The sequence below is a fragment of the Mytilus trossulus genome, chromosome 5 (genome assembly GCF_036588685.1).
Source record: "Mytilus trossulus isolate FHL-02 chromosome 5, PNRI_Mtr1.1.1.hap1, whole genome shotgun sequence".
Classification (NCBI taxonomy): domain Eukaryota; kingdom Metazoa; phylum Mollusca; class Bivalvia; order Mytilida; family Mytilidae; genus Mytilus; species Mytilus trossulus.
This window is the reverse complement of record NC_086377.1, coordinates 19,610,113-19,682,201: the sequence shown is the minus strand read 5'-3', so window position 1 is coordinate 19,682,201 and position 72,089 is coordinate 19,610,113. Positions and strand designations below refer to the sequence as shown.

At 32.6% G+C, this 72,089-nt stretch overlaps 5 protein-coding genes across 7 annotated transcripts in view; 4 read left to right on the top strand and 1 right to left on the bottom strand.

Moving 5' to 3' along the window:
• LOC134719489 (complement C1q tumor necrosis factor-related protein 3-like) overlaps positions 1-1,629 on the top strand; it is a 1,985-nt gene extending 356 nt beyond the window's left edge. The window contains exons 2-3 of the mRNA XM_063582479.1: positions 613-681; positions 1,210-1,629. Coding sequence (XP_063438549.1) covers positions 613-681; positions 1,210-1,616 — 476 coding nt within the window. The 3' untranslated portion in view covers positions 1,617-1,629. The remainder of the gene's footprint in view (positions 1-612; positions 682-1,209) is intronic.
• A 4,824-nt stretch (positions 1,630-6,453) lies between these two features.
• Positions 6,454-8,360, top strand: LOC134718632 (complement C1q tumor necrosis factor-related protein 3-like). Its single transcript, XM_063581280.1, has 3 exons — positions 6,454-6,613; positions 7,435-7,503; positions 7,919-8,360. The coding sequence occupies exons 1-3, from the start codon at positions 6,520-6,522 to the stop codon at positions 8,323-8,325; spliced, it is 570 nt and encodes a 189-aa protein (XP_063437350.1). The 5' UTR covers positions 6,454-6,519; the 3' UTR covers positions 8,326-8,360.
• A 5,140-nt stretch (positions 8,361-13,500) lies between these two features.
• On the top strand, positions 13,501-15,467 carry LOC134719488 (complement C1q tumor necrosis factor-related protein 3-like). Its single transcript, XM_063582478.1, has 3 exons — positions 13,501-13,603; positions 14,422-14,490; positions 15,070-15,467. The coding sequence occupies exons 1-3, from the start codon at positions 13,516-13,518 to the stop codon at positions 15,465-15,467; spliced, it is 555 nt and encodes a 184-aa protein (XP_063438548.1). The 5' UTR covers positions 13,501-13,515.
• A 24,812-nt stretch (positions 15,468-40,279) lies between these two features.
• On the bottom strand, positions 40,280-46,689 carry LOC134718630 (eppin-like). The gene is made up of 5 exons (XM_063581279.1): positions 46,542-46,689; positions 45,632-45,659; positions 44,853-45,020; positions 42,558-42,668; positions 40,280-40,478 (listed from the first exon to the last, which is right to left on the bottom strand). Exons 1-5 carry the CDS (start codon positions 46,602-46,604, stop codon positions 40,297-40,299), a joined length of 552 nt encoding a protein of 183 aa, XP_063437349.1. The 5' UTR covers positions 46,605-46,689; the 3' UTR covers positions 40,280-40,296.
• An 8,476-nt stretch (positions 46,690-55,165) lies between these two features.
• On the top strand, positions 55,166-68,044 carry LOC134718629 (macrophage-expressed gene 1 protein-like). Of its 3 annotated transcripts, none has more exons than XM_063581276.1 (2): positions 55,166-55,317; positions 65,513-68,044. In XM_063581276.1, the coding sequence occupies exon 2, from the start codon at positions 65,539-65,541 to the stop codon at positions 67,654-67,656; it is 2,118 nt and encodes a 705-aa protein (XP_063437346.1). In that variant the 5' UTR covers positions 55,166-55,317; positions 65,513-65,538; the 3' UTR covers positions 67,657-68,044. The 3 variants fall into 3 exon arrangements, with proteins under 3 accessions (XP_063437346.1, XP_063437348.1, XP_063437347.1); XM_063581278.1 differs by lacking the exon at positions 55,166-55,317 and adding an exon at positions 61,033-61,054; XM_063581277.1 differs by lacking the exon at positions 55,166-55,317 and adding an exon at positions 61,109-61,231.
• The last annotated feature ends 4,045 nt before the right edge of the window (positions 68,045-72,089 follow it).

Here is a 72,089-nt window from a genome sequence, read left to right as displayed (position 1 = left end):
GTTCTATATGTCTTTATATTGTATGTGTTGTAATTGTTATTGATGTCGGCAAAAAACTGTAGAGAGCTTATGTTTAGGGTATTTTATGTAACCCGACTAAAAATAAATTGTCTTATCTTATCTTACAAATAACGCATGAGTTCTCCTTAAATTATTAAGCGGCAAATCGTAGTCTTACATATTGCATAATTATGTGATTTGAGAAATGTTTGTCTCGTTAAAGGTTAATTGGTTACTCACTGTTTGAACTATTTACTTTGTTTTGCTAACATATTCGATTGGAATTTTCATCCTGCTTCAGCACTCATCTTTGATAGTCATCGCTCTGAAACATCGTTTTTTTTGCAAGGGGTCTGAATTATAAATGGTACAGATAAAGTTTCTATCAATTGTATTCACAATAATTTAATCTAACCGCTAGCTGGATGGGATGTGGAAAAACTTTTCCCAAGTTATAGTCATCAACGCTCTTACTTCGTACTTGATTTGGCCTTTTCAAAAACATTCGATTTGAGCGTCACTGATGAGTCTTTTATAGACGAAACGAGCGTCTGGCGAAAATACAAAATTTTAATCCTGGTAGCTATGATGAGTGTATTGTACATGTTGTAGGTAAAGCAAAAGCAGCATTGTTAGAAGCAATTGATACTCTTCAGAGAACCAACAGACTTCTTGGAGAGAGTAAGTTAAATGTTTTATAGAAATAAAACAAATGTTTTATAGATATAAAACAAATAGTTATGCATACGGTTTTCAGTCACTAAACAATATTGAGAATGTGATTATTGAGAGCCTGACCCAGTTGTAATTTTTTAAAAAATATGTTACAAAAGAATCTATTGCTAAAATTAACTTATGTACATTTAAATATAGGACACATTCCAATGAAATTGATATATATATAAAACAATTCAAGAGTAGAGTTAAGATCATTTGATTGTAATTCATAAAAGGATATTAACATCGTAATGCATTTACAAGTATCCACCTGTTTTAAATTAGACTTGACGTGAATAAGACTTGTATGCATCAGAAATGAACGCAATCATTAAGCCATTACTTTTTTTTTTAAATTTCTCAAATTCACAAAAGAAGACTTACATCGTAATACATTTACAATTATGCATCCTTTTTCTTATTTCTACTTAATGTGAATAAGAAATGTAAGCATCAGAAGTGGATATAACCGTTATTTGTTTTTCTAAATAGCAGGTTCAGCGATTCCTTTCAATAAAGTAGCCTTTCATGCTAGATTGACTCCATCTGTAACCCTTGGTTCCACACAGACTGTAATTTTTGATCACGTGATAACCAATATTGGTAAAGCATATAACCAACACACGGGTCATTTCACAGCACCCTTCAATGGAATATACTTCTTTGCTTGCACATTTCTCAGACCACACACTGCGACTCAACTACATCTTCAAATGGTTCAAAACAGCACCGAAATATCACGTGGACATGCGGCAACAGGCGGAGGATCACAGGAAGGGTCGATGAATGCAGTTGTATATATGCACAAAGGAGATGTTGTGAAAGTGCGTCATTACCCTGGACTTGGATCGGAAATAATACATGGCGATTGGAGCTTTTTTACGGGTTACCGTATTTAATATTTTACTATTAAAGCTTCAAAAACCAATGTTTATTGTATATTATCTAATATAAATTATGGTGTCACAATTGCTGTGTACATGTAAAGGGAGGATTTGTCATATAGGGCGTAGCTGTGATCACTGTGTGAATCAATATGTTATACAGATCATTACTGTGGTCGATTGATTTGATTTCTATATGATACAAAGCAGGTTGACTTGTTTGCTGTGAATCTGGGTCAATTATTATAATTTTATTCTTTTTAAATCCATCCTTTTAAAATATTATTCTATCATACAAAACATACCAAAATTCACAAGCAACAAATGTCTCGAACAGTAAAACAGATCACATGAACTCGTTCGACACCACACAAATCAATATCTAGTCGTAAAAAAAGTCTAGACCATCTCTGAATATGCTTTATCAAATAAAATCACAAACTAAAAAACAATATTAAAGTACGATGATTATATTTTAATAAAACCAGCGAAATCACGGTCCGTGTCGGAATCAAAGTACGTGTACCTATTCCTATGTTTAGCTTGGATTTGAATTTTTCGTATTGTCATTTGATATGAGGTACACTTTTTTTCTCCATTTAAAATCATTTTGTTTGAAACCGCCTTCGTGTTTACTCCAACTGGAAACAGCATGTTTATGGTATTATACTATTTTTTGTTTTGGGAAGATTACCTTTGTAGCAGAAAAACCTGTAATCAAACTAACGGTACCAATTTTCTTGCACCAGATGCGCATTTCGACAATACATGTCTCTTCATTGATGTTCGTGGCCAAAATTTTTGAAATCCAAAACTTATATAAAAAATGAAGAGCTATAATCCAAAAGTTCCAAAAAGTATAGCCAAATCCGTGAGAGGAATCAGAGGTTTGCATGAGGGAGATACATTCCTTAGTTTATAATAATTTCTAATAATTGGTAACTGACTGGCAAATTGCAACATAAAATTTGTATAGATACAAAAAAGAATATAAAATCACAAAAATACTGAACTCAGCGAAAAATTTTAAACGGAAACTCCCTAATCAAATGGCAAAATCAAAAAATAAAACACATCAAACGAATAGACAACAACTGAAATATTCATGACATGCTACAGGCATTATCAAATGTAGAAAATGTATCCTTATTCTCTTGGTTTCTATACATAGTGTTCACCTTAACTTTTGAAACATAACATCAGTTATGGGTTTCATATTATGCATGATTGGAATAGAAAACCTGAAGATAACGAATGAAGATAACATTTTATGCATCCAAAGTGCTTTTCGGTAGTAATAAGTTATAGTAACGAACAAATCGACAAAAGTCTTGTAATTGATTTAAATGATATGCCAAGGAGAACATTTCAATACAACGAACAAATATACATAACCCTCATACACAGACTTAATCACATTGTGGTAGTAAGAAACTTCAAAGTGTATTCCCAAACAATCTTATTAAAATAAGTTCTCATCACATGCTCCTCGATTTTTTATATGTCGGTCTCACACGGCAATATATAAAAAAATCAAGGAGCAAGTGGTGAGAACTTGTTTTCATAAGATTGATTCCAGAATTACAATTTTACTGTCAAATAGTAAAAGCTGCAAATAAATCTGACACACATAATACTATGAATCGTTATAAATAGACGATTTGCTGAAAGTTAAGAAAGGAAGAAAGCCTATGTATATAGATTGACTTTTTACAGGCATTTGGGTATGTAGATAGTGGTGGATTAAATCTGTTGAAAACTAGCTAAACCTATGTCTTATGACAATCGCATACAACTCCATTCTATTGACAACAATATGTGAACAAAACAATCAGAAATAGCAGCTAATAAAAAGAGATATTATAGGCTAGAATATTTTTTGTGGCAAAGCTATTAATGCTCATCGAATTATAACGAATTAAGTTGATACAGAAGTAATTGCAGTTCAACAGCTTTTCATGTCATACACAGTTGGACACGTCCGTTGTCGACAAGCTCTATCAGGAACAATAACAGGTTTAATTAATTGGGGAGCGTGATGTAAAGATTTGTTCAATGTTTTCTTTTTTCTTTTTTTTAATTGTTGCATTTAGTTTTATTGCTCGTTTTGTTGACTTTTTTGTTATATAATTTGATTGCTAAAATTGATAAATGCTTACCCTTCCGGAGCAATTGATTTCACTCTCGATATTTAGTGGAGTTCGTGTTGTTTCTTAATTATTATTTATAGCTGCTGATATAAATGTCCTTTGGTTTTGTCTTTGTTTTCTTCTTGGTTTTGATTGTTAGTGTCTTGTTTTTGTAAATGCATCGCTTGTTTTTTTATTATTATTTAAAATGGGTAACTATGCGGTTGCACTGTATCATTATGATATGAAATTAGAATTAACTTTTGAAAGCTATAACCATCTTCTTTTTCTGGCATTCAAATTAAAAAAAAAAGATGCATGTTTGAATCATTCTTTTTCTCAATGTCGTTCATACATATGATTTTGAGTAGTTAAAAGGTTTCATTTTGTGGCACCATCCAACTTTTTTGTCTTGAATTGTTGTAAATATTGACATAAAAATATTCCCTAAATATTTGGTTAAAAGACAAAACCCGATTATTTGCGACCTATCTTTTTGTGAAACATTTGACATTTATTTATCTGATGAATAAATACAAATTTGGTGTCTTTAGCATCTTTCATTCAAAAAACCAAATCACAAATTGCATGGGTCTGAAATGTTGTTAACGTTGCAATAATTGCTCGACCAATATAAAAACAAAGACGAGTTATGATTGCCAGTTAGACAACTACCCATCATAAATCAAATGTCATGGAAATTAACATGGTTAGGTTATCGTACGGCCTTCAAGGTCTTGTATAGATATGAAAAGGCAGACTGCAATACAGATATACCCCATTAGAAATACGTTAAACAATAACGATGTTCATCGTAATCCATTTTAAGGCTATATAAATTTTCAGCTATCCAACATGAATTTACTGCACAGTACTTTTACAAAATGTATATAAAAGAAATGTGTTGGGGCCAAAATGCGAAACAATAAACCTAACTATGGAGAGGCGCATGATTCAAATTGTTTTTAATGCACAATATGAGAGTTTTGGAAGTCAATTCCGGCTATCGAAATTATATTGAGTTAACTTAATTTATCTCGATAGGTAAACATAAATAGGTATTTTGACGACTTCTATTGTTTTATCTCGAGAAGTCCGGAACTCTTATCAAAATTTTTCTTGATATTTTTTCTAACTCGTCAATATGATTATCCAGTTATCGTGTATTTCCTTTTTGCACATCCTAAATTGTAGCTTCGTCATCAATAAAAGTCATGTTTTTAAACAAATAAAACGACTTTGAATCCAAATTTAATTTTGTAGAAAAAAACCTATTTATGATATTTCATCTTATTACTTGAAATTGCCGTAACGCGATAGTTATTTTGAATGATGAGATAAAGTATTGTGACTTTTTGTCACGATAAATAAAGCTTCATAGTCGTTAAATTTCTTTCAATACATAAAACGTCCATCGCCTTAACTACGGTGAGGCAAATGAGGCAAATACCTCATGTAGGAAATTGGAAAAAAAATGAAACAAAAGATTGTCTTAATATCAAATTGTTTTCACGGAAAGTGTCTAGCAAGAAGCAAGTTCTTTTCACTCTGTGATGTCGCCCCTACATTTTCTTCGTGATCCATGTTTCTATTTTACTTTTAATTTTCAAAGTTGATAGTGTATTGTTTGTACTTCTGTGTCCCGGGTTTGTCTTTTGTTCATTTATTGCCTCTCTTCATGCCTATAGTCTGAGTGTTGATTTTCATTTGTAAACGGGTTATATTGCAATGTTGCATGCCCACCGATGTCCAGATATTGTGCGAGAGAATATTTTAAGAATAGACGATTCTACAAGACACAGAGGAAAAAAGGTCGTTTCTGAATGTATAATTGAACTTGATATCAAAAAATATAAAAAAATGTTTTTTTGTACAAATGATGTAGATGAAACTAGATCATGTAGATAGCTGTCATAGTTTTAATTGAAGTAAGGTCTTTAATTTCCCGATATCAAATATATTGCAAAAAAAAAAAACAATAATGTATTACCATATGACCTTTAACATTGTTTCTCCTTTCTTACCTTTGAATTTTGTTCAACTGCCTTTAGTTACTAGATGCTCTATGTTTCAAGGTAAAAAAATATACTTTTTTTTATCACGAAAACAAGTATGTATGATTAGATTCATTCAAAATCATGAGTTTTGGATATTATCCTCTGCCTTTTTTTCTTGGTCCTATACGATTTAAAAATTAAATAAAAATTAGCATCCGTATTTATAAGATATGATGTGTTTAATTTAAAAAGAGAAATTGTACCGAATACTGTGTTATCTTTCTTATTTCTATATATATATGTATTAAACAAAATTGTTGATATACTCTTAAACTATTCTTCAGACATTACTCTTTAGATTTATACAAAAATATTGCGGTACCCTAGGGTGTAACACAGAACTGAAATTTACCTCAACAGCTGATGGACTAATAATAATCATGTTATTTCAATGAGAACATATGCGTTATTTTTATTTCAATTTAAAAAATGTTATGTTTCACCAAAATGATATCATTAAATGTTTGGTGATTGATTAAGCCAATTTCTAAATGAACCAATTTATCTTGTACATAAAATAGTATATATAATACACTATTCACAATTATGTTTAATTTGGCTTTTAAGGATGTAAACATTTATTATGATTTTAATCGGAAATGTCTATGTTCCTTTCGGATGTTTCATACTTTAACTTGTAAAAAACTGCGCTTTAACCGAGTTTACCGCGGAAATAAAATCATATAAAAAATCAACGTGTTTGTGTATATGTTCAGTAAGGTATATTAATGTATGCAGTACGTCGACATGGGACATATAATTCTTATTGCACTTTCCGTTCTGTCATCCACAGTTGGTCAAGAAACCAGTTGTTGTGGCAAAATAGGTATGTCAAAAAAAATTCAGTTTGTTATTATTGATTCTTATATGAAGTTCTTCTTCAGATTTGGATACAAAGCAATGTTCTTATATTAATAAAACACGGGCTGCACGTGCTTGATGTAATACTTTAAACTGCAACGTCAGATGAATTTCGAACAACGCCGGAGATCAAAATCGACATTATTGTTGATGTTGCTCACTAGGAAATTAAATAAAAACATGAAGTAAATTTGAATGTGTCTGTTCTTTTTTCATTTTTTTACTGTCGATTTTCTAAAACGTTTTAGATTCTTCAATTAAAAATGGCGATATTTTGAGCGAACATTATAGGTCCGCCACGAAGTATAAACTTTTAGAGTATAAAATATTTCTATTAGAAACAAAATAATTCTATCATGCCATGCTACTTTCAACATTGATAGGTATTATATTTGTAAACATCGTTGTAACAATCCTGGTACGCAACTTGACACCTCCCAACTTGTACTTAAACAAGCAGCACCACTGATGCAATATTTGGAGCTAGTCTGGTCTCATTCTGAGGCACATGAGATCACACCAGATTTTGTTCGGATTCGTGTTGCCTATTCCTTTGTTTTCTCTCTAGTGTTTTACTGTTGATTGTTGTTGTTTTTTTGTTCTCTGGTCAGTTTGTGATCGACTTATTTGAAGTAAGGGTTGTATCTTTAGTCTCTCTTGTTATGCATATCATTATTCATTTCGCTTTGAGTTATTCCATTGTGTATGTGCGTATTGTGCCTCAACTAAAAAAAAAAGTAGGGATGAAAACTTACATATTGTATCTTAACAATCACCTTGTTTTAGGACAAGCAAAGTCAACTGTAGAAGATGCAATTACCATACTGCAGAGGGCCAACAGCCTGCTTGGTGACAGTAAGTTATGGTAATATGCTAAGATATCAGTAGAAATAGAAAATACAACATGGTCAAAGTCATTTATCCCTACACCATATACATGATATACGAGTCATTGCCCATGCTTGATATAATTCCAATGATTATTTTTATAGTAATGTTATTATGAATTAAATCACCGAAAGTATGAGACTGTGTTTCGGCAGAAAAAGAGTCGCTTGAAAGTCCAAATTTCATAACAAACTTATAGACTAATTAAACAGTGAAATATTTACCATACGTAAATGGAAATTGATAAGCGTCATAGGAAAAACATAGAATATATAGATACCAAGGCAGCTCAAATTGAATATACTTGAAACAAAGTGTAAATCATCAGTTGAGGCAATATGTAAATGAATATAATGTTCAACTTATGATTTTTGTTTAATAGCTTATTCTCCAATTTCGTCAACTGAAGTAGCCTTTCATGCCAGATTGAAACCGTATGTCACCCTTGGTTCTTCACAGACTGTTGTTTTTGATAAGGTGATTACAAATATTGGTCAAGCATATAACCCACATACGGGTCATTTCACAGCACCCAACGATGGAATTTATTTCTTTGCCTGCACATTTCTCAGACCACACACTGCAACTCAATTACATCTTCAAATGGTTCAAAACAGCACCGAAATATCACGTGGACATGCAGCAACAGGTGGAGGATCGCAGGCTGGGTCGATGAATGCAGTTGTATATATGCACACAGGAGATGTTGTGAATGTGCGTCATTACCCTGGAGTTGGATCGGAAATAATACATGGCGATTGGAGCTTTTTTACGGGTTACCGTATTTAATATTTTACTACATGTATTAAAGCTTCAAACAGCAATGTCTATTGTATATTTAATATAAATTATTGTGTAACAATTGCTGTGTACATGTATAGGGAGGATTTTTCATATAGGACGCAGCTGTGATCACTGTGTGAATTTATAGATTATACAGTAATTATAACTGTGGTTTATTGATTTGATTTATATATGATACAAAGCAGGTTGACTTGTTTGCTGTGTATCTGAGTCAATTTAAAAAAAAAAAAAAAAAAAATTCATTCTTTTGAAATATTATTTTATCATACAAAACATACAAAAATTTACAAGCAACAAATGTCTCGAACAGTACAATAGACCACATGAACTCGTCCGACATCACAAGAATCAATATCTATTCGAAAATAAAGTCTAGACCATATCTATATATGCCTTATCAAACAAAAGCACAAACCAAAAAAACAATATCAAAGGTACCAGGATTATATTTCAATACAACAGAGGCGCGTTTCGTCTACATAAGACTCATCAGTGACGCTACAATGAAATAAACAAAAGGTGTAAAGCCAACACAAGTACAAGGTGGAAGAGCATTGCATGAGGTCCCAAACTTCCAAAAGGTTGAGTCAAATACAACTAAGGACTAAGAATAAACAAGTTTTTTTTTTAAATGTTTGCAAAAACAAATACAATGTAGAACAATAAAACAAACCATCGAAATCACGAGTCCGTGTCTGAATCAAAGTACCTTCTCCTATGTTTAGCCTGGATTTTAAGTTTTCGTATTGTCATCTAATATTAGGTACACATTTTTTCTGCTTTTAAAATCATTCTGTTTGAAACCGTCCTCGTGTTTACTCCTACTGCAAACCGTATGTATACTAATTTGTGTTTCGAGAAGATTACCTTTGTAGCAGAAAAAAACTGAAACTGACAGGCAAATTGCGACATTAAATATATATAGATATATAGATACATGATATAAAAAAAAAGGAAAATCACAAAAATACTGAACTCCGCGTAAAATTCTAAACGGAAAGTTCCTAATCAAATGGCAAACTCAAAGGATAAAACACATCAAACGAATGGACAACAACTGTCAAATTCATGACTTGCTAAAGGAATTTTCAAATGTAGAAAATATATTCTTATTCTCATCGTGCCTCATGGTGATGCTCCTAGGAAAAGGAGGAAGATATAGAACGCAAAATTTAAAACGAAGACTGGGGAATGTGTCAAAGTTACAACAACCCGAACAAGGAGTAGATAGTCGCCCATGACCACTAAAAGTTATCCAACGCAGGGAAAAGTCACGCATGTTTGGTATTGGAATTTAATAAGACCCGATATCTCAATATATATAATTGACACTTACAAAAGTCGTGGTTTCTATACATCATGTACATAGTGTTCATCTTAACCTTTGAAACACAACATCAATTATAGGTTTCCTATTACGATTCATTAGAATAGTAAAACCTGAAGATAGTGAATGAAGATCACATTTTATGCATCCACATTGCTTTTCTGTAGTCATAATTTTGAGTTACAAACAAATCGACAAATGTCTTTTGATTAATTTAAATGAAATACCAGGGAAAACATTACAATACAACGAAAAAAATATTCATAACCCTTATACAAAGACTAATTCACATTGTGGAAGTAAGGAACTTCAAAGTTCTATTCCCGAACAATCTTATTAAAATAGTTTCTCATCACTTGCTCCTCGATTTTTTATATGCCTGTCTCACACGCCGATATATAAAAATCGAGCAACAAGTGATGATAACTTTGTTTGATAAGATTGATTCCCGACTTGAACTTTTACTGCCAAATAATAAAAGCTTCAAATAAAGTTGACATACAAAATACTATGAATTGTTATAAATAGACGATTTGCGGGAAGCTAGGAATGGAACAACATTTGTTTATGTGTGACATATTTATTTTCGTTAATTCTTTTATATAAATAAGGCCCTTAGTTAACTCGTTTGAATTGTTTTACATTGCCTTGTTGAAGTCTTTTATAATTGACTATGCGGTATGGGCTTTGTTCATTGTTGACGACCGTAAAGTGACCTATAGTTGTTTATGTCTGTGTCATTTTGCTCTCTTGTGGAAAATTGTCTCATTGGCAATTATACCACATAATCTTTTTTTTAATTATATATAAAGCCTATAAATTGAATTATCCACCTTAAAGATGCATTGGCTGTCATTGTTTTTGTTCACTGATATAATTCAAAATATCATAATTGATTAACAACATACTAAAAGGTATTCAATAAATAGCAAAAATGAAAACATCAAACAAATGGTAACAACTGGTATATTTTTGACTTGTAACAGGCATTTTGATATGTAGATAGTGGTGGATTAAATCTTGTTGAAACCTAGCTAAACCTATGTCTTATGGCAATCGCATACAATGCTATTCTATTGACGACAATGTGCGAACAAAACAAACAGAAATAATAGCTTATAAAAAAAATCATTGGCTAGAATATTTTTTGTGGCAAAGCTATTAATTTTTACCGAATTACAACGAATTAAGTTTATACAGAAGTAATTGCAGTTCAACAGCTTTTCATGTCGTACACAGTTGAACATGTCCGTTGTCGTCAAGCTCTATCAGAAAAAATAACAGGTTAAATGTTTTATTATTTTCTTTTTTTAATTGTTGCACTTTGTTTTATTGCTGTTTTTTGTTGACTTTTTGTTCTATATGTTGATTGCTGATATTGATAAATGCTTACCCTTTCGGAGCACTTGATTTAACTCCGTGGTTTTAGTAGAGTTTGTGTTGTTTCTTAATTATTATTTATAGCTGTAGATATAAATGTTCTTTGGTTTTGTTAGTATTTGTTAACTCCTTGGTTTTGATTGTTATTGTCTTGTATTTGTAAATGCGTCGCTGTTTTATACTCTTATTTAAAATGGTTAACTATGCGGTAGCACTTCATTATTATAATATGAAATTAGAATTGACTCTTGAAAACTCTAACCATCTTCATTTTCTGGCATTCTAATAGAGAAAGACGACTGTTTGAATCATTCGTTTTCTCAATGTCGTCCATACATATGATGTTAAGTAGTTAAAATGTTTTCTTTTTTGTGTCACCATCCTACGTTTTTGTCTTTAATTGTTGTAAATATGGACCTGAAAATATTCCCCAAAAAATAAAATGCTGTTAACATTACAATAATTACTGGACCAATATAAAAACAAAGACGAGTTATGATTGCCAGTTAGCCAACTACGCATCATAAATCAAATGTCATGGAAGTTAACATGGTTATGTTACCGTACGGCCTTCAAGGTCTTGCATGGATATGAAAAGGCAGACTACAGTACAGATATACCCCATTAGACAAACGTTGAACGATACCGATGTTCATCTTGACCCATTTTAAGGCTAAATAAATTTTCAGCTATCCAACATGAATTTACTCAAAAGTACTTTACATATAAGACAATTTGTAAGGGTTCCGCGGAACCCAGTGTATCACCTACGTTTACTGTTAATCACACACTCAACAAAAATGAGGAACAAATCAGTAAAACTATTCCTCTAGTTACTATCTCTTGATTGTCAGACGATTCTTAAAACGAATCTTAAAAATGTTTAAAAACTTTAACTGCAGACTGTATGTAATGTTAACTGGTAGAAAAACTATGTCTTTTTATAAGTGAACTACGGAAAAAATGGAATTTCTTTTTTACACAAATTAACGTCTGGATACTATCTTCTGATCATAAACAAACTTTTGGCATAGTTCTGAACAATTCCAGGATAGCTTAAGAAAAAATTTTAAAAACTTTAACCACAGAGTGAATGTAATGTTTCCTGGCAGAAAAAAACTAAGTCTATAAGTAAAATAAGGAAAAAATGTTTCATTGTTTTTTTTTCTAACTGGTCAATATAAATATCCAGTTATCGTGTATTTTCGTATGCAAATGATAATTGGTGGCTTCGTCTTCAATAAAAGTCATGTTTTTAAACAAATACAACGACATTGAATCCAAATTTTTAGAAAAATAAATAAATTTCAACAATTCATGATATGTTATCTTATTACTCGTATTAGCCGTATCGCGATTGTTATTTTGAAAGGTGAGCTAAAGTCTTGTGACTTTTTGTCACGATAAATAAAGCTTCAAAGTCGTTCTATTTGTTAAAATACATAAAACGTCTATCACGACTATTCTATACTTAGTTTATAAAAAAGCTAGATACATTGTAAAATAAAAATCTGTACTTGTTGAGATAAAATCCTGATAAGTGGTAAACAAATACCTGATTATGTTAACCTATCGAGATAGATTATGTTAACCTATCGAGATAGATTATGTTACCCTATCGAGATAGATTCTGTTAACCTATCGAGATAGATTATGTTCACCTATCGAGATAGATTGTGTTAACTTATCGAGATAGATTGTGTTAACTTATCGAGATAGATTATGTTAACTAATCGAGATAGATTATGTTTACCTATCGAGACAGATTATGTTAACCTATCGAGATAGATTATGTTACCTTATCGAGATAGATTATGTTACCTTATCGAGATAGATTATGTTAACCTATCGAGATAGATTATGTTACTTTATCGAGATAGATTATGTTAACCTATCGAGATATATTATGTTAACCTATCGAGATATATTATGTTAACCTATCGAGATAGATTATGTTAACCTATCCAGATAGATTATGTTAACCTATCGAGATAAATTATGTTACCTTATCGAGATAGATTATGTTACCTTATCGAGATCGATTATGTTAACCTCTCGAGATAGATTATGTTAAACTATCGAGATAGATTATGTTACCTTATTGAGATAGATTCTGTCAACTCAGATTTATCTCCATGGAAGATATAGGGCACCATATGGTTGTAATTCGTGTTACTTTCCCTTGAAATTTCCTAGGAGTTCAGTATTTTTGTGATTTTACTTTTAACCATCTGACATATACAGCATACAAAATCTGTTCAACAAATGTTGCAATCTTTAAAAAAAAATAGCGTGCACGTTTGTATTGTAATAGGTGTATTTTTATTTTTAAGCACGCAATATGATCATTACGGTATCTAATAACTTTATAATAATGTGTAAGGTACTGAAACAACACATTACCAAATGGTTACAGATTCATGTTGTACCAACCAATTTGATTATACGGATATACTTTGAAAGTAAAAATGAAGTACATATTTATAAGCCTATTGTTTATAACATGCATAAGTGTAGTATATGTGTATGGTGGAGATGACTGCTGCCGAAAAATTGGTAAGTAGTCCAAGTTGCGTGTCTCTACATAATAATGATATACGTGTTTTATGTCAATATGACGACAATTGGTCTGACTTTCATAACTAGTAAATTTCATTTATTTGACTGCTGTGCATGTGCTTAAATTCTAGTTTAATGCTTTACCTGCTTGTGCTTGATTATATATATATATAAACTGTGCTTATACAATATAGCTGGCTTAACATTGTCTTTTGCGTGTGTTGTATCTGTCCTATATGTCATTATATTGTATGTGTTGTAATTGTTATTAATGTCGGCGAGTAGACCTTATGTTTGTAGCATTTTATGAAACCCGACTAACAATAAATGTTCTTATCTTATCTTACATATAACGTTTAAGTTCTTTTTAAATTATTAAGCGGAAATTCGTAGACTTCCAAATTACATAGCTATGTGATTTGACAGATGTTTGTCTCGTGAAAGATTAATTATTTACTCACTATTTGAACATAACGACTTTTTACTTTGTCTTGCTAACATGTTCAATTATAATTTCATCCTGCTACAGCACTCATATTTGATGGTCATAGCTCTGAAACATTGTTTTATAAATGGTACAGATAAAGTGGCTTAATATTTTATTCATAATAATCTAATCCAACCTCTAGCTAGATAGGATACGGAAATTCTTTTTCGGAATTATAGTCATACAAGCTCTTTCTTCATACTTGATTTGGACTTTTCAAAATTATTAGATTTGAGCGTCACTGATGAGACTTTTGTACACGAAACTAGCGCGTGGCGCAAATACGAGATTTAAATTATCTATGACTTGTTTATTGTACATTTTGTAGGTAAAGCAAAAGCAGCATTATTAGAAGCAATTGATACTCTTCAGAGAACCAACAGACTTCTAGGAGAGAGTAAGTTAAATGTTTAATAGAAGTAAAACATTAAGTTATGCATACTGCCACTGGACGTTAAGCAACCAACAATCAATCATTAAGTTATGCATACGGCTTTCAGTCACTAAAAAATATTGAGAATGTGATAAGTGAGAGACTGACCAACTTTAACTTTAAACAATAAAATTTCCCAGTTGTAAGTTTTTCAATAATGTGTAACAGCAGAATATATTGTTAAAATTACCTTATATAACTTTAGATATAAGAGACATTCAAATAAAACTGAAATAGATAAAACAATTCAAGAGTTGAGTAAAGATAACATAATTGTAGTTGATAAAAGAAGACCTATATCTAAATACTTTTAGAAGTATGCTTTTTTCTCTAAATTTAGACGTGAATAAGACATGTATGCAGCAGAAATGAATACCATCGTTAATCCTTTTTCTATATATTCTTCAATTCATAAAAGAAGACTTATATCGTACAATGTAACGCATTTACACTTATGCGTTTTTATTTTTGAAATTTGGGCTTAATGTGAATGAGAAATGTATGGCATCAGAAGTGGATACAACCGTATTTTTTTTTTAATAGCAGGTTCAGCGATTCCTTCCAATAAAGTTGCCTTTCATGCAAGATTGACTCCACATGTAACCCTTGGTTCGACACAAACTGTTATTTTTGATCACGTGATAACCAATATCGGTAAAGCATATAACCAACATACGGGTCATTTCACAGCACCCTGTAATGGAATATACTTCTTTGCCTGTACATTTCTACAGACAAGTACACCTTTAGAGCTTCAAATTGTACAGAACAGTAGCGAAATATCAAGAGGACATGCACCACGTGGTGAAAATTTTGCCGGGTCGATGAATGCCGTAATATATCTGCACAAGGGAGATGTTGTCAAAGTGCGCCATTACCCAGGACGAGGATCGGAAACTATACATGGTGATTGGAGCTTTTTTTCGGGTTATCTCCTCTAAAATCTTATTATTAAAAATGTGTATACATAAAACGTATTTATATATTTCAAAAGAATATGATAGATTGTTATGTGCATACAGTGTATCTTCCAAAATGCTTTGACGATTGAAACATTATAGAAAACATTTGACAACGTTACAACACTGGAAATGTCTCAATACACATGAAACCTGCATCTAGTTCAGAAACATTGGTACGTTAATGTCATTTACTAAACGTAATACATTGCTTAATGCCAAAAAAAACCTATTAATGTGTAACATTTAATAACACCGCCATTATGACACAAATGTAAAAATTACGAATAAGTTATCATGACAAATGATAGATGTTCTGTTTCATCTGGTCTCTAATGGAGAGATGCCACATCGGTACTGTATAAACTAGATTTATGACTTTTGAACAGCGGTAAACTACTGTTGCCTTTACATACCCCATTTTCTATTCTGTTTTTTTTTTTTTATATTTCTAGGTTTGGCTATACTTTCAGTTCAAGTTTATTTTGTTGAATGAAATAAAAAGCATTTGAAAAGTATTTGTTTTTATTTAACATCATACAGTTCCAAACAAACAAGTCGCCCAGCTGTCTACATATTTCAAAACCGACCCTGTACTGGATTTGTAATAATATAAGCAACATGACGGGTGCTGCATGTGGAGCAGCATCTGCTTACCCTCATGGAGCATATGATCCCCCCCCCCCCCCCCCAGTTTCTAAGTCTATATTTTTTTCTATGATGTGTCTTCTGTACTATTACTTTTCTTTTTGTCTTTATTTTGAGCCATAGCCTTGTCGGTTTTTTTTTTCAATCTATGAGTTTCACCGTCCCTCGTTTGCAAAACTAAATATTGCATGACCTAAATATGAATCAGAAGATGTTGTTTTAGTGATACAACTCTCTGTCAAAGTCAACATTTATAAACACAAAAGCAATAAGACAAAGTACCACCTTCAACACGGAGCCTTTAACAAAAAGCACTAAATGAGTAAATACAAGGTACGTTTTCCATTTGTTATGAAATACGCAGTGGACGATAAAATAAAGTTCATGAGATTTTCAAATGATTTGTAGAAAGAAAATTATCTCGGAATCAGAATAAGAAACAACATAAATAATACTTTTATTTTTCCTAACATTATTAAAATAATTAATTAAACAAATAATTCATACATTTACAAGAGTATACCAAATTGCAAACCAAGCAAAAATAACACGCCAAACAATCCCGCAACAAAAAAAACCCAAACAAAACCCAAAAAAAACGGAAAAACATCCAACAACAACAACAGATAAGGCAATACTAGAATATTAATAAATCAGGTCCACAAAATTGACATACATTTTGTACTTTTGCATTGCACAAGTTTATTATCAGGTCCACACAATTGACTTAACTTGGCATTGCACAAGGTCATGTTTTTCTCTGGCTGTTTATGACATTTTTACACTAAATCCATTATATGTTGGATGTGTACGGAATGATTTTTTAGTCTTAGAGGCATGATCTTTTTATTAGTTGTTAGTGGCTTTGAACTAGCTGTCAAATAACTGCGAGTACTCTCAGATCTGTTCATTACGTCTTTTTGTGTCGAGATGTATAAGTACCCGGCCACGTCCACTTGCATATTTGTCTTTCTGATGAGTTAAGCCTTTTTTACTGATTCTTATGATGTACTGTTATACCACTGTCCCAGGTTATGGGGAGGGTTGGGATCCCGCTAACAAATTAAACCCCGCCACATCATTTATGTATGTGCCTGTCCCGAGTCAGGAGCCTGTAATTCAGGGGTTGTCGTTTGCTTAAGTGCTGCATATTTGTTTTTCGTTCATTTTTTTACATAAATGAGGCCGTTAGTTTTCTCGTTTGAATTGTTTTACATTGTCTTATCGGGGCATTTTATAGCTGACTATGTGGTATGGTCTTTGCTCATTGTTGTAGGCCGTACGGTAACGGTAATGTTTGTGTCATTTTGGTCTTTATGTGGGTAGTTGTCTCATTGTCAATCATACCACATCTTCTTTTTTTTATTTGAGTAAGCCTTTGAAACTGAAGAAATTAATATCATGATATTTTCTTGAAAATATCATACTGCCGATCCAAAGAATAGTTACTTCTTTGTTAATCTTCTGACCATTCAGCGAACTTAAATGTAAGCCACCTACCTGAATGGTTATCTTTCATTGACTCTAACACCTCTTTTCTACTTCCACTATTTTCTTTCCAAAAATGCGTTCTCTTCATCTATCTTCTTATGTATACCATCTTCAGTTTTCTGCTAGCGGAACTGTTCTAGTTATTTGTCAGATCGACTTCCCTCTCCGTCAGAATCTACATCCATCGCCATCACCTTGTATAAGATCCTTTGCTTTGGTGATTTCCATCTTTTTCATATGTCTTCAAAGAATCTGTCATATTCAACGCCGCTGGCAGTCCATATTCATTTAACGACTTGCATTTAACATGTTTAATGCTTTTAAGAGATCATAGCTCGAATAATCTTTCTATCAATCTCTATCAACCGTGTAGCGGGTTAATTTCGCGGGGTGTATATTTTCGCTTATTTTAAACAAAACTGCCGCAATAAATTCCGCCAATATAAAAGTTCACATGCAAAGGTATGATACACGTTTTCAATCCTCCAAAATAATAACCGTAAAGATATTTCATATACATAATTCAATGAAAATCGCTAAATTATACTCGCGAAAATAACCCGCTATACGGTATTTTCCATCTTAAAATCTTTCTAACTATTTACCAACATCACTTATTACAAATATAAATAATAATGAATACAAAGTACTTGTAATGTACTTACAGAACAGGGCCCGTATGTATACAGCTAGTTAAGTTTAGATATCCCTTTAGTAATCTATTCAGTTAAGGGAATCCCGGCCTTTTTATCTAAGTGGTATGAGTAAAAAATATTAAACAAGTAAGTATTTCTTTAGTGAAATCTTAGTTAAAATTTTAAAGTTATTTCACGCCCACAAAAAAGTAAGTGGTATGCATAAAACTACTTATAATAAGAAAACGCCGAAGATCCCACTTAGTTTAAAGGATGGACTTAGGTGAGAGTTTGTGAAATTAACAACTTGGAACAATTATGTTGAGTGGTTATGGAATCACTGTAAGATTTCACCTGTGATAATACCTGACTGTAGTAATGTGTTTAAGTAAAGACTTTTGATTAAAGCCTTAGTATATCTATTCATTCAAAGGAAAGTATTCCTGATCCCCACCTCTTATTTGATTTAAAAGGGAAGTGATAGAAATGTTAATTATACATCGAAATAGATTTTTTTAAACCCATAAGAAAGAAGTGAGCAAAGGGTCTGGAAAAAAAGATGGAAGCCCACATTTTAACGATTAGTAAAATTCTAATTGAAAAAGTGTTTAGAAAATTGTTTGGACAATGCAACACTCAGTCTGTTGCTACGCCATCAACACTTTATTGTGTTGTGTTAGAGTTTAAAACATACTGCTGTTTCCAGAAATTATTACATCCATGAACAATGAATGAAAAATAAGGTAGGAGAAATATTCGGACAACACATTTTTGTTTGTTTTCCGTGCTCATCCATCAAAGAATCAAGCTTAAAATTTTTCTCTTAAACACCAATTTGTTTATCTGTTTCGACATTTTACTCTGTTACGTACTATTGAATTGTTTTACATACTATTATCAATATAACACAAGCTCTTTGAAATAAAACCAATAAATTCATTATTTAATGTTAATTGTCATAACAAACTTTTACACGCTGTACTTGAAAGGCCACGCCAATTTGATTCCTTGTTCAACGAACCCGCCCGCACCTATTTTTTTTTCAAAACAGAATATTTTTTTTTATTGCCGCTTCCCACATACGGAGATGTACTCATTTCCATTTCCCGCACTATTTGTTCCTGTAAATATCATAAAAAGATATCAACATTTATTTTTAAAATCACAGTCTAACCTGTATTTAACGATTTTAAACATAAAAGCACCCCACCACACTGTGTAAATATCTGTGAGAATAATTTGTTTCAGCATGAAAGTTATTCATCCAAAGTGGGAGTGCTGCGATATAAATTTATAACAGCGGACATACCTGTAAAGAACAAAAAACTGGTTTCTTTCCCGTTTACTTATATTCGCTATTAAAAATGTTCGATGTGTTAGAATAAGTACAAAGAAGTCCTGAAGGATTTGCCTTCAACTGCAATTATATTGTATGCTGTCGAAACAAAACTATCCATACATACCATAGCGGCTGCATGTTTATGAACCTGTCCTGGTTGATTCAGGGGCCTGCCGTTAAGCAGTAATCGTTTGTTGATGTTGTTCATTGCCTTGGTATTTTCCCGTTTGGATATACAAATTAGATCGTTTGTTTTCCTGTTCGAATTGTGTACGCTAATAATTTTGGGGTTCTTTATAGCTTGTTGTTTAGTCTGTATCGAAGCCCTGTGTAAAAGGCTGTACTTTGACCTCTGTTTGTTATTATCGGGTTGAGAACAACCCTCCCTCAGACAAGGGGTCTTTTACTGATACAAAACCTTTGAAAACTTAGATGTTTGTACCCAAAAAGAGGAGAGTTGCATCATTTTTAAACATTTTTTTTCCAAAATATGGGGTCCACTTATTTTGAATGATATAAAACTGTCAAAGTAAATGTGTTAACATGGTTAAAGTCCAGGAATATTACAAACATTCTTGGACATGTTTTGACCATTTAATACCAGATATATATATAGTTCTTTGAGAAAATATGAGCCCTTTTGTACAGACAAATATATCATAACTTATATTGATCCCTAATAAACCATATAAAAGGGATATTTATAACTTTAAGGGGTTACCCCAAACTGATTATGACTTGGATGGAAAATTGTTACATTGTCAGTAACACATACATAGACTAGATTTAATTATTTCTTAGTAAACTGGGAAAAATTAAATTAAAATAAGTTAAAGAAATGTCAAAGTACAAGTGATAAATCAAGTTTTAATATTGTCAAAACCTACTATTTTGTGTTTAAAAAAAATATTATCGCTCGCCTTTACTTTTCAACCTTCGCCTCAAAAATTTGCCAATTATGCCAATTCAATATTTTTTTAATAAAATTATCAAATCTCACTCGCCCCAAATGTTGTCCAAAAATCCTTAGAACAAGAAATTAAATTGGTGTAGCCTAATGAGTTAATATATACCATGCGGTAATTAGGGAAAGGTTCCGATCTGAGTATTCCTTAGTTGAGTGAAGTTTATGCATACGACTAAAGAATTTCACTTAAGTAAGGAAAGTCTTATTGAAATATAAATTTAAGACACACTTAAGTTATGATGTTTATGCATATCGGCCCCGCAGGTACCATTGATAGTACATAATTTTGAAATGTTGATAGAAACTTACTTCTCATATAATAATGCGCATTTAAAATAAAAAATAAAAAAAAACTGTACGTTTTTTCGAACATTTTTGATAATTTTCATGTTTTAGAATAGCAGCAGAGATATATATTATCATTTAATAAACTTGAATGTTGTAGGTATATAATAAGTGAGTTCTGTCGTCTTTTGTTATGTAATGATTACTGCTTTATGAAAATATGAGGTTTTGACTTGACAAAGTTATATATCATCCACAACCTACAGATGCATTTACCAAAGGGTAAACAAACACTTCATTCTACATGTCCTACTGTACATCGTATTTTTGATGTTCTTCCATATAGGCTGTTTAACATGCAATACACAGATAATGTATCCACTTTATATTGATACGACTGAATCAACGTGCTGTAAGTCTGTAACGTGCACACTAGGGATGAAGGGTCATTGGTTTGTCTATTTTCTTACACCTTTGATATGTTATTAGCTCCTTGGATGTTTCTCTGTTATCTTTATATATCCATGATAGTATTATATTTACAAACGTATGATTGAAAGATAATACATTTTATTCAAAGAAACATTCAGTTATTTATAGTTATTATGTCCTTTTCTGTTGATTTTGTCCTGTATATTTGGTCTTTCATTTTTTTACGACAAAATCATTTAGCCGAATTGCATGTACCGTCTTCATGGTAAGAGTGGACATTTAAATCGCAGCTATCCGGAGACTTCATATGAGTTTTTTTTCCACTTTATGCATCTGATATAAGAAATATGCATATCTAATAGATAAACCATAAGGGATATAGGGCAAGGGTCTATGAATTTGAGGTTCTTGGTCCAAATAAAAATAAGGTCAAGGTCAAAGTTCAAAGTCATATTCTAAATTTTGATTTCGGCTTATTTTCATTATGTTCATTACCCATATAACATATATAAGATATCGACAAATTATGTTTACTAAATTGTTATTCGCAAACATGTCGTAACAGGTAAAGTTTGATGACAATAGTACGTTGACCGTAAGTAGGAGTTTTCTCCCTTTTTATTTTTATTACTACATGTATGGTGGTATAACTCACTTATCAAGTATAATAAAGACCTAGGGTAATTTGATAAAAGTTCCTTGGTTTATGACTTTGAAATTGAACTCAAGGTCAAGGTTTAATTAACGTTTATAGTTTGATCTTTGTTTAATCTCTATAAAGCCAAGGGACTTTTTTTCAGTAAGTTGCAATTTACATGACCTTAAAAATCCATCCGGAAAAGACTGTGTGTAAACCGGAAGTAAACTATCAAATGATACACGACGTGACACTTTTCAGACCGAAAGTAACAACCAATCTCCCTCATTTCAACAAAAGTGTTTAAAAACATATATTTTTTAAATCAGCGTACATTAATGTAACATTTGACACTGTATATACCATTTTAAACCGTATTTTAAAACATTGTATATTCATATCAAAGTGAATCGTTCTCAGAACAATTTGTTTTTAATTATAATAGTTATTGTAATATAATAACATTGAATATGTTATGTGTGAAAAACATGTTGTAGTCTTTAAGTGCTGCTGTTTATTTCAGTCGCTGTTTTACTTGTTTCATTAATTTTGTGTTCCGTTGGTTTCTTTTATTGTCCACTCTTTTTAATTGACATTATCGTTTTCAATATATGTTTTGTCAAATAGACGGATGCAAACTTTTCTTATGTAAATGTATATAGTATTGAATGGCGTTTTGCTTTATATATGTTATAGTTCTTTATTGTTAAATGTTTAGTCATTCTCAATGTAAAGATGTCAGTCAATATAAAGGGCACTTTTCAGTGTTTATGTCTCTTATTTCAAGTTCGATAGAATAAATGGGTTCAACGTAGTCACCAAAGTATTAATTATTTAATAAGAGGACATCATTTATAAAGCGGAACGTAAAGTTTAAGGACAATAACTAACAAGAATGTGCCCCTAGTACACTCGCACTATCGTTTTTCATGTTCAATGGACCGTGAAATTTGGTCACAAAATTTAATTTTGCATTGACATAACAAAGATCATACCATAGGGAACATGTGCACTTTGTTTCTTTATCCTTAACTACCTTGACCAAAAACTTTAAAAGAGGCACGAAATATACCAACGGGACAGTCAAACTCATAAATCTAAAACAAAGTGACAACGCCATGGCTAAAAATGAAAAAGACAAATAGACAAACAAAATTACACATGACAAAACATAGAAAACTAAAGAATAAACAACACGAACCCCCAAAAAAACTTGGGGTGATCTCAGGTACATCGGAAGGGTAAACAGATCCTGCTCCACATGTGGCACCAATCGTGTTGCTCATGTGATAACAAATCCGGTAGATAGTCTAATTTGGTAGGTCACATTCATGAAAGGGAAGGGGATGGAAGTTACGACGTAAGGAACATATCCGATATAATTTTTGAAACGGTTATTTCATAAAGGTCAATTAACTCGTTATGGCGTCCGTAAAACACTTGGTTTAATACCTTCCCTGTGAGCAGCAACCCTCTATCAAGAAAATCATGATAGGAAATGCGCGGAAATATCGTATCAATTTGGAGATATATACCCCGTATGCCGTTGCTGCTGGAATGTTGCTACTTAGAAATGGAAAGTTCACAATTGGAAAGCTGAAATCATCTCTTGTGTCGTAAAGTTTTGTTTTCAGTCGACCCTCATTGTCAATTTCTAGATGTAAGTCAAGATAACCTGCATCGGGGCAGACGAACAAACAAACGAACAAACAGAAAAAAAGTATAAATTTTAAAATATAAAAACGGGGGGGGGGGGGGGGGGGGTACGTCAACTATCGAAAATAGCTCCATTGGTACTTGGAACATTACCATTAGTTGTCGCATATCATTTCTTTATAGTATCACATCCTTTCACGAATCAGTATTGATTGTTTTTGCATTTTTAAATATTCGAAAACATATCTCGTTTCATCCCAATTAAAATGATTTTCCAGTTCATGAGAATATAGCCCTTCACATATAGTAAAATTAACATGTCAAACACAATTCATTGAAAGTAAATCAATTGTTCCATGCATAAATACACCATACAACGATACTGTAACATGCTGTTTCTGTTTTATTATTATTATTAATCGTTACGTTAATTAATCGTTACGTTAATTAATCGTTACGTTAATAAATCGTTACGTTAATTAATCGTTACCTCATTATATTGTTACTGCTTGCAATGGAACCTATTAAATAGCTAAATATATGCACATGATGAACACTATGGTATATTCGTTTTAAAAACATTACGATTAATGCTGAGTAGAATGTTCGCGTTTTCACCATATTACCATAGATATTGAGACGAGCGAAGCATTTAAAAAAACACGTTCCAACCATATCACCATAGAAGAAACAAGTTACATAGTAATACATCTGGTTTCAATATGAAACTTTGAAGATGTGGTATGATTGACAATGAGACAACTGTCCAGCAAAGTTCAAATGCATACAAATGTACGCGTACGGCATTCAATATTTGGGAACATCCATACTTTCAGTCAACAATAAGGACTTTTTTTTTATCGTTTATTTATTTTTGTAAACTAAGCGGACTGATAATTCATTTTCTGCACAATTGAAGCAAGATTTTTCATTTTCATTAAAGCAAGGGCCCGATTATTCATTTTCACTACTTTATTTCTGATATTCGAAAACATACAATTTTAAATGATTTGTTTATTATAAATAATACATGTATAGTCAAGTCATTATGTACCATTTAATCAGAATTAAGCATCATCCTCTGCAGAAATGAATCTTTTATATTCCGAACTGCATATACATGTATAGCATACAAACATAGTATCAATGTTTCTTTGTAATTAGCCCTTTTCAAAAGAATTGGGAAACATATTTGACCGAGCAGAGCGAGATAAAAATATTTTGAAGGGTTTTGGAGCCACTCAAGGCCCAAGATGCTATAAAACAAATGATGCAAATCATGCTTTCTGTGTGTTCCGAAGACCCTTTGATAATCTAAAAATGCAAGTTTTGTTTTAATAATTTTTTGACGATATTTTGGTCTTAAAACAAAATGTACAAATTCAGTGTACATGGTGTAAGTCTTACGTTTCTAGAGACAACATCAAAAGACCAATGTGCATGATAAAGAAAACATGGAATTCACATAGTTAAATGTGTGGCTGCTGGTTTTTTTTAAACTCATGATCAAGTTCATAACACAATTACTAGATTACAAAAGGAATGCAACAATAGCAAAATACAGAAGTGCACTAAAAAAGAAAAATAAATAAGAAACATTTATCCCGAAAATCAAGGCTACGTCTGAGGTTAAAACAGAACTTGCTTCTTGCAAGGCACTCGCCGTGAACATAATTTGATATGTAGAAAATCGTTTGGTTTTGAAAGTTCTTACATGAGAGATTTGCCTCAATGTAGTTACGGCCCTGTAATAAAACAAAAGTGAGCTAATGTTTCCTGATACAAAACATTGTTTACCTCAAGTTAAATGAAACCAAATGACATGTCAAGTATATTAACATAAGCTTTATACTTTTATTATTAAAAAAAAATGAAAAGTGATTCCGGATTATTTTTTTTGGAAAGAAGATGAACTTATGAAGAATCTGGTGCCATCTCATACTTTCTAATAGACTGGCTGAGTTATTTATTTTAATAACATTGCAAGTCAGGTATATTTTTTTTTCAAACTACACAGAACAAACCATTTTTTTTTGTGATTTTCAAGGCTGAGTTATTTATTTTCAAAATCCTCCTCCCCAAGGATATCAAATGGTCGCCCCCTTATGCCAATTTTGCCTGAGAGATTTGAAACCTTAGTTTTTTAATGATTTAGATTTGGCGGGGGTCCACAGGTTTGTAAACGCCTAATCATCCCCTCTTTTAGGGTAGTGCAAACATCAAATAAAAAAAACTATGCAAATCAGTTGAAAAAAAATGAAGTCATAAGCCGTATTGATAAATTACATAATGAGAAATGTGACACATTTTAACTTATCTCGAAAAGATAAAGAAATGTGCGCTAGGTACCACTGGTTTGTTAAGAGAAAATGTCAAATGTATACACAGAAGTTTCAATTAATTTTTTTTATAATAAGAACAAGTGATAGACGTTAACTTACATGTAGCAACCATGATATAAAGATGACAATATACTAATTTGAAGATTATTTCTAAGCTGGTTTGTACGGCCCTTTGTCAAAACTTTACATTACTTATTTTATGTAATTTGTGTGTTTTCTAGGAGCATTTTCGATAAAAAATTGTGTAGACTAAATTACTTTTTGTTATTGCATTATTGTATAACTGTGTATAACGAGTAAGCACTTTTTATCTCATTTGATGGTCATGATTATAAATCGACTGTTAACAAAATGTTTACTTTTTTAAATGCTAAGGCTTTTCAACTCAGAAATATATCAACTCGGCTCTATTTTGAAAAACTTTTAGTTTGTGTTTATCAAAGCTCTTCAATTTCGTACTTTATTTGACCAATCTCATTTTTCTTTTACTCGAGTATAACTGATAATTATGTTTTGGGTAAACGAATCTATTCCTGTGATAGAAAACGGAGAGTGTTTTGGAGCAATTCAAAGAAATTCAAAATAACAATTTTTTGGTAGCCATATTAATATTTATGAATGTGTTTTACAATAACAAGTTCATTTAATGTGTAAGGGTGCTTGCAAACTGTTGCGCTTTTTATTTATTTCTTGTTACTGTATATATAAGACATTTTTAAATATACATTAGGAAAATGTCTGATGCTTGGTCAGTTTTTGTGTGTGTTAAATTTTAGTGTTGTGTCGTTGTTCTCCTCTTATATTTAATGCGTTTCCCTCGTTTTTTGTTAGGAAAATGTTTATTGCATTAAAACTTTAGAGATCGATGACACAGATGTCAAATGTATTTGTTAGTTTCCAGGAAATTCGATTTTAATATTTTTGAAAGATAATCATGACAACAGATGTTACAGGTTTATGTATACTGATTTCATTACAATCGATATACAGGATTTACGCCGTAATGTCCGTGTAATCAAAATCTTTCTAACATGTTTTGATGTTTATTTTTTACAAATATTCCATTCATGTGTTAACGTATGAAATATGTCGGAGAAATTTTATTTAAATTTAGGGACTGTGTAACTAAAACAGGGGTGGTGTTTTTTCACATGTCGTGCCGTATCTCAAAAAACTATTGGTCATTATTGCATGAAACTTTGCATACTTCTTGATTATATCAATCTAAAGATCTGTCCACATTTTTTACATTTCGCACCGTAACTCAAAATACCTAGTTATGATTATTGGGAAAAGATCGCACACATGTAATCTGAACACCTGTATACTTTTTGTTTAAGATTCAACAATATTTTGTTGAAGAGTTATTGAGTTTTTTTGTAAAATAAAGTGGGGAAAGGGGTTATTTCACATATCCCAACGTATCTTAAAAAAATATATTTATCATAATCGCATAAAATTTCGCATTCTTGTAATTCATATAAATCGGAAGCTCTAAATACTTTTTTGTGTTGATTCTTCATTTGCTATTTGATTTTTTTACTGAGCTTTTTAATATTAAAATTCAGTTGCCATGGTTACCGTACATCACCAAAAAAAGATTCTACAAGAGTCTTTAAAGAGTCTTTCAATCAGTTAAATTACCTTTTGCTTTGAATGTCACACATTCAGCGTACTGTTCTGATGTAATATCTAAAATTATTTGTCAACATTAAGACAATGGTCTATGCATATTTCCATCTTATTTGCATTGGTTTACATGGAATAGCTTTATCTTCCTTTCTTCTATCAATGTCCACCAATCTCCGGGTTATCATCAATTGCAACTGTCGGTCGTTTTATTGAAAACTTTAAAGTTGGTTGAAAACGACTTCTGAAAATAATCTTTTTCGTCACTGAGCGATCTGCTATTTCTCTTCCTTTTGAAATATGAATCTGACATTATTTTGAATAAATGTGAAGGAATATACAATAACAAATAAACTACATTTATTCAAATTTTAGTGACCTTATGCTAGCTAGTGGTTCACAAATAAACAAGATCAAATCACAACGTATGCCGCCAATGCTGGCAACAGGAAATGTATGAGTCGCTTTTTGACTAGGCGAGATAAAAAAATATTGGTTTACTTAACTTTAATTATAAATTTGAACAAGTCATAAAGGATCATTAAGAAAAAATATGCTTAAATATCCAGACTAACAGAGCAGTACGGGTAATCAGTAACATGACACCACTCTATGATACCAACAAATGTTGAATAAATGCAAAACAATATCAAACAACTGTTAACTACCAGGCAATTGAAAAGTAAAATAAACAGTCACATATTATTTAGTTATATTTAACTTACGTGTTCTAATAGGAGGTGTGAGGCAATAACACTTCTAAATCTTCTCTACATCATTGATGGTGATATTGCGGCTAGGCTTTGTTTTTTTTAGCACCGACAAAAGAATACTATGCTACTGGAGGATAAGCACTAATCAAAAAAAGTAGATGACATACTTTTCTCATTCTCAAATCCGATCTTTTTAATATTTGGTTAAATGGGTTGAACAACTATCACAATCAATACAATTATTTTGCAAAAGACCATATTCAGTTTCAATTGTATATTTGTCATATATGTTAGTATCAGTTACATCGTCAGAACACTCATATGGAGTGCAGATTGTGTTAAAATTGCAAACCGTTTTGTGTGTCTGCTTCAAAAACTACTTTCATTTTTAACATAAACAACGAAACTGTTGTACTGAGGGAAATAACTCTAGTAGAATTTTGCACTCCTATATATTTTTCCTATCAAACTTCTGTACGACCAAGATGTATTATTTTTCTTATTTGAAATAACACATACCTGATTTTTGCCAAATACAAACTATTAGATGAGAACTCTGTATTATGTTAGTTTCAAGGATTGTATCGGTGCATTTTGAAGAAATACCAAGTTTGATTTTTTTTTAGTTTCTTCTGCAAATTTCTGACAATGAATTGTAAGGCTACCATGGTAATGAACATTAACGTATTGTTTTGTTATGATCATTCATCATCACTGAGCATTCATTTAAAAACGTTTTATGAAAAAATGTGACCACTGGTTTCCATCATTTTTTTATGCTCACAGAGAATGGCTCTTAAAATGGTAAATTATATTGTGTATAATGGTTTTTTTTATGTATAGATTGCAACATTGTGCATTTGTATATGGTCATGGACATGTTTCTTGGAAATTTTGGGGTAAATAAGCTAAAACCATTTTTTTTTGCGTCATACTTTTTATAAACAATTAATTACATACACATATAGTGCCTTTCGCCTCATTCTTTTATAAAATTGAACCGCAAAATTTGTGTGACAAAACCATGAAAAGGGTTGACAAAAAATATTATCATAGTTGCTGGACCAATATACAATTAAGAAGATGTAATATGATTGTCAGGAAGCCTACTCTCCAACAAAGACCAAATGGCGTGGAAGTTAACAACTATAGGTAACCGTACGGCCCTCAATGTCTGTTATATAATGTTTATGTCAAAAAAACCTGTAATACAGGAACAGCATACAGCATGCATAATAAAAAATCTATTGCACGATAATGTCATTCATATATTTCCACTTGCAAGACTATATTCATATTTAGCTATGGCACATACTTATTGCATAGTTTTTGTCATATAAGAAATGTATTGGGGTCATAATGTGAAACAATACATCAAACTGAGGTGTGCTTCATGAATCAATATTTTTCCTCAGCTAAAATATATTAAGCGGTGTAATTTTTGCCGCTGGATGTTTATCATATATTTCTTCTTTATTCAATAATATTTCTCCTTCATTTGACAATCTGAAATGTGCAGCATGAAATATCTCTTCAACAAATTTATAGGTTGACAATTGCAAGCTGAATAATTAGTGAACACTTTTGTATTGCATAAGGTGTTATACTTATTTTTAAGCACGCAATATGATCATTATGGTATCTAATAACTTCATGATAATATGTAAGGTACCGAAATAACACAGTACCAAATTGTTGCAGATTCATGTTGTACCGACCAATTTGATAATACGGAAATAGTTTGAATGCAAAAATGAAGTACATATATATTAGCGTATTGTTTATAACATGCATGAGTATTGCATCTGTGTATGGTGGAGATGACTGTTGTCGAAAAATTGGTAAGTAGTCCAAGTTGTGTGTCTCTACATAATAATGATATACGTGTTTTTATGTCAATATGACGACAATGGGCCTGACTTTTAGAACTAGTTAATCTTATTTATTTGTCTGCTGTGCATGTGCTTGTTATCTAGTTTAGTGCTTTACTTGCTTGTGCTTGGTTTTATATATATAACCTTTGCTTATACATTATAGCTGATTTTATATTGTCTATTCTGATGTTGTGTCTGTCCTAATATTGTATGAATTGTTATTGTTGTTAATTTCGGCAAAAAGCTCTACATGATTATGTTTGTAGTATTTTATGTAACCCGACTTAAAATAAATTTTCTGAACTTATCTTACATATAACGTATGAGTTCATCTTAAATTAATAACTTGAAAATCGAAGTCTTATTTATTACATAATTATGTGATTTGAAAGATGTTTGTTTCGTTAAAGATTAATTATTTATTCACTATTTGAACATAACGACTATTAAGTTTGTTTTGCTAACATGTTCGATTCGAATTCCATCCTGCTACAGAACTCACCTTTGATGGTACTAGCTCTAAAACATATTATGTTTTTTGCAACGGGTCTTTATATTGTATTCAAAATAGTCTAATCCAACCTCTAGCTGGATGGGGTATGGAAATTCTTTTTCGGAGTTATAGTCATAAAAGCTCTTACTTCGTACTTGATTTTGGCTTTTTCAAAATTATTCGATTTGAGCGTCACTGGTGAGTCTTATACATACGAAACGAGCATCTGGCGCAAATATAAAATTTCAACCTTGGTATCTATGATGAGTGTATTGTTAACTTTTTAGGTAAAGCAAAAGCAGCATTATTAAAAGCAATTGATACTCTTCAGAGAACCAACAGCATTCTTGGAAAGAGTAAGTTAAATGTTTTATAGAAGTAAAACAAATAGTTATGCATACGGTTTTCAGTCACCAAGCAATATTGGGAATGTGATTATTGGAAGACTGACTAAGTTAAACTTTTTACAATAAAATTTCCCCATTGTATTTTTTTAAATTATGTGTAACAAAATAATCTATTGCTTAAACTACCAAACATAAAATTTGATAAAGGACACATTCCAATGAAAGTGATATATATATAAAAACAATTCAAGAGTAGAGTAAAGATCATATAATTGTAATACATTAACAAGTATGCATCTATTTTAATTTAGACTTGGTGTCAATAAGAAATGTATGCATTAGAAAAGAATAAAATCATTAATCCATTATTTTTTTTCTATTTTTTTAATTCATAAAAGAAGACTTACATCGTGATACATTTACAATTATGCATCTTTATTGTTTAAATTTATTCTTAATGGAATAAGAAATGTATCCACAGAAGTACAACCGTTAATAAATTATTTTTGTTTAAAAAGCAGATTCAGCGATTCCTTCCAATAAAGTAGCTTTTCATGCAAGATTGACTCCATCTGTAACCCTTGGTTCGACACAGACTGTAATTTTTGATCACGTGATAACCAATATCGGTAAAGCATATAACCAACACACGGGTCATTTCACAGCACCCTCTAATGGAATATACTATTTTGCCTGTACATTTCTACAGCACGGAGTACGTCTACATCTTCAAATGGTTCAGAACAGCAGCGAAATATCAAAAGGGCATGCACAAAGTGGTAATGCAGCGTCAGGATCGATGAGCGCAGTAATATATCTGAACAAGGGAGATGTTGTCAAAGTGCGTCATTATCCTGGCCTAGGGTCGCAAACTATACATGGCGATTGGAGTTACTTTACGGGTTATCTTCTCTAATATTTCATTATTAAAAGTGTTTTTATGAAATTGTTTTTGCATATTTTAAATAATAAGAATCGACAAATATACATAAAAAGGACAAAATCAGTAACTACAGGACTAAATAGTACAACCGACCTTATTAAACAGATAAAATCATATTCTAGAAACTATATTATGATATCCCCTTTAAAACACATTATAACAACACATATTGAGATGTGGTAAGATTGCCGATGAGACATCTATTTATAAGCGTTCATATGACCAAAAATAACATAATCATTGGATGTTGGATGTGCACTGATATTTCAGTCTTAGATAAATCGTACTTGGGGTAGCTGTTTTGATTTTGATTTAGCTATCAATAACTGCGGGTATTATAAAATCAGTTCTTAGTGTTTCTGGTGTTGTAAAGTATGTAGGAGCACCCTGTCACGTCCCAGTTGTGATTTTGTGAAGTGTTGTTTTTGAATCGGTCTGATGAGTAAATGTTAAAATAAGGACATGTGGTATAATTGCCAATGACACTCTTCATCAGAGACCAAATGATATAGACTTTACAACTATGTGTCACCATACGGCTTTCAATAATGAGCAAAACCCGTTCCGTATAGTCAGATATAAACGGCCCGAAATGACAAAAACAGAAAAAAAAATAATGAAATGCCTGATATATGTTAACAAATATAATAAATAATTAAAAACCAATTGTTCTCTGAAGGTCTTTCAACTAGTAAAGATCTATTTTGGTATTGATATAGTTAAAAATCAGTTAATAATATTAGTTCCTATGGCTTTATGATGTATTTATATGAATTTAAAGAGAAGGTCAAAATCTAGAAAGTCGTATTAACCTATGACCTTGACCTCAATTTCAAGGTCACAAACCAAGGACCTCAAATTAAAAGACTATAAGTCTTATGTATAGTTGGTTAATGAGTTACATATGCGTATTTTTAATACTATAGGGGAGAAAACTCCCTTTTACGTTCAACGTACCCTTGCAATCAATATTTACATGAAACGACATGTCGCAACAAACAATTTATTGTCAAATTATTTGTCGTTATCTTATACAGTTTCTGGAAATAAGAGAGAATAAGCCAAATTAAAAAAATAGAATATGACCTTGACCTTTGACCTTGACATAATTTTCATTTTTTGGGACCAAGGACCTCAAATCAAAAGATCCTAGGTCTCTAGCACTTATGGTTTACAAGATAGAAATGCATATCACTTATATCAAATGCATAAGGGGAAATAACTCTCATATGGAGCGTTCATATCACTTCAGTCAAAATAGGACAAATCATGCGAAGGATATAACGAGCAATTTTGTGAAATAAATTTGTCATAATATTTTACGGTTGTGAGGGAGTAGCGCTCACAAGAAAAACAGTGTTTGGGGAGATAACTCCTACAAAGAAAAGTATTCGTTTACGCAGGGTAAATTTCAAAAGCGCATAAACTTTTCGATATCATATACCAAATATCTAAGCGACATATTGCGAAACAAATGTTTATCGCAAGAACAAAATTAGGCGGAAGAAAAAAAAAATCAGAAGAAAAACAATAGGTCTTTCCACAGAAGTGGACAGACCTAATAAGAAACGACATAAGCCCTTTTCAAAAGTTTTCGATATTTCATTCATTTCTTTTCTGGTATCTGGACCACGACTATATGTTTCGCTTTTTATCTGAAACCCAAGCGTATCGTATGTAACATCAGTTATACATTCTAGGTGATGACCTTTAAACTAATGTAGTGCTGATTTCAACTGTTTTTCTGTTATCTGTGCTTGATAAGTGACTGTGGAGAGAGAACACTAAGATAATCAAGTTTATGCATACATTTAGTACAAAATACAGCAATTTTGAATATCTAATAAATGTTCTTTTTTTCGTTCTGTATCACCTACCCTGTATCGCATACCCTGTATCGCATGGTAAAACCCGTATCGCATACCTAGCGTGACGTCATAATTCGAATGACGTCAACGTTCGACCTATGACGTCCGGTTTCTGTATTTCCTGACGAAGGAAAAAAATGTGTCCTAACTCCAGAAAAAAAAATGTCCAATCATTTCAACTGAAAACAATATTTTTCATAAAAACACTCTCCAGAAACTTTACGAGCGATTTTCCTAAAATAGTCACTATAAGATGTAAAAGTATCTGAAGATTTCATTCTCGTGTATTTGGTCATAATATTTTGTGATATTTGTTTTTCATTACCTGATGGGCTAAACACAAATGATTGATTGATTGATTGTTGGTTGCTTAACGTGCAATGGCAAATACCTCATTTATGTTCAGGACGACAACAAGTTAACGATAAATGCAATAGGTAGGTTTTGTCATAATAAAGGCCATTCGGGATCATGGTCGAGGAAATTTTGACTGCCACTGGAAACTGAGGGTACAATGGATAGGGACAGAATTTTTGCCTTGCAACAGGCTACCAACGGATCCCTCAAAGAGTTGATGCAAGGGGGTTTTAACGTACAAAAACGTTGTACTCTCTTAACACGAGGCATTGGATTTAGCGTCCCCTTTCTAACAGGACTTCACTGGGAACTTCATACACCCCACACAACCAAACGGACGCCCTACTTTGGCAAGCGTTTTACTACCGATCGGGACAAGACCAAGTGACCATTTTTCCTTTCCCCAGTCACCCTTGGGGTTAACACAAGAACAAATACGACTTCAATTTTGTTAGAATAGATAGCCAAACTTTGTTTTAAAATTTTGTTGGTGTTTATCTCGGCAGAAAAATAAAAGGATTATGAATAATAACATCGTTAAATAAACAATAGCATTTATTAGTTTTAGTTGAAATGAGAGGGCAGTATCGTTAGTGGATGCATTTTTACATAGTCTCAAACGTATATTTAGAATGTAATCAGGTTATAGGGGACCACTTGACCAATATCAGCCCTCCGGACTGATATTGGTTTCTCGCGGTGATACAGCATGCGATATAAATTTTGCCATGCATTATTATAGAGGGTCTATCTCATCGTCTATACATTTTTTTGGAATATGATGGGTAACTGTGTAACAATGGAGACCGGGTATATTTCATATTAGGTTAGTTAGGAATGCGGGGCTTATTTTATACACGGTAAGTATTGGTGTTACTTCCCTTTATAAAAAACAGGTTGGTACTGAGAAAAAATCATAACGGTTTCACCAGACGACGAAATTGATGTTTAAGGTAGTACCTAACAATACAGGTAGGTAACTCTGTAAAATCAGCTAAACGTTTTAATTACGTTGTGTTGTTAAGGAAATATTAAGCTTCTCAATGATAAAAATTTGTGATGGTCAAACTGATATGTAACCAGTGTAGTTTTTCTTACAAAACCGTTGGTTCCAAATTTTTGATTTGTTTATGTTTTTGATTAAGGGTCAAAGTAAATACTGTGAGATAGTTTTATGAAAATTAAACCAGCCAGATTAATTTTAGTAAAAATGTACGGTACCACCTAAATATGAAACAAATTCATAAAACACATTTAAATCTAACAAGTTGTTATTGTTGGCATCTGCTTTTGTAGGATTAATGGAAGTGGCTTGTTTCTTAATGCTGACAGTATTGAAGACTTGCCCATTTTGATAGGTTTTAAATTTCAAACGTTAAGATAGTCGGTAAGACAATTTCGTTACATAGCGTGCTAGTGACGTAATACAGTATATATGGGGTCAGTACATTCAACATGGGGTTTTCGCTCTCGTCCACTTTGGAATTTACTGACCCAAAATATACTGTATTAAGGCACTAGCACACTATGTACATACTAATATTCATTCAGAGGAATGGACAGTGTATAGTTCGTCATTAATCCTACCTAACAGTCGTCTTTGTGTGACTAAAATGAACAGACTTTCTTCGGGCCTTTTAATACCTAACTATTTAATTCAAAACATGTTGTTATCTTCTGGTGCTACTGCTGATTTCGATCCCCCTTTTTTGTTTGTTTCATTAGTTTAGTGTTCTGTTTTTGTTTGATTAATTGACATTGTCTTTTTCGGTCTATGTTTTTGTCAAATATGTAGATATAGGCAAAATTTTCTCATAGAAATAAAATTGAGAATTGAAATGGGGAATTTGTTAAAGAGAAAACAACCCGACCATAGAAAAAACAACAGCAGACGGTTACCAACAGGTCTTCAATGTAGCAAGAAATTCACGCACCCGGAGGCGTCCTTCAGCTGTCCCCTAAACAAATATATACTAGTTTAGTGATGTATATATTATATTATATGAAATAATTTTGCTTTATATTTCGTTATTTAAAATATGTTCTCATCAGACCATCATTATCAATGTGTAGATGTATGTCTAGATAAAAGGCGCACCATCAAAATGTATTTCAAGCTCGATATAACTAGTTATTTATTCAGAGAACATCGTCTATAAAGCGGAACGTAAAGGTAAAGGACAATAACTAGAAAATAGAAGTATAAAATTAAATGATACAGTTCATTTAAGGTATTGCAATACTGTACTGTGTTGCTGCCGTCAGTTTGCATTTGACGATGCAAATTAAACAGCTTTGACATCTGACGGACTTAACTCTTCATTTATAGTCTAGTTATATCTTAATCAAAGTATTTTTGGCAATACTGACATATGATTGCGGAAAATCCTGTATCATACGAAATGTAACATCGTCTTCCCAGTTATGATGTGTTTGTATTTTTTTTTTATTGCATTTGGTTATTACGTTTTTTTTTCACCAGACATTTAGGTTTTTATTGTTATATGTATCGTTTATTATTGTTTGGTCTTATATATGTTGGAGTTTCTTAACTTTCTTGATTATTAATGATGGTCTCGCACAACCGATTACCTGTCAGCAGAAGGTGTTTCAATTATAAAACTGTTCGGTGAAAATAAAGATTTCGCTTATTTCAATCTTAAGGTACCAGTCTTGTATTACAACTCCAGTTTCCGGTGCATGTCAAAACATGGAGGGAAACAAAAAAGTGCATTTTTTTCTGAATTTTTCTCTGAACTAAATTGTTTCTATTTGATTATAAGTTTATGCTGAATTGAATAAAATTGAGAATGGAAATGGGGAATGTATCAAAGAGACAACAATCCGACCATAGAAAAAACAACAGCGGAAGGTCACCAACAGGTTTTAAATGTAACGAGAAATCCCTGCACCTGGAGATGTCCTTCAGCTGGCCCCTAAACAAATATATACTAGTTCAGTTATAATGAACGCCATACTAATTTCGAAATAGTACACAAGAAACTGACATATATATAGACTTATAAAAAATCTTGCATCTTTTGGTGATACCAAACCAGGAAAGTGGAAGGATATTATGTTTACTGGAAGTGGAACAGCCTAGTAAAAATAGCAAACAGAAAGAAGAAGAAACATGTGTTGACTTCAGGACTGCGTAACGTCTTATTCTTCGTGGCAACACCCCCTTTTTTTGTTTAAATCACAATTTCACATTACTACATACATGATATGAACATGATTTTTTTTTTCTTTGTAGCATTTTTTATTTTTTTACTTTCAAAGATCAGCTTTTTTGCATGTAAGCCTTTGGATCAGTCAATTACACGATTGCACCCTGCTTACGTCCTCTTATCAATATGATTTCAAGTTCTTTTGCTTGTTTGTTACTTTCTGTTTGAAATATGTTGTTTCTATATAATAAAACGAGTTGTTTTTTTGGTCTGTTAAACCAAGTCTCTCAAAGACATATAAAGTCAATGTAATCTTTCTGAATTATACATGTTATAGTTCAACAAGTTTCCCATTGTTACAAATTGAAGTTATTAATCTTGGTTATAATAAAATTGAGAATGGAAATGGGGAATGTGTCAAAGAGACAACAACCCGACCAAATAAAAAACAACAGCAGAAGGTCACCAACAGGTCTTCAATGTAGCGAGAAATTCCCGCACCCGGAGGCGTCCTTCAGCTGGCCCTAAACAAAATATACTAGTTCAGTGATAATGAACGCCATACTAATTTCCAAATTGTACACAAGAAACTAATATAAAAATAATACAAGACTAACAAAGGCCAGAGGCTCCTGACTTGGGACAGGCGCAAAAATGCGGCGGGGTTAAACATGTTTGTGAGATCTCAACCCTCCCCCTATACCTCTAACCAATGTAGAAAAATAAACGCATAACAATACGCACATTAAAATTCAGTTCAAGAGAAGTCCGAGTCTGATGTCAAAAGATGTAACCAAAGAAAATAAACATAATGACAATAATACATAAATAACAACAGACTACTAGCAGTTAACTGACATGCCAGCTCCAGACTTCAATTAAACTGACTGAAAGATTATGATTTCATCATATGAACATCAGGCACAATCCTTCCCGTTAGGGGTTTAGTATCATACCATCATAACATATATGAGAAGAACATAACCCGTGTCATGCCAACAACTGTTTTTACAATAAATGTCTTTAGTTCCGACGCAAAGACCTTATCAGTGACTCAATATTAACGCCAAAATATGCAATCTTTAATGACTTGACAACAGTATCATAATTATATCCCTTCTTAATCAGTCTATTTAAAGGTTTTGTAAGTTTCTGAGGTGAATACTGACACCTTTGTTCTTTATAAAGAATATTTCCATAAAAAATTGGATGTGAAATACCTGAACGTATAAAAAGTCTGCATGTTGAGCTATATTTACGAATGATGTCTTTATACCGATGATAAAATTTAGTAAAAGTTTTGACTAGTCTGTGAAAACCCTGGTGTAATAATTTTTCAGTAATACATAAATTTCTCTCGAGCGAATCGTACAAGTTGAGATATATAAATAAATATATTTTATATAGTTTTCACACAATCATGTTACATTATATGACAACAAAACCCTATAAAACTTTTTTTTCATGTATAACCACTACGTGTTTCTCTCATGTTAAACATATATGTGACATTTGAACGTATCAATGACATCTGGGAAACGCATGTTTAGTATTTTCATTATCAATTATATAGATTTTGTTTACGTTAGGAAAAAAAGTAGTCCAGCTAGCCCTTCCAAAATAGTTAAATTTACATGTCAAACAAAACTCATTGAGAGTAAATATATTGTTCCATGCACGAATAAATCATACAACAAAACTGAAAAAAGTAAAAAAACCAAACTGAACTCATAGAAAATCCAACCGGAAGGTCAATAATCACATGGCAAAATCAAATGACAAAACACATCATAAACGAATGGACAAGAACTGTCATATTCCTGACTAAGTACAGGCATTTTCAAATGTAGAAAATGGTGGATTAAACCTGGTTTTATTTTTAAAGGAACAATTTAACAGAACACAAAAACAACACATTAATTGATTCGCGTGTCTGACGTCAGATAATTATATACGTCACATATTTTTGTCGTTCATTAATAAAAAAAACAATTTTAAATTTTCACATGGGCAATGTTAGCATACAGGGTTAAAAAATCAAAAGTATGTAAGAATTAAAATCAGAAATAGACGGAGATTTAAAATAGTTCATAGTTATAGAGAATTTATAAGAATCCACAAATAGTTCATCCCAATACGCGACTAAATAATGTGGACGTTTGTGGTTCAACGAATTTTCTTGATTCATAATATAAATATATCATAATAACATATAATAGAACAATATCTTATTGACATGATCTTTAACATGATATTTTTCTTTTTTTTTAATCGTTACGTTGTTCTATCGTCCACTTAAACAGAACACTTCTTTTTTTTTTTTTTTAATATTCAGTAAATTTTTAGAAATTTTGAAGTATGAACAACAATTCGATACTGATATGTTACTGCCTGTGGTTATAATGGTACTGAATCGGTGATAAATGTCACATGCGACAAATATTGATACTAAAAATGTATCAATGAATGCGCAAACATGGCAACTTTTGCAAATGAACATTAAGCAGCTCGAAAGTTCAGCTGACACCGACATTGCAATCTCAATATCGGTTTCTTAATCAAAATAATCAAAATTCAAATTAAAACAGAAACAGAAAATATCATGGTTTAAAGAAGGATGAAAGACAAAAAAAAACGATTTCGCCAAAACATGCACAACACAGAAGAAAAATCAGATCTAAGAACATGAACCGGCACAAATATCAAATGTGAAGATCCCTCGGAAGATTCAGAAGGTCATACTGTACCAAAGATACCCCGATATCATAATATGAAATGCGTTATACAATGTCCAGTTTTCAGTATGTACAAATGTAAATGTCAACCATCTGGTGTTCGACATGCGCATGACACCCTCAGCGATGATGCTAGATCAGAATATGGACTGATTACATCTGACTACCAACTGTTCTTTACAGTTTAAATTATAAACCTTCAATCTAACATATAATGTTACACAAACAACACAGATGTTTTAAAAATGTTTTAATGAAGCTTGATTGGTGGTTTATAACCAGAATTGATACACCGTTTACTACAACCAAAGTTACAGCACAGTCCTCTTCTTGGACAGTCACGGTCCCTGTTACATTCTGGATTCTTTATTTTAGGACATGTTATGTTTGACCTCGAATTTCTTGGACATCTCCCTATGTCAGATGGTGACGCTATAAATTAAAACATTTCTTAATATACATGATCGAACATTCGTTATTACGTACCCCAAAAGATGAACTCGAAGAAAATGTAGACAACATTGTTTTTATTGGTATTGAAATTGATTTTGTTATCAATAAACTAAAGCAAACTAATAATATTATTATATACATTAACACATTCATGGATCTACCTTTTGTCAAACTAGTACCTTGACATTGCGCAAGGTCATGCTTTTTCTCTGACTGTTTATAACGTCTTTACACTAAATCCATTGGATGTTGAATGTGTACTGATTTGTCTTAGAGGCATGATGGTTTTTTTAATAGTTGTAATATGCATAGAAATAGTTGTCAGTAACTGCGAGTACTCTCATAATTGTACTTAGTCTTTTGATGTTGTTAAAATTATACAAGTACCCGCCCACGTGCACTCTGTGTGGTATTTCTATTTGTGTCCATCTGGTGAGTTCAGCCTTTTTCAACTGTTGTCTTTAGTTCGTTCTTATAATGTACTATAACACCACTGCCCAAGTTTAGGTGAGGGTTGGAATTCCACTAACACCTTTAACCCCGCTACATTATGCATGTATATTACTGTCCCAAGTCAGGAGAGCCTGTAATTCAGTGGTTGTCGTTTGTTGTAGTGTTACTTATTTGTTTTTTGTATTTTTTTTAATATAAATAAGACTGTTTGTTTTACCTTTAATTTGTCATTTCGGAGTCGTTTAAAGCTAACTATGCGGTAAATGATTTGCTCCATGTTGGAGGCCGTTGACCTATAATTTTTTTTCTGTGTCATTCGGTTTCCTTTGGAGAGTTATCTCATGGGCAAGCATACCACATCTTCTTTTTTCATTTTTATAGTAATTCTTCCGTTTTTTTTTCCCTTTTCAAATATACTAGTATTACTATTTAGGTCAAAGCATAATGAGATTATCTTTCTTAACAGGGTCGACATATTCCGCGCTGATTTCACCACAAATTTGCCAAGAACGAATCCCAGTCTCAATCATATAACGGTTACCATAATGACAACAAATGAAACACTAAAACTGTAACAAAAGTTTAAATGATGTAGATATTGGCAATTATATGCAACAATACGGCTTAACAACGAGGTAAAACTTTACGTTAGTCGACTATAAAAGGCCCAGACATGATCAATAAAAAATAATTCAATTGAAAAAATTACTGGCTTTATAAATGGTAAAACAACTAACAAAAAAGGCAGACATGAAGTACAGACAACTACAGAACCACGGGATCCATACTTGGAATATTAAATGTGGGCGGTTTCACCATGTTTGTGAGCGCCCTATTCTCCCCTCTCCTAGAAAAGTGGTGTAACAGCACAACATTCGAACTAACTGAAAATCAGTTGAAAACGCTGAACTCATCAGAAGGATGTAAAACCATATTACTGTACATAATGAGAAAAGTGACACAATTAAACAAATCTCGACAGGGTCAAGATATTCAGCGCTGCATGCGCCGCATGTTTGCTAAGGGTGAATGCCAAATTTATCAAAATGAGAGCAAGTTCATATATCATGTAGCAACCATATTACCAATTTGAGAACAAATAAATAATCATACCTATTTGAAGATCTTGCTAAGCTGTATTGCGTGCACCTTTAGTCATAACATTACAATATTTGATTTTTTGTGTGTACTTTTTATGATTTTTATAAACACTTAGCATGAAACTTGTGTGCATCAAAGTAGTTAAGTATAGCATTATGTTACAGAGCTTCCATTTGAAATTTAGGGGACAGGGTCTAAGATGAACAATTGTGTCCTGCATCTTTTTTTAATTTGTAATCTCTGTCCTGCCGTTTTATTTTTCACTGTATTCGACTTTGCCTTTTTTGTTCGTGTATGTTCCTTTTTTTACTTTTTTCACATACATTATCGTTCTGTCTTTTTTTTATTTTGCCTGCAAAGATGCTAATTTTGCCCTTTTTACTCAAAATTCCTGTCCTGTCTTTTTTCACCCCCCCCCCCCCCCCCCCCACCCCAAAAAAAATAATAAAATAAAACCCCAATGGATATATCCCTTTTAACTATACTTTTACATGTAAAACTTACGTCTACATTTGCATGTAGGACATCCACGTTTGTCCATAACGTTCCCATTTTCACAGAATATCATACAAACTGGTCCACACTTAATAGGACGTATCGGGTCTATTATAATATCTGTAATAATTATAGATAAAAAAAATATTTCTAAATTTGTTAAGGTATTGGGCTTTTATGAAAGGTTGATAACAATATTACAATTAAAACCGTTAATGTTGAAAATACGGACCTAATTCCGGACAACTGAATAAAGGCAATTTATAAAAAAAGGAATTAACCCTAACACAGGCCATTTGTAGTTTTTTTTAGTTATTTTGTTATATATTTTCATCAGTTGCTGTGCATGCTAATGTTTTTCAGCAGCTTTTAATTTTGTGTTAATGATATTATTATTTTCCTCATTTAACTGCTTAACATGTATTCTACATAGGGACATTATGTTGTCGGATATAAATCAGTTTAAATTAATTTTTAATTTGTATTTCCTGCATTTTGTGTTGCAAAATATTCACTTTCATCTTGTCTTGGAAAAGAACATTCATTTTGAAAACCCCCCTCTCAAGAAAATGAAATAGTCAATACTTATCAAATTGTATGCCAGATGCGCGTTTTGTATACAACACGAATCATTACTTTTCTCTAATATTGAAACGAAGTGAAAGGGTCAGATACAGTACGAAGGTAAAGACCATTGAGGACAAAAACTCCCGAACGTGTATATAACATTTAGATAAGGAAAAGTATTCCTGTGATAGCAAAATCGTTAAGTATTTCAAACAAATCAAAGTTTTGTAAACATTCAAAAAATAAAATTGACTATATGAGAATATGAATGTGATTTTACAATATCAAGTTCATCTAATGTGTAAGGGTGCTTGTAAACATTTAACATATTTCTTATACATGCCTTATAAACTGGATGACATTTTTAGATTTACATTGGTAGAATTTCTGTGATAGAAAAATCGTAAGTATTTCAAACAATTCAAAGTTTTGTAAACATTCAAAAGATAAAATTGACCATATAAGAATATGAATGTGATTTTACAATTATAACAAGATCAATCAATGTGTAAGGGTGCTTGTAAACATTTAACATATTTCTTATTCATGCCTTATAAACTGGAGGACATTTTTAAATTTACATTGGAAGAATTTTTAATAGGAAGTGTGTATTGCATTAAAACTGTAAAGATCGATGAAAAAGATTTGAAATCTACAAAAAATCACGTATTTATTAGAATTGAGAATTCCAGAAAATTTGATTTATATATTTTTGAAAGATAACCATGACAACAGATGTTCTAGATTTTATTACACAATCGATACACAGGATGTATTTATTACCATAATGTCCGTGTTTTTACAACCTTTTAACTTGTTAAGATTAGTTTTTTTAACAAATATATTCAATTTATGTGAATAGATTATTTAAAATTCTGACAAAATATGTCGGGGAAACGTTTGTTTTATTTTTTTAATCCAAAGAATCTGTTGTTTTTATCGACATCATGTTTTTGCTTTGTGGATTCAGAAACAGGCGTTTGTAAAGTCAATATTAATGTGTATTGTCTATAGATTGCGTCTTATACTTGCGTTCAAGTGGCGATACATACAATGTATAGTTATTCAAAAAAAAAGTGTTGCATGTGTGTTGTCCTTATGTTCAATTCTCACATCTTATTTTTAAATTTCTATCAAAGAAACAAATGCGAACAGTTTTGTTTGCATTTTCACTCGTTCATTGTTTAGGGAAACTTCTTGGATTTACCGTGTAGTCAAAGTTTTTATTTTTTTTATTTTTCATTTATACAGTAAGGAAATGTAGTGACCTTCAACTTTATTACTGTCATCTGATGAATAATTTATCATTTGCCTTATTTACAAATAGCGTTTATATTCGGATTATTTATTGTAATGTGATATGTAATGACCTATATGTCATTTGAAATCTGTCTTTAGCTGTTACATTCATATCTAATGTATAACTTATATTGAATACGATGTGTCGTCTCATTTACAGGAAAATTAGCATTTATGGGCATTATGTCCGTCCGTCCGTCTGTTCCGCTTCATGTTTAGTGTTTGGTCGAGGTAGATTTTGATGAAGTTGAAGTACAATCAGCTGGAAAATTATTACCCAAGTTTAATATGCTATGTTTTTTCTCGTTTTAATGCAAAGTTCTTACCCCCCTCCCCCTCCCCCATGTTCACGGTACACTAAACATAGACATTTTTTGTTTTCAATGTTACATATTTACAACTTTATAGGAAATAAAATACTTGAAACTATATGAATACCTTTCTTAAGGCAGGTCCTTCTACATTCTCTAATTGTTTTGAAATTATTTCCATTCCCACGACATCCGCCATAGATAAACCGTTCACAGTCTCCTGTATCAGCGTTATAAAAATATCGTGGAAAAGCTGCCCTACAGAACCCAGTCTTTTTTGGAAGATAACATGGATCTGAAATAAGATTAATTTGTAAATAAAGGAACTTTTTCGTATTATTTTGTTATAGTTCGCTTCTGTGCGTGTAACATTTTGATGTTATGTTTCTGTTTTTCGTTGTCCTCCTCTTATTTTTTATGTGTTTCCCTCAGTTTTAGTTTGTAACCCGGATATGACTTTATTTATTCATATTTATTCAACTACTGGCATGATGCAACTTTTGGTTGTAATTTTATGATGAGAATAAAATATATGTGATGTACACATGTTTGAGACATCAACCAAACAACAAAAACATTCGGTGAGGGATTTACAGACCCATTTGTGGCCTTTGGCTGTTATCTGCTCTTTGCACGAGTTGTTGTCTTTTGGAAATATTCCCAATTTCCATTCTCAATGTTAGATATCATTATATGACATATACCCTACTTACCAACCCCCATTTGTTTTACTGCACATATGGGGATCAGCTTTATATATAAACAAAGTCATTTACATATATACCAAATGTTTCTGTATGTCATTATTTTAATATAATTTGAAATGTTTTATAGAATACAACATATTGCAAAAAAATACAAAAAGAACTTGTAAGTTTAAAAAGTAAACAAAGCAAATACACTTACCCTGGACAGGCCTAGGTTCAGATCGACCCTGCAATAATAAAAAAAAATATATAAAGTTGAAAAATAACACTGGTTTTATATTACAAATGGTGGATTAAATTGATTTGTGTGTGTACATGTATGTAAACACGCGTTCTTTATATATCATTAGTGTATATACATTCTAAATTATTGCTTAATCTTGGTTTCCTAGCCCCCATCCATTTATTTTGAATCACGTATACGAAGCTGAGAATTTTACAGCTTAACAAATGTAATATTATTTTACATACTAACATTATAATGTTAATTAACCAAATTCCTAATTGATCTCCATTAATTTTCCAATGTACATATAAAGATACGATAAATGTCCAAATTAAAAAAAAGCAAACGATAATTTGATGATTCATTTCAGTTTTGGTAAAGAAAGGAACAGTTCAAATTAAACATATTTGTGTGTTTTTTTCTCTCACGTCTTCCTTACGCGATAGCAAAGAAGTTTTCTGTTTTCATTAAATGCCTAGCCCTATTTTCTCACGACTTTATAATCTGAAAATTTGACAAAATTTTGGAATGCGGAACAGAAGTTATTACTAGTATATAACTCAATTTTCTAACCATCTCTACTCGAGTCAATGTTTATACATTTTTAACATTTCACACGCATTGAAGAAAGAGTGTTAGATTTAATAAATAAAAATATTGTTTTTGTTTTACTAAATGTTACCTATTTCTTTACTCGTGTTTTTTACTAGTAATCCGATTCTTTTATTTAATACAATTGAAATTAATGCATATCGTGTATCTTTAGAGAATAACAAAGAGAATCTACGTACACTTTTGTTTTAACCCCAAAATTGCATTTTATGCACATTGTGTGACATGTGTACCCCTTTTCGCTGTTAGTGTAATACGTGTATTTACATACCTCTATATAGTGTATTTGTAGAACAACAACCATTAGAATGAAATAAACAAAGTATTGTAACATGTTGATAGGTGTAGTAACTTTACCTTGTGTGTTTTATCGCTAGGTTTATATAGGTTGTCACTTTTTTTCATCAATATATAAAATGCGTATATTATCATAAATATGGGATGAAAATATGCTTGTATGACGTATGATGGTTTTGGTCATCTTCCAAGGGAATTTTGTTTTATATTTCCCTCCTGAAAAAGAAATCAATTACTGAGAAAACAAAAATAAAGTTAAACGTTCATGATTAATTAGTAATTACAAGGACTTATATACGTCCCTGGTAATTAACATATATTACATTGTAGGATTGAGTTTGAGAAGTTACAAAAAAAAAATAACTGTGAAAAGGGGGATCGGTAGTAAAAAATAAGTCAAATTGAGCAACAAAAAGCAAACATTCAGTATGCGATTCAAGTTCCTTTAAGCCTATTGGTTTCGTTGGAATCGTTTCACATTTTGTCAAATTTGTGCATTTTTGGCATTTCATATGACTAACTCTTCTTACAGATCTCTTTTACTTGTGTGCATTTATCTTTTGAAGATTTATAGTTATGGCATTATTGTATTGCTCTCATTTAAACAAAAGATTTATTTCTTATGATTTTAGTGTTTATGAATTTGAACCACCTGAACTTTAACTTCAAAGAATTAAAAATACTTTTCAAGATGTTACTTGTGTACTTTTCTATCCCAAATCCATGTATTTGGTTTGATGTTATATGTGTTATTCTCGTCGGATTTTGTCTAATGCTTAGTCCGTTTCTGTGTGTGATACATTTTAATGTTGTGTCGTTGTTCTCCTTTTATATTTAATGCGTTTCACTCAGTTTTAATTTGTTACCCCAATTTTGTTTTTGTCTATAGATTTACGAGTTTTGAACAGCGGTATACTACTTTTGCCTTTATTTGTGTATTCACTTTGAAATATAAAGTAAAATTTGTATTTATTATTCATCTACATAATGTAACTATTTGTTACTTTTTTTAGACCGAAGCGTTACGAAGACTCCTTATAAGAGATATTTTCCCTTATGTATTTGAAATAAGTGATATGTATTTGTAACTTGTAAACATAAATAACAGCAATCTACGATGTTTTGATTTGAGATCCTTGGTTCACTTGAAAAAGAAAAAAAAAGGTCAAGGATAAATGTCAAGGTCATGATCTAAACTGTTATATTAGTTTTCTGAATTAATTTGATGTAGGGGTCTTTTATAGCCGTCTCACTTTGTGCGGTATGTGCTCTTCCCATTGCTGAATATCGTGCGGTAACCTATACTTGTTAACATTCACTTTATTTTAACTTTGATGGTCCTTTTGGCAATCATATACATCTCCTTGCGCTGCATTTGTTTTCACCTGTCCTGAGTCTAGAAACGTTTAATTCTATAACAGCAGAGCTAGACCATTTCAGAACAACTTACATTTTACAACTTGATACAGGGATGTACCTGTACTTCAAGCCATGTATCTTTACAAAGAAAGAAGAAGATATAAATGTACACACATGGCGACTAAATTATATTAATGTCCTATTATAAGTAACATTCGTCACGTTTGTTGATCAGTTGAAACGGCGGGTCAGTTTAAAAAGATGTCGCTGAGTTTTGTGTTGTATGTTATATTATACAGTGTACACGGTTTTGAAACAGAACCTGTGTGGCCGAACACTTTTCATTGTAAGAGTTTTCTCCACCAAACACTGCATTTTTTTTCATGAAATCTCTTTTCCAACCATAAAAGTAAGCGATTTTTAAAGCAATTGCTTTCATGCCGTCGCGTATGGCCATCTTTGTGACCCAGATCAGAGACTCCGCCCAGATCAAGCCATAGTATTTTGTTAAACAGGCTCCTGGTCTGTCATTCTTAAACACCTATGTATGTTTTCTTATGCAATACATAGCTTGAAACTTTTGAAAAACGTAAGTGGATTTAAAAAAAGTTCAGCATACGTTCTTGTAGATGTATTTTTGTATTTAGGGGGACAACCGTTTGACTATCAAAAAAACATAGACGTCCGAGTGAAAAAAATGCATTTTTATACCTGCGATTCTGTTTTCCGTTCGTACGATGTTTCAACAAAATATGGAATCATTTCAGTTGTTGATTTAGTATTGAAAATTTGACTGAATTATCTTTTATAATATACGGTTTTATATGTTTAATTGGTGTTTTTTTTAAGAAAGAGGTCAGGTGCTCTTGTTCATTCATAAAATTGTCGTTCATTCATAAATTTATCGTAAAATCAAAATCACTACACAGGTTATCAGGTTATACGTAGTGTCAAATGATTACCTGTAATCTAAAAATAGACAAAGTTAACTGACCTATTTTGTTGATTTGTTTGCGCAAATAATTTGGAGGAACGAAACCCTTGTTGAAACACAACAATAAGTTTGTTTTCCTTTTTTGTCATAACTCCGTAAGATTTATCGATCACCTTACTAATGAAATGGACCCGTCCAAACGTGATAGATGCCAAGTCCAGATGAAGAGATATTTACAATTTGGAATTTTCTAGTTTCATAGATTAAAAAAAGGACATCCTTTTTGGATATCATATTCAAAACTGGGTATGCATGACAAATGATGAAACCATTATACTCGTCTTTCCAATGGACGAGTCTACTACGTTTGTTGACCCTCGACGGTCCACCGTGTTTGCAATTTTATTTCACATGTTTTCGAAATATTGAAGATCATTTTCACAATGTTTCCTGAAAATTGGATAAATATCAAAGCAACTTAGAGCTGTTTGTTCTTGTTCGTATAATGACGATTTAATGTCATGTTTGTCTGTGATTGCCCCTCTTTTCGGGATTGCATGAGAATTATAGTTATCTCGTACCGCATGATGATGACACATATCAACTGAGCAATAATGTTTGGGACTTAGTTTTTAAGAAATGATGACAAAGTAACATTATGAAAATATTTTTAGTCAGCTGAAATATATATTTATTTTTTACATGTTTATGTCTTGTAAAATATTTTGTTTCTTTCCCGTTTTTCAACATTTGCGTCTGGAAAGTTGAAATGTTTTAACTGAAGTGTTAAATTTAAATTAATTATGAAAATTAAATCAATGAAGAAAATTATTGCCCAGTTACAAACACTACTAGGGGATAATCCATAATAATTTCTCTTGGAGTTTATATGTTTCAGCACATGTATATTTGACCCCAACTTTAGCCTGGTAAACGTGTTGTCTCCTCGTGAAATATAAAACATATTAAAAATGACTTTCTGCTAAAGTCTTTAATTGATATAAAGCTAAAACCTTCTTAATTCTCACTAGACAACACGCCTGTCATGTTTAATTCTTAAATATATGTGGATGAAAAAAAAGTCCCCAAAACATAAACATGGCAGCAATTGCTTTTACAGCCTTTCAGGCTTTGATTTTTCAAATTGCTGGTTATATCATCAGAATATTAGGTATTATTTAGACCGAAGCGTTATTAAGACTCCTTATGAGAGATATTTCCCCTTATGTATTTGAAATAAGCGATATGTATTTGTAACTTGTAAATATAAATGACAGCAATCTACGATGTTTTGATTTCAGATCCTTGGTTCACTTGAAGAAAAAAAGGTCAAGGATAAATGTCAAGGTCATGATCTAAACTGTTATATTTGTTTTCAGAATTAATTTGATGTAGGGGTCTTTTGTAGCCGTCTCACTTTGTGAGGTATGTGCTCTTCGCATTGCTGAATACCGTGAGGTAACCTATTCTTGTTTACATTCACTTTATTTTAACTTTGATGGTCCTTTTGGCAATCATATCACATCTCCTTGCGCTGCATTTGTTTTCACCTGTCAAGAGTCCAGAAACGTTTAGGCGCTGGACCATTTCAGAACATCTTACATTTACCAACTTCATACAGGGATGTTACTGTACTTTAAGCCATGTATCTTTACAAACAAAGAAAAAGATATAAATGTACACACATGGCGACTAAATTATATTTTAATGTCATTCGTCACGTTTGTTGATCGGTTGAAACGGCGGGCAAAGGTTATAAAGTTTATATCCTCATAAAAAGTTAGTAGTTTCAGAGAAAAACATTTCTTGAAAATACATTACTGCTATTGACGTAGATCGGTTCGCTTTTACTTACCTGGATGAACACTTTACAATAACTGCCACACGCAGCCGATTAATGCTGCCTTTTTTAATCAGACAGCATAATAGCAATAAAGGATACAAGTCGGATTTCTATTCTTAATGATCCGATAGGTCCTATATTTAATTGTCTCCTAAACATAGTTGTATATATACTTCGTAACAGAGTCCTGAGGATCTGGAATGGTTCGGGAATTTTTTTTAACGCACTTCCGACAGTTAGGGACATCCAGATACATTCAGGAAAATCAATTGTGTCTAATTGAATTGTAATCGTGAATATAATGTGACAAATATTGCTTTATCAAATTCGTAAAAATGTCTATCGTCGGATAAAATAATAAATGCCTTATAAACATTGTACGTGACTATTAGTTGCGGAAAAATATATCGGAGTAGATCACCAACTACCAGCAATCACAGTTGTCATAAAACACAACCAAAAAAGATGTTTCATTCAAACATCCAAAGTCTACTGTATTTGTCATTTACCCATATATTGTTCCTTTGCAGACAATTCTGATCACTATGACGTCACGACCCAGATAAGCAGACGTCAGTTCTGACTTTATTAAATTTAATTAAAAGCAGAAAAAGGTGATATTGTGTCAGTTAAATCATTTAAAAAATTAAGAGATGTGTTAATATTGTCAATGATTCAACTATAAATCCCAAGAGACAAAAGGAAGAAGATTTAAACAAGACAGTTATAGTTATTAACCAAGTAGGTAAATAAAGGCAACAGTAGTATACCGCTGTTCAAAACTCATAAATCCATGGACAAAAAACAAAATCGGGGTAACAAACTAAAATCGAATATAAGAGGAGAACAACGACGCACGACACATAGAAACGGACCAAGCATCAGACAAAACACCACGAGAATAACAAATATAATATCAAAACCAAAAACATGAATTCGGGATAGACAAGTACCGTGCCACGTCTTATCTGAATATCTCAAAAATAAGAGAAAACACAAACGACTCAACGTTAAAATGCAACACACACAGACACGAACAATAATATAACAATGGCCATCTTCCTGACTTGGTACAGGACACTTTTAAAGGGGAATAAAAGAGGTGGGTTGAACCTGATTTCGTGGCATGTCAAACCTCGCACTTTAATGGCAAAGTTAAATATAACATTGAAATGACAACATAATATTACAGGACTACAATACAAATAAATAGAAGAACATATTAGACAAAGAGAAACAAGATTAATAGATCAGGTTTAAAATTCAATACGTCAAAAACGCGCCTTGTCCACACAAGACTCACCAGTGTCGCCCAGATATAAAAGATCGAAACTGAAAAAAGTACAAAGTTGTACAGCACTGAAGATCAAAAGTTGAAAAGGTTTTGCCAAATACAGCATTGTTTTTATGCTCGGGATAAGAACATTCTTATAATATAGAACAACTCATGCTATTGCAAACAGTAAATTTTATCAAATGAATATGAAAGAGATATACATAATGAAACTGAAGTATTAACTAATTACAGAAAACTAAACCCGAATACATAATGCTAAGTTCAACACAAAATAGACACATCCGAATCACTCCAGGAGTCAACGCAATTAAAAAAATGACGTCACATACAATGGCGAAAAGGCACAAACGTTATGCCACATTTGAATTTATGAAATTTAGAAACAGCATGACGTCACATATGAAAAACTATAATTAAAAAGTGAGATAGAATTAGGATTGATTTAAGATTATCATGAACTAAATACTGATCATTTAAACAAAATGCATATTGCAATACTTATTAATAGCAATTAACTGTAATATATACATATGTCCAGTGTGTTATGAATCCAACTTCAAACGTAAATAATTGTACAAAATTAAATGTAATTAATAAAGGCGGTGATTAATTTTTCTATCCGTAACACCTAAATATAATAAAAAGACGTCAACACATTGGACAAAATCCGATGAGAATTACAAATATAACATTACACATGTAAACTAAATACATGAATTTGGGATAAACAAGTACAGAAACACGTCTTATAGTAATGCGAATTCACATTTAGCAAAACAGTCACAATCGGGAATAAGTCACGTTTGGTAATTAAAAGATTAGACGACATAATGACCATCCCCAATCTACCATGTGGTAGAAATGTCCTTAGCTAGTTTGGTTAAAGAGACATCATATGGATCCACCAATTCGTGATGGTGTCCATAAAATTTACCGAGTGTCAATTTTAATCAGTCCTCCTCATAACTTTGTTGGAGCAGTTTCTGCGTTAGGAGCACCGTATAGAGTGAACAAGCACGTGAATAACGTATCAATTGTGATATGTAAACACCATACGAGGGGGCAGAGGGTATGTTACTGCTAAGAAATGGGAAATTGATAATTGGGAAGTTCATATGTATAATTTAATCTGCACGACTTGGGTGACCCTAATTAACCCGAACGACGTCGACATTAACATCACGATACCATGTGTTAAACAGTGGACAAATATTTTTCGACACTGGTCCAAATGTACAAAAATGAACAATAAAAGAATTAATTATAAAGTTTTTTTAAAAATGGTCAGTGATGAAAGGTAGTTGTAAATTAAAAAAACTGGTGCTACAAAGTTATGGAGATGTTGAATTCATTGATTTTGACAGAAATTGTAAAATAAATGAAAATTTTCTTGATACATTGTTAGTAGTTATAGTATATCTCAGTTAGAAGAGAAAATGTTTGATAAATATAAAAAAGACTGGTGTACAAGAATTTTTTCATATAGTACCGGTTGTAAATTGAGAACATATAATTTTTTTAAACATACTTATAACACTGAGCAATATTTGCTACAAAAAATGCCACAGCGCCATCGTAGTGCTTTTTCAAAGTTTAGATGTGGTGTAGCACCATTAAAAATTGAAACTGGTCGATATGAAAGAAAAAATCTAGATGAAAGAGTCTGTTTTAATTGCAATATTTTAGAAGATGAAAAACGTGTACTTTTAAATTGCCCCTTGTATCAAAATCTAAGAAATGCTCTTTTTATTGATATATTGTGTCATAATGATATGTTTTTAAACTTTTCTGATGAAGAAAAATTTATATATATGTTTAAAAATACCATTATTTGTAATATTGTTGCCAAAACCTGCAATAACATTTTAACAAGGAGAAACAGTATTTTATATCATTAACTACTGTATTTGTAGTATTTTATAAAATGAATAAGTATTATTTGTATTTTAATAGTCTCTCATAATTCTTTTAAGAATGGCACATACATGTATTTAATTGTTTTAACTATGTTTACTGTATACAATTAATTTTATAATTGTATCCTGTTTTAATCATGTTGTATGTGGTGAGACTTTAATAAACTATTGAATCTGAATCTGAATCTACTATTTGGTCAACGACAATCATCAAAATCCTTATCACATAGCAAAGTATGAAACGATAAAGTTTGACGAAATGTTTTAAATTCATAAGAGAAAACCAACGGCTTGATTTATGCTTGATTAAACAAACAATAACCAAACAAAGAAGGAGGCACCCACTTAGATGCACATGTGTATGAGCCCTCAACCCTCCCCTGAAACTGGGACAATGACGTTATAACACACATGACGCAAGAACAACCTTTTCAACAACTATTGTCATGCAGTGAAATTCGGGTTTATTTTGGCCTATTCGATTGCAGAAGATGATAAATGTATACGCAAAATAGAATTATTAAGATCGCGGTTTTTTTTCTAACAAAGCAGGTTTCATCTTAAGAGTAAAACAAATATATAGCTACTTGATATCACGAAAACCTTGCTAGAAAATAATTCTAATTTATTATTAAGTTGTTAACATACAATTATTTGAAGAGAAGCGTAAATTAATATTAAGATCAATTATACATTTTATTTGTCTTACACAACGTTTTCGGCATTCATTAATTAAACCTGCTTCCGCAAACACTGGTTAGCACATCTACAGACCAAGATCTTCTTTTAGTCCCTTTTCCCAATGGTTTGGTTTCCGATTTAAATTAACATATTTTGGCAACCCCCAACGATAATGCTCAAAACTGTTCGGGATTTGAATCGATCGTTTCATTCTGTTTCCTTTCCTTTGTGCGTATGAAACCTTCATCTACAACATCGTATTATTCTGCCCATATCGATGTAAGATGTAGTATGAGTGCCAATTAGACAATTCTCCATCCAAGTCACAATTTGTAAAAGTAAACAAAGGTATTCAACACGGAGCAATTTAATTTAATAACGTTGTTTTTGAAAACTTCACATTGTCCAAACGTAATGCAAAACCATATCGCACTTCAGCGAAAGGACCATCGTACATCAGCGTGACCATCGCACTTCAGCGTCCCCATCAGACCTCCGAGTCCTACATATATAATATATATACATATAACACATGAAAACCCAAAATATGTAAAAATAGACACAGGGCATAATCATGTCAATACACGTCATTCATTTCGACAACACCTTTTGTTAAATGTGTACTATTGACTAGAACGAGAATAAAATGCGGAAGTAAACTATGAATTCACCTATTTTACTGGTTGAATGAACATATTTCTTTACAGAACAGTATAAACTGTATGTATTATTGTTTCTTACATATATAGTATTTAGTTGACATTCTTAGGAGAGAGGGGAGGGGGTTCGTGAATTGACTATTTTCATCTGTTGTTACGCATGTTCATTTTGATTTTATTTCGATTTTGCTATCCGTTTATTTTGTTGTTGTGAAGTATTAATTTTCATTCTGTCTTATGCATGGTATGAAGTTATTTATTTTCAACTTTTACCAGACTACGGTTGTACACTACTTTTTTTTACCCCCCCCCCCCCCCCCCCCCCCCCCCTTCCCCGTAAATTATATATCTAACTCTACTCGCTGATATTATATCGAAGGATGGATATGGGAAATGTGTCAAAGAGACAACAACCCAAGTATGAGTGGTGAACACATGGCTATTTATACCAAGTGGTAAGTAGTCCATGCATTTGTTTGTCTCCGATTGTGTTTACATGGTTCTGCTTTATAATTTTTTGACATGACATCTATAAGATTTTGTGCTTTTAGTTTGAATTAAACAATAATAAGCAATTATCGACTTTTACCAAATTGAATGTTCTTTTAATCGTTTGTGATATATATCACGTGACTTAGAGTGAACGTGTTGAATTTAGTGCTCTTACAAAAGTTTGCAATTTACGAGTATTTTAGTGCATAATAAGTGATTTTTGTGAAGAAAAGTATATACAATATACTCCAGATACATTTGTGAAGAACAATCAATAGTAAATAGCAGTTTAATGATAGAAATGGATCAGTATACACAATACTCAGTGTGTGGAGTTAATGGAGCGAGTCCGGCATTCTTACAGGAAAATGTAAACAATCAATTGTCAAGTAATTCATCGATGTATCAACACAATGGTCATGTGAGTAGTGAACTATTTAACAATACACAAAGAAAAAGAAATTTGTCATTTCAAGACGCATATTACATAGAAAATTCAAGTGACAATAAAAGAATGAAACCGACAATTTCGAGCGCACCCATGATTAACGAGACGTCCCAAAATAGAATAGAGACCTTGATCTTACAATTGTCAACAAACTTATGTGATGTGAGTCAAAAACTAGAACGTCGCATAGATGAAATGGAGAATAATTTTGAACGTAAAATTACAGAAAAACTGTCAGAGAAAATCTCGGAAATGATCGACACAAAATTAAAACAGAAAATCGACACTGTGCGAGATGAGGTTAAAACCGATATGATAGCAATGCAAGATAAAATACAAGCGCTGGAAAAAACGATGAAGGAAACAAACACTGTAAAAACTGAAAGTAACAACAGAAATAAATTTGTCATCAGAAATCTCATATACGACCAGACAGAAAAAGATAACAATGTCGTCACAATTAACAAGGTACAAGGACTTCTTAAGGACGGGTTAGAACTTCAGGACATAACACTTAAATCAGTGCACCGAAAAGAAACAAGAGGCCAACACCCTGGCATTGTTATTGTTGAAACGAACAGTTATGATGATAAATCTAAAATTATGAAGAACAAACGCAAATTGAAAACTGTGAAGAAATACGAAAATATTTACATAGACAATGATCAGTCATATGAAACAAGAAACTTACAAGCCAGTTTCAGGACAGTTCTGAGAGAAATGGGTAAGGAGAAAGATTACAAGATAGTTGGCAACCGTCTCGTCAAGAAACAACAATAGGAGTTACTGCGGCTTGGAGTTTGGAACGCACGGGGATGGTCACTGAAGACAAACGACAACTCGCAGTTCCGGAAACTGGTACTGGAGTATTCAAATTGTGATGTGTTTGCCGTCACGGAGACCTTTTTACGTCGTGACGAAAATTTGGAAATAAATGGTTTTAAATTTTATGGAAATAACAGAAAAAATCTTAACAGAAATGCTATTAGGGGATCCGGTGGAGTAGGATTACTAGTGAAATTAGACCTGTTAGAAAATTTTGATTGCGATATTTTGAGTTCAGAATATGAAGGAGTATTATGGATTAAACTTAATTCTAAAGTGAACGATGTATGCTTCTGTATAGCAGTTTGCTATCTGCCACCTGCAGAATCAACTAGGTCACTGGAATCGGATGTATTTTTTCAAAATTTGTTGAAGGATATATATACATACCAAAATATGGGTAAAATTATGATATGTGGTGATTTTAATTCCCGTGTTGGATATAACTTAGATTACATTGAAGGAGTAGATTTAATTAAACCCCGAACAGTTGTTGATGCTACTGAAAATCATCAAGGAGATGTTTTTATTAATTTTCTATGTGATGTAAATTTCGCCATGCTAAATGGCCGTTTTAATGATAGTGATTTTACATGTATTTCTGGATCTGGTAGATCCGTAGTGGATTATATATGTGTGCCTTATGAAGATACCGAGTCTATTTTAGATTTTAAAATTATGTCAATGTCAGATTTAATCGCTGAAATTGGTTACGTCCCGGAGAAAATACCAGATCATTCTCTTTTATACTGTGATATACACGTGCCTATGTGTGATGCTAAATATAACGAGAAATCAGATCACGCGTTCAATCAACGTCGGAAATATAAAGTGTCAGATATTCCAAATGATTTTTTAAAAACCGAAGAGATTTCAAGTAAAGTGCACGAAACCATCCGTAATATTGAAAATTCGATGAGGATTACAAAAGATGTTCAGAATGCATACGACAACTTTCAATCGCTTATTATTTGTGAAATGAATAACAGGTTACCAAGTATTAATTATTCAAACGGAAATATGAAACAGAAAAAGTCTCTATACAAGCCGTACTGGAATGAAACTTTAAGCCGACAATGGGATCAAGCGTGTATAGCTGAAAAAAAGTGGTTAAAAAGTAAAGGATCGAATTCAGCGAAACGTTATCTAAAAGAGGCATTCTGCGCAGAAAGGAAAGCGTTTGACCGTATCAATCGTAAATTCAAACGTCGGTACCAGCAAGAGGAACGTCAAAAATTAGAAGATAAACTTTACTCCTCGAATCAACGTGACTTTTGGCGATCGATAGGTAAAGTGGGAATACATAATGAACGCTCGAAATGCATTCCGTGTGCAATTGTTGATGATAACGGGGTTGTTCAGACAGATAAAGCAGCTGTTCTTGACCGGTGGAAATATGACTTTAAAACTCTGTTCTCGTCCGACAATACAGCTCAACTACCTACAGATAGCGATAACGTTAACACTGAAAGAGACGTATCTGAATTAAATGCGCCAATTACAAGAGATGAAGTATTACAGGCCGTGATCAGTGCAAAAGACAGAAAAGCGACAGGAATCGATGACATTCCGGCCGAAGTGTTGAAGAATGAAGTATCTGTAGACTTACTTTTCGAAATTATAAGTGGATGCTTTCGTATGGGAAAAGTACCATCCCAATGGACAATGGGTGTTATAAATCCGATATTGAAGCCGAATGCAGATGATAATCGGAATCCGTTAAATTATCGCGGAATCACATTAATTTCAGTACCATGCAAGATTTATTGTATTATATTAAATCTAAGACTCAGTCAATGGCTAGAAGAAAATGACTGTTTATGTGACGAACAGAACGGGTTCCGGAAAGGAAGAAGCTGTGAGGAACATATTCACTCCTTATTTTTGACTCTAAACGACCGAAAGATATCGCGTAAATCAACATTTGCGTGTTTCATAGACATGAAAAAGGCTTTCGACACGGTAGACCGTATATTACTCTGGTATAAGTTACAAGCGTTGGGCATCCGTGGTGAATTCTTAAGTGCAGTTCAATCTCTTTATACAGATGTACAATGTACTGTACGGGTTAACAGTGACAATACCCCGTGGTTTGACGTTTCTAGCGGTGTGAAACAGGGCTGTATACTGTCTCCCACGTTGTTTTCTATTTTCATAAACGATTTAGCCAGCAAAATCAACGATCTTAAATGTGGTTTACAGATGGACAACTCTATGCTTAGTATTTTATTATATGCAGACGACATAGTGTTGCTGGCTCCTGATGAAATTAGTTTACAGCGAATGATGGATACGGTTACCGAATGGTGTGAAAATTGGAAGTTAACTATAAATGGTGATAAGACAAAAGTTGTCCATTTCAGACCTTCTACAATGACAATCTCGCGAAGCACATTTTCTTGTGGTGGACAATCGATACAGTTCACAGACTCGTACAAATATCTAGGTGTGTGGCTTGATGAGCATACAACGTTTCAAAAGAATGCAAAAGAGCTCGCAAAGTCAGCTAGTCGAGCTCTTGGAGCGGTATATGGAAAAGTGATATCAGCCGGTGGTGTGACCCACAGTGTATTTAATAAACTTTATTCAACTATGGTAGAGCCTATACTCCTCTACGGAAGTGGAATTTGGGGCTTTAAAAACTTTAGCCAAATCTCGACCGTGCAGAATAAAGCATGTAAACTCTTCTTGGGTGTAGGAAAACACACTTCGAATATAGCGACGCGCGGAGATATGGGCTGGACCTCGACCAAGACTAAACTAAGAAAATCGTGTGTACGCTTACTATGTAAACTTTATAGACTTGATGAGAATCGACTCCTAAGTAAGATTTGGAGATGGTCAACCAGAAGAAGAAAAGGTTGGACTTTTGAGGTGAATAAAATTGTGGACAAGGTGGACAGTAATATTGTTGTACAGGACATTGGCGTTTCTGTGAACAATGCAATGCAAGTGGTCCATGAAAAACTCATCAACTTGGACAATGTAGAATGGCGAAATGAACTTTCAAATGATAAAGGCAACCAAGTAAATGGAAACAAACTTCGTACCTATCGACTTTATAAAGACAATGTTAATGTTGAAACATATACCAGAATAAACATTCCAAAATATCAGAGACGATGCATGGCAATGTTTCGCGCTGGCTCGTTACCGCTAGCCCTGGAGACCGGGCGTTACTCCAGGCCGCCTACTCCGCTTGAACATAGACTTTGTAGATACTGTGAACTAGATGAAATAGAAACAGAAAAACATTTTCTAATGACATGTCCATTATATTCAGATTTGAGATATGACTTTTTACTTGAATGCGTTAAATATATTGAAAATTTTAACAGTATGAGTTTAAATGATCAATTTGTTAATATCATGAACTGCGAAGAAATACAGCAATATTTTTGTAAGAGTCTGCATAAATTCTTTTTACGTCGAAAACTTTTCACTTTTAACTAGTGTTAAAACAAGATTAAGGTCAACATGATTTTTTCTTTAATTTTAATTTATAACTTTATACTGAAGTATTTTTATTTAATGGATTGCAATTTTATTAACTGTGATAGATCTAGTAACATTATTTTACTTTATTTTTATTCATTACTTTTTAATCGCCAAGTTTATTTTGTTTTTACTTAACAGATAACGTATTTGTAAATTAGTGTTAATACAGATTTTTATAAGAATTTAGTGTAAATATAGAGTTTTAAAAGTGTCTCATAAGTCAATTTTATGGCTGGGTATTGATTGAATGTTTTATGTGATGATATGTATATTGTGTACTTTATTATGACAATCAATATGTGACACTATAATAAAATAAAATTTATCTTTATCTGTGTAACTTTAATTATTTACAAACATAAGTACAATAAGCAAGCATGACTAGATCAAATGAAGTTTAATCGGATTACATATCTCATTATCTAAACATGAAGTTATAACCAAAGAAAGGAAACCCTCAATTACTTTATCTGTCTATGACAACAGTCATATCTTAAGTGTGAATCGTTAATCATTCAGTCTGACACACATAATCGTAAGTACTTATGAGGTTATAAATATCTTGTTGTAGATTTTTCGAAACCCTCTCAAGGTCAATATGTGCATCATTGAAAATTTCCTGTTCTTGTTTCGGTTTCGTAATCTCTTATCTTTTGTACTACATAACATTATATTAGTTTTTTAATCGATTCCTCAGAACATCAAATGCACGGTAAGCTTACTGTTTTATTATAGCTGGCAGTCTAGAAATATCTAATATAATACCATAATTAAGTTAAAATATTTTATACAAAATAAAAAGAACTAAAAAAGCAGTAAAAATAGAAATTTGGTATTAAAGGGTATACACGTATGTGTGGATGAATTATCTAGTTATATAGTTCTTCTTTATATATGACCAAGATAGATTTTTTTTTCATCAATCTTAATAAATTATTAGTTTATTAATCTTGTTTCATTTACTTTTTCGCAAAACAACGGATTGTTGACATACGCAATATTCATTTTGAAGAATAAAATTCCATTTTCATGTATTGTCAAATTCTTTTGCACAAGTGGTTATGGTGAAGCACTAGTCCAAATAATTATGACATTTTGAAAGGCTATCATACATGTATGTTTTTGTCTTTGACGCCTTACATAGCCTTCCAAGACGTTGTTTGGACTAGTGAAACTTTAGTTCACGGTGTATGAATCTGTATAATAATTCACAAGACAACAGGTAGATTAGAAATTATTGTGGGTGGTATTGTGTGATCTTTGTTGGGATTAGGGAACAAACAAGCATTCATTGTGTCTGTTTTGAGGACAATGACTCGGGTTTAAGTCTATATAATATCACTATGAAATTGTACAATCATATCAGAAAAAAGAAGATCAAGACTGATGTTGGGGTTATGGCCCTGCAATTTAAAGAAAGGAGCCAAACCATATACCTTCTTAATACTTTATATTGAATTGTTTATTTCTTGTCCAACTTAAATGGTTTTAATTTAAATTAGTTGTACTTAATGTATGAGTTATTCGATATGCGCAATATAAGCGTGTATTTGGAATTCATAATTTGGACTCAGGGTCCCGTTTTTAAATTGGTCCACACTGATGTGTAAAGTATCCAAAATTAAACTTTGTTTGGTTTCGACAAAAAATAAAATGAATTATTAGGTTCGTTGATATGTTGAATGGTATTGTTTTATTTAATTTTGAATCCGATTTTTTTAAATGGTCCACAATAAGGACCACAGGGTCCAAATTTATACTAGATAAAATTGAGAATGGAAATGGGGAATGTGTCAAAGCGACAACAACCTGACCATAAAGCAGACAACAGCTGAAGGCCATGCATGCACCAATGGGTCTTCGGTGTAGCGAGACACTCCCGCACCCGTAGGCGTCCTTTAGCTGGCCCCTAGTTGGATTTAAAGAAAAAAAGCTTGGTCCAAAATAGAATTGATGGGTTTTTTAATATGTTGAATATAACCATGAATTAAAACTTTAGATTTTGGGCCCTGTTATCAAATTGGTCTTCATTGAGGTTTTAAGGGTTTGAAAATATAAACGACATTTGTGATGTTGTGATGTGATTGCCAAAAGGTATGCATTATTGCGGGTAACTCCTATAGGCTTATTAGCAGATATGCACCGAACATATTCTTAGAGTTATGTTAAAGGAACACACATACATGTATGATGTAAGAACGTTGATAATCTCGGCCAATGGTCAAATCCTAATAATGGCCTACTTGGTATGTAGATACATGAACTGATTTAACCATGATATTGTAACTTTTATTCATCCCAAAATAAACAACTGCGCGATATCTTTTTTTTTTAATGTGTCCGCATTCATTTTTTTATATTTAAACATCATAAGACCTTATATAATCGTTGACATTTGACCAACCTTAGAGGAAACGGAACGAATGCAGTTTTGTACTTTGTTTGAGTGTATTTTTATAAATAAGATTCATGTATTTGTTGACTCATAATTTTCAAATACGGTCATTAACATAAAATGATGTTATGTATTCGTGTTTAGTTGTTAATTTCTGTGTCATCTGGTATCTCGTAGAATGTTTACTCATTGGGAATTATAGTAGAGGTTATTTTTGTTTGTATTATATGCCTTAACATAACAGGTAAGTATCTAAAAAAATAGCATGGTTACCCGTGCTTGTTCTGAACCAGGTGTGAATCCAGCCATTTTTATAAGGGGGTTCCAACAAAAGTAAGTCATATAAAAAAGGGGGCGGTTCCAATCATATGACCACTTAAACGAAAAAAGTTGCCAAACAAAAAATACAAATGCAGATATATTTGTACAAGCTATGGTGAGAACTGGAAATAAATATTATTCTGTGACATCATTCTTCTTTTCAAATATAGATAAAAAAAAAAGTGGAATGATTGCAAATGAGACAACTCTCCACAAGAGACCAAATGACACAGAAGTCTACAAATGTAGGTTACTATACGGCCTTCAACAAAAAGCAAAGCCCATACAAGTCGCCAGCTACAAAAGGCACCGGAATGACAAAAAATAAACAATTCAAACGAGAAAACTAACGGCCTAATTTATGTAACAAAAAGTCTGTTTATTTGACGCGAACAAACAATTTTGTAACGGCTATACTCTTTAACTTATTTTCGAACTATTTAAATTAAGACCCTTTACTCGAATGTTATCTATCATGGTATAAATTTACTCAAATTAAGAATGACTTAAGGCTGCTGTTATCAATTAAAATTCTGATAGCTGTTGTTACATTTTTTCATCTTATTTTTCAAATGCAAAATAGCAGTATGATGGATTATTTGTTGGTTGATTAACGTTCAGTGGCAAATATGTCATGCTTTGTTGTTGTATACTGTAAACCAACTTATTTTCGCGCATACTTTATTTGGCGTTTATCCCTTTCTATTCCACTTCGCGGCGATTTAATTTCGCGATATTCTTTAGTATTTTATGTAGTCCAATAAGGAAAGATCCAAGTTTTACGAATTCGCGACGATTTATATTCGCGTTATTTTTCTTCTCGCGAAAGACGCGAAAATAAATTGCTCGCGAAAATTAGTTGGTTTACAGTATATTTTTTTTGTGGAATGCTTTGTCATTTTATGAATTAAAAACGTAGTCAATTATAATATATACTACACTAATAAATCTCATTCATGAATAAAGTGATCTTGACTATCTTTCATTATGCATCGGGTTTCTCGTTTGAATTGTTTTACATTGTCTTATCGGGGCCTTACATGTATATAACTGACCACGCGGTATTGGCTTTGCTCATTGTTGAAGGCCGTACGCTGACCTATAGTTGTTATTGTCTGTGTCATTTTGGTCTTTAGTGGATAGTTGTCTCATTGGCAATCATACCACATCTTTTTTTATATGTAACTTGAATGCAATATTAAGTGTACATTCAGAACGTATATATTATGTACGAAGTACAATACATTAAAATCTCACAGTATTTATAACTGATAGTTAATATACCCTCTTCACGTTATCGGAAGTTATGAGTGTTTTCAATATTATTTATAAAACACTCGATAGAGGGTCCTGCTTGGGGTTTTATATAACCTTTATTGCAAAATTTAAAACCCTGACGGGATATAACGCAGACATATTTTAAAATATACACAAGTGGCAAGAAACAAACAATTATACATACAAAAAAGGTTAAACAGCTCACGTTTATATTGATAATATGAAGAAAAAAATATTCGGCAAAACAAGAAAAGAAAAAATGGACCAAAAAATAAAAAGAAGAATAAATAATAACCAGATGCTAACATATAAGAAATAATGGGCAAGCATACTTAATATAGTTGCTTACGATTTTATTCTATTTTATCTTATTCTATTTCATTTGATAAAAAATACAATTTACACGAAAATAAGAAGGTACGATGTAATGATTGTTGGTTGCTTACGTCCAGTGGCAAATATTTCATGCCTGTTCAAGACGACGGGGGTCTTATAAATTTACATTCTTTATTGCCTATGCAAGACTTCCCCAAAATACCAGACCTAAAGATTAAACAACGGTTGTCTATTCAATGTTTAAAACCTACGATGACCTATTAATATGCTATAAAAATAGAAGATGTGGTATGATTGCCAATAAAAAAAACTCTCCACAAGAGACAAATTAACACAGAAATTAACAACTATAGGTCACCGTAAGGCCTTCAACAATAAGCAAAGCCCATACCGCATAGTCAGCTATAAATCGCTTAAAACCATACAGTATACCTGTAGCCGACCGTGCAAGGGCTGTATAGCCAGTCAAGGTCGTTAAAAACTTCCATTTGTTGTATACCTGTATTTGTAAAACGTGTTTTGTGAGGTTTAGTGTCCTTAAACAATGTCTTATTTAATCTTCTGTTAACATCTTTAATAGACAAACTTTCTTTTTGAAATACGGATGTTTAAACAAGACTACATTATTTATTTTATAAATATTAATTTTAAATGTATTTTCAGGCTTCATATAAGACACAAAACACATTATGGATAGTATTCGGTTGCTACAGCTGTTCGTTTCGTTATTCTTGACAATCAATGTACATGGTAACAGAACGTTCCCGATTGGAGATCCAAGAGCATGTGAGATCGATACAAAGGCACAATATATATTCGAGGTTCTACCTGGTCTCGGATGGGATAATCTCGTCAACGAAAACAGAGGAGTTGTTGTTAATTTTAACTATTCTAAATGCAAAACCACCGAGGACCGACGTTATTTGATTCCGGATGGAGTTGTTACAATACCAATTAAAACGAGTCGGATGAATGTTTTCTCAAAGATGTACGATCATTGGTCCAAGTATGAAACTGACACGTCTTTTTCTATCAATATGGGTGGATCTGCGTCATTCAAAGGCATTGGGATATCCGCCAGTTTTTCTTCAGAGTTCGAACATGTTAAATCACACCAGATAGAGGACAAATCGTTAACAACAAAAGTCCAAGCACGGTATGTGCGTTACACAGCGACGGTTTTACCCGATGCACAACTAGACCCGTCGTTTCGCTCCCGTTTGCTTAAAATAGCCAGTCACATACAACACAACCGGAAGTCGTCAGCACGCTACGAAAGCGAGTTACTCGTCCGAGATTTTGGAACTCATGTTCTCACATCTATCGACGCCGGAGCATCTATTGTCAAGGTTGATCAGGTTAAATCTTCTTTATTAGAAGACAAAACAATGAATAAGTTCTCAATATCATTAGCCGCTAGCGTTTCTATCTTAAGTCTTATCAGCGTTCACAATTCAGAGAAATTTTCAATCTCGAAGACTCAAATTGATAAGTACATGAAATCGGTAACGGATTCTGACATCAGGACATATGGAGGACCAGCTCTCAACCCTGAAAACTTCACACTAGGAAAATGGGCCTCAGAAATTGACAACGATCTGGTACCTGTAGACCGAAATGGATTCCCACTTGATCATTTCATAACAACAACTGCACTTCCGGAACTATCTGAAAGTCTTGTACAGGAGCTAACACAGAGTATTAGGACTGCCATTATGACGTATTATAAGCACAACACATATCCCGGATGTACAGACACTGATGCACCTAACTTTAGTTATATTGCCAATGTTGAGGACGGTACCTGTCACGCTCCATTAACAAATTTAAGTTTTGGAGGAGTGTTCCAAACATGCGAGTTTGAAGGCCAGCTTATAAACAACGAAGATCTTTGTTCAAAACTACGAACAAAAAATCCAAAAACACAAGATTACAGCTGTCAAAATGGATACGAACAAACACTGTTACACACTAGCGAAACCTCCAAATCTCAGCACACGCATAATTGTCATAGTTGCTGGATCTTCTTCACATGCTGTCATGATCATTCTTACCACGGTACAGCAAAATATACCAGCTATTGGTGTCAGGCTCCTAAAGATGCAAAGATTCCCCAGGGTAGCGGATACTTGTTCGGTGGTCTGTACTCTGATAAAACCAACAATTTCGTTACACAATCTCAATCGTGTCCGCAATACTATTTACCAATGACGATTACCGCTTACATCCATGTATGTGTGAGTGACGATTACGAACAGGGGACGAAGTCAGCCGTTCCCTTCGGAGGATTTTACAGTTGTACGAACGGTAATCCGATGGCTTCAGCTAATCAGGTGTTGAAAGCTTGTCATCACGGATACAGCAACCATTTAGCAACCATCGACAACGACTGTGAAATAATGTATTGTGCTCAAACAGGTGCGTTATCAGAGTTAAAATTCCCTCGCGTACAACTTCCTCCTTTTACAGGGATTCCAGCAGAAAGCATTGAAACTCCCGCCAATTATATCATATCACATGACGGTCAGTCTTGGATGCAACTGATCGACCCTGCTACCAAAATTCCTGAACCAGAAGAAAACAAATGGACAACATTGCAATCTGCTCACGTGGAAATGCGTTCTCTGTTGAAAACATTTGAAAATAATCACGTTAAATATTCTGCGGATGAAGGCATGTCGAAAGGAGCTGTTGCAGGATTATCGGTCGGGGTGACAACTGCAGTTTGTCTGGTAGTAGGCGTTTTCATAATCATACGAAGGAATCGGAAACAAACGGATATAGCCGAATACAGAGCTATCCATTAACACATAATTTTGCATGACGTATGCGGCTTGTAAATAATAAAAAAAAAACGTTACTTGAAGAAACAATGCATTTTGCTCTGACAAGTTTGTACATAATTATGTGCATAATCTGAGATTTTGAGTTTGTTTTCCTATCAATTAGCATTTAATTTTACTTGAGATGTTGAAATTTACATGACATACATGTATGTGGAATGTGGTTCTGTAAAAAAATGTTCAATGCAGATACAATGAATTTAACACTGACACATTTGTACATTATGTGCATAAGCTAAGATCTTGTGATTTGTATATATTTTATATTGTCTTCTTTTCCCACCAAGTAAATTCTTTTCCCACCAATTAGTTCATTGTTTAGTATATTTTCTTAAATAAATTTGAAAACAGATTTTGGATTATGCTAGTGTAAAAGAGTAAAACGAAAAACCGAAGTCCAAGGTAAATAAAAAGGGTGATGGCAGAAAAGCTGACAGAAAACAATATAATCAGTCAACCCCTGACGAACTGTTATATTTCTAATTTGACAGAGGCAATTTCCGAAGGAAAAGGTGGGTTACATCTTGTTGAAAAGTAATGTGGTGGGTATGATTGCCAATGAATGAACTCTCAACCAGAGACCAAATGACATAGAAGTTACAACAACTATAGGCCAACACACGACCTTTATTAATGAGCAAAGCAAATCCCATTCAGCATAGTCAGCTTAAGTCCGCCCCGAAATGAGACAAACGTAAAATAAAGCAAAAAAGAAAACTATCTGAATTCTTACAATATAATAAATATTATATACAGCAACAAACAAAATCAATTGAATTGCAGTATCACGACTTGAAAGAGGCACATATAGAGGGTGGCCGGGCCAAACAGGTTTGAAAGACCAACCCTGCTAAATATTGGACAAGGGTGTATCAGCACAACACAAGAACTTACAAAACAATAAATGCAAAACAAATATGAGTACATCATAAAAACAAGAATGTGTCCACAGTACACGAATGACCCACTCGCACTATCATTTTATATGTTTACTGGACCGTGAAATTGGAATAAATTCTCTAATTTGGCATTAAAATTAGAATGGTCTAATCAAAGTAACATGTATACCAAATTTCAAGTTGATTGGACTTCAACTTCATCAAAAACTACCTTGACCAAAAACTTTAACCTGAAGTGTAACAGACGGACGGAGGGACGGTACGACGAACGAACGGACGAACGGACGCACAGAACAGAAAACATAATGCCCCTGTACTATCGTAGGTGGGGCATAACAACTAAAAGGCAACTACCCAATAACAGTATATGACGTTTTTTTCGCAAAAAAATGAAATGATATGTTGTACGGTCAATCAGTTTAATTGAGGTTTAGAGCTGGCTTGTCAGTTAACTGCTAGTCGTCCGTTGTTATTTATTTATTATTGTCATTTTGTTTATTTTCTTTTGTTACATCTTCTGACATCGGACTCGAACTTCTCTTGAACTGAATTTTAATGTGCGTATTGTTATGCGATTATTTTTCTACATTGGCTAGAGGTATAGGGAAGGGTTGAGATATCATAAACATGGTTAATCCCGCCGCAATTTTGCGCCTGTCCCAAGTCAGGAGCCTCTGGCCTTTGTAAGTGCTTTTAAATTTTAGTTTCTTGTGTATAATTCGGAGTTCAGTATGACGACCATTATCACTGAGCTAATATACACATTTGTATAGGTCAGCTGAGGGACGCCTCCAGGTGCGGGAGTTTCTCGCTACATTGAAGACCCTTTGGTGGCCTTCGACTATTGTCTGCTCTATGGTCGGCTTGTTGTAGCTTTGACACATTCCCCATTTCCTTTCTCAATTTAAGATCTTTGATTTTTTGTTTACAAACTGATTTGTAAATGCATGTATTAATTTGAATCATAGTTTATTCTATTTCCTGTTTGAGGTGGTACCAAACACCTTGCAGTTGACTAAAATTAACTCGGCTCGTTTAATTTTCATAAAATTTTGACAGATAGAATTTTTCATAGGTAAGATAAAATCTCAAAATAAATATAAGATTTTGTTTTAAGATTATATGGACATGGAATAGCAAACGAAAAAAAATAAAGTCCTTGCTGCAAGGAAAACACTTTATGAAAGGAAACAACAATCACCATGATCACGATGTTAGGGGGAGAATGCTGGCATCAGGGGGAAGGGGAGACAATTATTTTCTTTCTTTCTTAATGTTTACGTTTTTTACCTAGCCATCTAAAAACGATATTTTTAGATATATTTTTTGTTTATTTCATGCGCACAACATGTCAGTATTGGTTGAGATAATATGGTACATGCTATTTATTAGATAATACAAGTGGTATTGAAACTATAAAACTTAAACTTGTATATAGTATAACATAGCAACACTCCAGTGTTTGTCATGTTTGATTGGCAGTTGTCAGTCAATTGATATTGATCTGTCAGACCTAGTATGTCAAGTATTTCTAAATTTATCATTTGATATAAATTTGTGATAATAAATGTGATAATGATTTTGATATAAAGTAACATTATGAATTTGAGCAGCACAGTTTTCATCAAATGATATATTGTTTGCTCCTCCATTTTTTGTTTTTCTGCAAGATTTTCTGAATTCATCGGTTTTATCCATTTTTTGTCATGAAAAAAATTGCCCACTCATCCCTACTTTTCTTTTCATAATACTATTACACAAAGTTTAAAAAGTCATATTTCATAATTTAATAAAATTCTTGTTATTTTTTCATTGTTTTTGAAACGAATAAGGTACCAATGTTAAATATATAAAAAGTCTAGAGAGAATAATTTCCCGTCATTCAATGGCTTATATCTCGAAAAGGAGCACATGGACCCTTTATTCTTTTTTTACCTTTTTATCTACTTTATTTATATACTATCAATTTTTAATAGTCTTTTGAAAATCTTGTTATTTTTTAACAGACTATCGAACATCGTTAACGTAACTTACAAGGTGGGAAGTTAGGCTGGTCCTCTCCCTTGCAACATACGGGTATCAAAGCCAAACAGATAAAGGACAGAGAACCAGTCTAGGTGAGAAGTGGATTAACCCTTTAACCCCCAATCCCGCCTGTAGGCGTGATGGCGACAACCATTCTTTGATGGTCCGTATAACCCTCCATACATTTTTTAAACCGCACCATCTGTACTGTCATGATAGCAGAGACTTCAACCAAGCAGTTCATGGTCCATAACCTCTTGTTAGAGGTCTGTTTATGAAAATATGGCACTTTTAAAGCCGTTTAAAAGTTAAAAATCGGAAAAACGTGAAAAGTAGCCAAAATCAGGTGGGGTGGGCATCTTTTGATTGCCACTGCGTAACTGGTAGTCACTGCAGGTATAAAATATTATTGTAAATGCATGCATAGGTGGTATAGGAACACAAAGAGGCATTATATGGCCTATAGGATACTAGTCTGTAAAATCTAGGTCACCGTTTTGTCAAAAATCCGTAAAAACACACATTTAGGCAGACCTGACTTGACAATAATAGTTTGCCAGCAAGACACTTAAGTCCCATATACTCCCAGTTAGCATGAATGGGCTGTAGTAACTGTAGGGTAAGACGTAAATGACATAGAAACACAGTCTGGTCAATGTTCACCTCTCAAGGTCGTTTTAAAATCGGAAAATAGACGGAAAATGACCATTTTTCAGTGGGGGTGGGTGCAAACCCACGAGAAAATCTTCCACCTCCCACCCTACCCCCCACACATGCCATCCGCCCCCAAATCTCAATATATAGTTTAATAGATAAGTATCAGTTACAGCATCAAGAGTCTGCTCATTTGCATATAATTTGCATATGTTTGCAAATTTTCGAAAATGCCTGATTTTCCAAAAATCTCTTGGGGTCGAATGAGTTAAGCCCGTCACACCTTACCTGATAGCGCCGAATAGAGTTTTCTTACAAATTGACGTACGTTTGACGAATCATACGATTGTTCTTGAGATATAAAAGATAAAAGATGACCGTCATACTATGCCATATGCTGGTGCTAGTTTAATAACTTTGAATCATCGCCTCTCCCTGAGTAACATTCATTGGCCCCCTTACTGTGTTCGTTTATATGATAAACGTAACGGAGTTAGGCTCTCCAATGGAATCTTTATTTTAGCGTACATGTATAATTGCGTTTTGCAACGAACATTCATAAGTATAAGCCACTGGAGGTTGGCGTCTATCTTCCAAGCATGTGTACTGTTCAATCGTCATATAACAAATCCACAATATATATGATGTAAAATTGAAGATTTATTTTCTTGATATACCTTTAGTAGTTTAAATGTGTAATATGTAAATGAACAAAATATCTACATGTATATAATTAGCTGACCTATGATTGAAGCTCAAAGGCAGATTTAGGAATGATTCGCACAAGAGTACCTCTACTCAACAGACGCATTGCTAGAC

Excerpts from the sequence above, each read along its gene's own strand:
- LOC134718632 (XM_063581280.1), top strand. The coding sequence starts at position 6,520 with ATGCAGTACGTCGACATGGGACATATAATTCTTATTGCACTTTCCGTT. Across the intron at positions 6,614-7,434 it reads CAGTTGTTGTGGCAAAATAG|GACAAGCAAAGTCAACTGTA; the intron begins GTATGTCAAAAA and ends ACCTTGTTTTAG. Across the intron at positions 7,504-7,918 it reads CAACAGCCTGCTTGGTGACA|CTTATTCTCCAATTTCGTCA; the intron begins GTAAGTTATGGT and ends TTTGTTTAATAG.
- LOC134718629 (XM_063581276.1), top strand. The coding sequence starts at position 65,539 with ATGGATAGTATTCGGTTGCTACAGCTGTTCGTTTCGTTATTCTTGACA.
- LOC134718630 (XM_063581279.1), bottom strand. The coding sequence starts at position 46,604 with ATGTTACAATACTTTGTTTATTTCATTCTAATGGTTGTTGTTCTACAA. Across the intron at positions 45,660-46,541 it reads TACAAATACACTATATAGAG|GGTCGATCTGAACCTAGGCC; the intron begins GTATGTAAATAC and ends TTATTATTGCAG. Across the intron at positions 45,021-45,631 it reads TGAACCTAGGCCTGTCCAGG|ATCCATGTTATCTTCCAAAA; the intron begins GTAAGTGTATTT and ends ATCTTATTTCAG.
- LOC134719488 (XM_063582478.1), top strand. The coding sequence starts at position 13,516 with ATGAAGTACATATTTATAAGCCTATTGTTTATAACATGCATAAGTGTA. Across the intron at positions 13,604-14,421 it reads TGACTGCTGCCGAAAAATTG|GTAAAGCAAAAGCAGCATTA; the intron begins GTAAGTAGTCCA and ends TACATTTTGTAG. Across the intron at positions 14,491-15,069 it reads CAACAGACTTCTAGGAGAGA|CAGGTTCAGCGATTCCTTCC; the intron begins GTAAGTTAAATG and ends TTTTTTTAATAG.